Here is a 72089-nt window from a genome sequence, read left to right on the forward strand (position 1 = left end):
GTCTTGGATATACTGAAGAAGCATCTCAATCACAGAAGTCGTCAACCTCCACTAAAATCTATCTTGATGCAGCAAATAATAGTGAACAGTATGACAATTGTCAGCAAAGGCATAAAGAAAATCACCAGGTAAATCAGGCTCCATTTACTTCAAGGATGAACAGAAGCCACAACCAACCTCAGGTAAATCATACTCAATTTGCTTCAAAGCTAAATAGAAACTACAATCACTAGGTCAATAGATTCGATAATCGCAGAAACTTCTTTAATGGCCAATGTTTTTCATGTCATAACTTTGGACACAAAGTTGCTCAATGTGTTGCCTACAAGACCATCATGACTAGAGAAGCACGAAATCAAAGGAATGTGACAAGGATCAAGAAAAGTTCTTACAATAACTTTTCTCTTCTTGAAAATGAAATAGAATGCTCAATCTGTAACAACTTCGGCCATGAAGAATCTGAATGCAGAAGTAAATTTCGGCAAATATCTCAAAAGGAGCAAACTCCATTAAATCCCAAAATATGGAGAAAGAAAGAACCGCAAACAGAAAGATGTGGTATAGCCTTGTATGTAGAAGGACAAGAAAATCAGTGGTACATCGACAGTGGATGCTCAAAACACATGACAGGTGACAAAGAAAAACTTCACTCATATAATGCCTTAGAAAAGGAAAAAAATGTCTCATTTGGAAACGACACTCTTGCTGTCATAAAAGGTAAAGGCTCTGTTTTCTTGAAAGAAAAGGTTAAAGCTGAGAATGTTATGTATGTTGTTGGTCTAAAACATAACCTGTTGAGTGTTAGTCAAATGTGTGATCAAGGAAATGAAGTGGTATTTCGATCAAACGGATGTGTTGTTCGTGAGCTTGATACAGATGAAACCGTGATCAAAGGTACAAGAACTCCAAACAACTTATACATACTCAAGGAAGGACAACAACAATGCTATCTATGCAAAAATGATGAAAACTGGCTATGGCACAGAAGATTGGGGCATCTAAGCTTTTCTCAAATAAGAAAAGCATGCAGATTACAGGCTGTTTGTGATCTTCCTGATATCAGCATTCCTGAAAATACAATATGCAAATCATGTCAATTTGATAAGTAAACCAGATCTCACTTCATCAAAAGGAAGGGTCAGCTAGTAAGCCTCTTGAACTTGTTCATACTGATTTATGTGGACCATCAAGGAAAAAGTCACCTCGTGGAGAATAATACTTTATATTGTTTATTGATGATTTTTCCAGAATGTGTTGGATAGGTCTTCTAAAGCATAAAGATGAAGCATTTGAAAAGTTCAAAGCCTTCAAAGCTTTGGTTGAAAATGAATCAGATCGCAAAATCAAATGCCTCAGATCTAATCGAGGAGGGGAATTTACCTCAGATGAATTCTTTGACTTTTGTGAACAACATGGAATAAAAAGGCAGTTCTCCACCGCAAGGACTCCTCAACAAAATGGAGTGGTAGAAAGAATGAACGGAACTATTCAGCAAATGGCTCGAGCTATGCTAGATGAATCTAGAACTCCTGCAACCTTTTGGGGTGAAGCTGCATTCGTCGTCGTCACTATTCTCAATCAAGCAAATGTTTGAGTAAACAGCGCCCAAACTCCACATGAAATTTGGTATGGTAAGACTCCTACTGTAAAATACTTCAAAGTTTTTGGAAGCAAATGTTACATCAAAAGAACTGATGAAAAACTTTGTAAGTTTGAACCCAGAGCAGATGAAGGTATTATTCTTGGCTACTCTTCCCGAAGTAAAGGATATAAATGTTATAATAAAATACTTGGGAAAATTATTGAAAATATTGATGTTGTCGTTGATGAAGCATGCAAAAATCCAAAACAGATAAAAACCGAAAATTATGACAATGAAGAAGATGAAGATCATTTTCCCTCATCAAATCACACTGATTCTGAAGAAAAAACCAATGAAGCACCAGAAGAAGAGATAACGGTAGAAGAAAAGACTCTGTCCAGGTATGTTCAGAAAATCATCTAGAAACTCAAATTCTAGGGGAAAAGGGGCAGGTGTGCAGACAAGAAGAACTATTACTGAAGCCTAAAGCTATCTAGCATTACTATCTTCCACCAAACCTCAAAATGTAAATGAAGCATGCGGAGATGAATGTTGGGTCAAGGCCATGAATGAGGAACTTGAGCAAATTGAAAAGAATAATACTTGGGAATTAGTTCCTAGACCTCATGATAAGAATATCATAGGAACTAAATGGATATTCAAAAACATGCTGAACGAAAATGGAGAAGTTATTAGAAACAAGGCCAGACTTGTTTGTAAATGATATGCTCAACAAGAAGGTATAGATTTTGAAGAAACTTTTGCACCTGTGGCTAGACTTGAAGCCATAAGAAAGTTTCTTGCTCTTTCTAGTTTTCAGAAATTCAAAGTATACCAAATGGATGCAAAATCTATCTTTCTTAATGGAGACTTAGAAGAAGAAGTCTATATTGAACAACCAAAAGGATTCATTCTTGGAAATGATGCAAAACTTGTATGCAAACTCAGAAAGGCTCTATATGGTCTAAAACATGCTCCAAGGGCCTGGTATTATTGTCTTGACAAATATCTCCACCAACAGGGTTTTTCAAAGGGGTCAGCAGATAGCAATCTATATACAAAGATTGACACTGGTAAATTGCTAATAATTGTTGTTTATGTTGATAATATCATTTTTGGTAGCAATGAAGAATCCATGAGTCAGAATTTTGCTTCAGCAATGCAACAAGAATTTGAAATGTCCTTGCTTGGTGAGCTTACTTATTTTCTTGGTCTACAAGTTCAACAAAATAAAGATGGCATTTTTCTCTCACAAACCAAATATCTCAAACGGATCCTAAAAAAGTACTGCATGGAAGATTCTAAACCAGTATGTACCCCAATGGTAACAGGATGCAGTCTTAGCTCAAATGATGAATCAGCAACAGTACATCAACCAACTTACAGATCCATGATTGGCAATCTTCTTTATCTAACAGGTACCCAACCAGACATCATGCATGCAGTGGGAATAGTTGGAAGATTCCAAGCAAATCCAAAGGAATCACACCTTCAGGAAGTCAAAAGGATTTTCAAATATCTTCAAGGAACACAGAACTTTGGTTTACAGTATCCTAGAGATACAGATCTTACACTTCATGCATATACAAATGCAGATTGGGCAGGAAGTGTTGATGACAGAAAAAACACTAGTGGTGGTGCATTCTATATGGGTTTCGGGTTAGTGTTTTGGTTCAGCAAGAAAAAAATTTCAATTGCATTATCTACAGCTGACGCAGAACACGTGGTTGCTCCATCTTGCTGCACACAACTACTTTGGATGATGCAAACCTTGCAAGATATTCAGATCACATGTACTCCACCCATCTCCATTCTATGTGATAATACAAGTGCCATCAGTATTTCAAAGAATCCAGTCATGTGCTCCAAGACAAAGCACATACCCATCAAATATCATTTCCTACGTGAACAAGTGATTGAACGAAAGGTCAAATTGGAGTATGTTCCCTCCAAAGAACAAGTTGCTGATATATTCACTAAACCACTGCCCAGAGAGACATTTGAATATCTCAGACAAAAGCTGGGAGTATTTGCTGCATCATCCTGCTGTTAAATCCTATTTTTTCAGAGAAAGGTGGTTATACGCGAGTTTCATGAAGCGTAGTCGCATACATACGCGTGTTTCTGTGGGCACAGTCGCATATATGGTGGTTTGAAGAAAAGCAGTGGGCCAGACTCAGGAAAAAGGAGTCTGCTATGGTTCTGTCAATTATCTGCTCTGTTTGATGATGGTTACAATCTGCTGATAACATATGAAATATATTGGTCCTCATACAGTTGTTAATAACTTGATGTATATCTGATTAATGATGATGCTTTGATATCTTTTACTGACATATGCAATGATCAGATTTGATAGTGAACAGGTTGAACAGGTTCAGCGGGAGAACATGGTATGCTTCTAATAAAGCATTGTTGGCATTATGACTAGAAGTCTTTGGTACCTAATGAGTTCTTTATGATGATAAGGGAACGAAGCAATTTGATCTTGATGAGATCAAGAGGATGAGTTGATATATGCTGACATACTTTGTCACAGGTTGATGATATTTTGGAAACTAATGATGGACATATACAGGTTGCTGGTCTGGATGTTGTTGACAGATGTTGCTGATGGTGCAGATCATATGATAGTTGTTGATGACTATCATGGTCTTGTTTAAGATATTTGGTCTCTGTTTGTAAAGGTCATGAAAAGACCTAATTTGTAACCCCACTATGCATGGGATGGATGATGTAATGTTTCTTGTTTTTGACATGTATAAACAATTGGTATATCCCTACTTGGTTGGGTGGATGAGTCAAATTTGGTATATCCCCACTTGGTTGGGAGATGGATGTATGTATGAGTCATTGGTGATAGGAAGGTCATTTGTGATGTATGTATAGAGTCATGTTCTTCTTTTAGAACATATTTTTGCAGACTTTGCTTATGCTCAGGGGGAGCATGGACTCGATCATGGGAGCTCAATCAGCACACTTCAGCATATCAAAGAATTCAGCATGCACTCAGGGGGAGCATGACCCTTTGCCCTTGATGTCAAAGGGGGAGAGTGACTTGGTGTGGTTGTTGTTGCCATCAAGTCCAAAGGGGGAGATTGTTGGCATTATGATGTATGTGTTGTACTTGATGGAAACCCACTTGTAACAGAAAAACTCACTTATATATGGTGACAGAATGACGTGATAGCGGTGTTTACAGATGTGATGAAATGCAGGGCATCTTCAAGGAATCAGTTCAGAAGGCAACTCACTCAGATGAAAGATCATTGTATAGCAGGTAAACAGCAAAGAATTACATAATGAAGAAAGAGAGGTATACGCAGATTCTACATTGACCAAGCTGCGTATACACGCAAGTTCACTGTATACAAGTCGCATATACGTACACATGCACTTTCACAGAAGGAAAAGCACATATACCTTGGAAAACTAAATTTTTGGTCCGAAGTATTTGGTCCATGGTATTTTGATCCATGGTATTGGTCCAAGGTATTTGGTCCGAGGTATTGACCCCAGGTATTGGGTCCAAGGTATTGGTACGAAGTGGTTTTGGTCCATGGTATTGAGAAAGGCCTAAAACTATAAAAGGAGGAGAAGATCATTAGGCCAAGGTGTGCAAGTATCGAATATCTGATGAAGTGTGAGATCTAGTATGCAAGTTATTGGGTTATGGTGCATTGTTGGATCTGAACCAAGGATGAACCTTAGCTAATGATGAGGGATCAGATCTAATGATGGATCGGGATCTTAAGGCGTAAAATGAACTATCATTATGTGTTTTTGCTCATGTATATTCTAGATCTGAATACTGACGCATATATTATTCTGTAAATGATATGATCTGGGTATAACTAAAGTCTGGAATAGCTGCAGAACTTTGAATTTATATTTGCAGATGTATACGCTGGTTGGCTTTGAGAAAAGCGCGTGTACACGCAGGTTCGACACATGGAAGTAGCGTATACCTTATAAAATATGTTTCAGTTGTTTCTCTTTACTGTTGCAGAGTTCTAGGTTCTGGTTTGGGTTCTGGTTACTGTATTCTGGTGACAGTATTCTAAATGATTAGATTGATGGGTTGTCTAAGTGAATGATTGATTCGGCTATGGTTGGTTCAAAAGGTGATTGGTTGTTGCAGATATATTGGATGATTGAATGATGTTGTTGATAGATCCAATCTGAAAATTTATGAAACATGGTCCCTAGTAGAAAAGAGAAGGTCATAGCCTTCTGTAGGTCGCGCCTACGTACTAGCAAACATATTGGCTAGTACAAGAGCTAGGGGGTTGTAGCTCCCTTCCAGGAGAAGCTGGAGAACGAGAGAAGGTTGTAACCATCTGCAGGTAGAAGTCAGCGTACAGGTATAAGTCTGCACCAATACAAAAATTGTAAACAGATTTTGTTATTATTAAAAATTAAAAGAAGATAGAGACGACAGCAGCAGGTGGTTTTCACCCACATTGGGTTTCCACCTTATATCTTGGTGTTCATGTGTGTTGCTTATGCGTGATGCTTTATTCTGCTTTTACTGCACTGTCTAATGAATTCCTGGTATACTGGTTAAAGTTCAATGCATGATAAATTGGGTAAATCAAAGATCTCTGCATATACACTGGTTGTCTTAAATACAGTCACGTATACATGCTAGTTCACTTAACTGAAGTAGCGTATACAAATCTGTTTTGAAAATTAAATTATTGATCTGATAATACTAATTCACCCCCCTCTCAGTATTATTTCCAACACGGGGAACTCCTTTCAAAGCCTATTCCCATAAACCTAACCCCCAAAATCCTCTCCCTTTCCCTTGAAGCACACAGTACCTTACTTAGAAAGCAGGCAAACCCACCTTTCAAAACCTTTTGGGAAAAGGTATGGGTCACTCATATCCATTGACTTATCATTCATTAGTGACTCCATACATATCGAGTCTCCTCCCATCGATGGAAGTCCATAAATAGAAGGGAGGCTTAGCTGAGGTGACAATAGGCTGAGACTCCAATTGTTGTCCTTGGCCTAGCATTTGCCCTTTCGAGATTCCCCCTAGGTCCTCTGCTAGTTTGAGCGGTGTTGTTGCACAGATTGTCCAGGTAGTGCGACAACGCTCAGACCCGGGGCTGTCACCTTGATCCCCGATCTCTCCATTTAAGTTGTCTCCTTATAGCAGGCTAAGGGGGGTAGACCCTATGGGATAAAGGAGGACCAACTGGGAATCAGCTGGCTTGGGAGACACAGCAGGGGGATATAGACACTTGATTGATTTTAGAATTTGATTAGATCTTTAAATGCTTAAGACCAGTGCCTTATGGAGTTAATGATAATCAAGTAATTAATTAGTTGTTGCTACTTAAGAAGTAATTTAATGATTGCTTGAAAAAATTTACAAAATATCCAACATGTAACGAGCATTATATAATCCAAGCAATGATTAATTTCACTAGATGCAAGATATTCAAAAGATGCACAGAGCTCTAGCAATTAAATTTCAAAGAATCAAAATTCATTACTCAATCATGAAATTCAAATGCTAACCAGTTCATAAAATGATTCATCACTTTCAGATAGTTAATCTTTAGTTAAAACTTAAGCACATTTAACTATATAAAAATGACAAATATTAATTCCACAATAGGTAAAAAAAAAAAGAGGAGGTATTTTCAATTTTTAATTAGTCTTTTTTCAAAAGCTTTTTATTTTTAAATATTTTTTATTTTTTAAATGAAAATAAATCTAAAATCTAAATGAAACAAAGAATTGAAAATCTTTAAATAAATCAAAACCATTAACTTTTATGCCCTTTTTTAGGATTTTCATATTTTTTTATTTTTTATTATTTTTTAATATTATTTTTTCAAGTCAGAATTTAGACAAAACAAAACTAAATTTAAATAAAACTAAAATCTAAATAAAAATTCAAATCTAAAACCTAAATTAAATCTAAAATTTTATTATTATTATTATTTTATTGATTTTTTATTATTAAAATCAAAACCATAAAATAAAAGAATAAATCTAAAATAAGATAAACAAAACATTAAAAAAAAAAAAAAAAATTCTTTATCCTTTTTAAAGATTTTTTATATTTTTTTTCTTTATCAAAATAAACCAAAGTCTAAATCAAAATAAAAATAAAAATAAAAAATATTATGAAATCCAAACTAAATGAAACTAAAACCTAAGAAATTGTAATAAAAAACTATCTAGCATAACACATGAATGAATCAAATAAAGTGAAAAGAAAACCCAAAATTTTTTTTTTTTAGAACTAAATTCTAAACTATAAAATCAAATCTAATTAAAATTTAAATGAAAAACAAACACTAACCCTAACCTAAACTAATGCATATACACAAACCAAAAAAAAAGGAAATTGAATCAGATGGTTGTTTTGTAGCTGCAGGCATGGGAATGTAAGTCTGCAGACAACATGAAGAGGAGGAAGAAGTGGACGTGAGGAGGAAGAGCAACACGCAGGAGGACGAGAGGGATGAGGAATGGTGAGTTGAAATGAATTCGCAGAGAGGGGAAACGCATGAAGGGGCTGGAGGTGTGGAATGAAGCGACGTGAGGCAGACTACAGGGTATGAAGGTCGACGAAGATATTTGATAGCTGATTTCGATGCAGGTTGAAGAGGATAAGGACCCGCGCGCAGGGTTTTTGCAGGTATGGCAGTGTATAGGCAGCGTGGAGCTCCAGTGGATGGGCAAAGAAAGCAGCGTTTGCGGATTAGAGGAGATGAACGCAAGAGGGAGCCAGCAATAGCGGAGGTTGCAGCGTAAGGGTGAAGCCTGCGTATTGAGCAGAGGGTTTGCAGCGGATATAGACAGGGATGTGGCAATAATGGAGAAACATGGGATGGACGCAGGTTTTGAATGGTAACTGGACGCAGGGAAATAGGCAGCAATGCAGGTTGAGAAGGGTGAAAGGAGGGTGACTGCATGAAGAATGCTTAGGCGATGAACCCAGGTTCTGAATGGTGAAATAATGGACACTGCTTGATTTTGATGGCAGAGCTACAGCTTGAAGGACGCAGATCTTGGGCAGCAGAGAAACTGAACTGGTGACCGAGAAACTCCTGAACAAATAAATGGCTTTTCAGAAAACTTAACTAAAATTTAAAATCTTTTTGCTTCGGATTGACTGATGAAAACCTCGCAAAATTTTCCAGATATGAAGTAAATATTCCTGCCAGAACTGAACCTGAGGCCAGATCTTACCCTCCAGAGCCTAGATCTGGCTTCGGACAAAATGTTTTCTTCCGATCTACAACCTGCAATAACAAAAACCGAACACCCAGAAATAGAATGTGCAAGAAACAAAACTAAAAACCCTAATATTCACAGTTTAAAGGCTCTAAATAGCTAGATTTGTCAGTATGCCATAGAAATATTTTCAGAATTTTAAATTTAACATGAGATGCTTCAGAAAACCCTTCATGCATTCACAAGAAAAATTCAAATGATAAGCCCGGAATCAAAACTGGCTGGGCTCCTTAGAAAATGCTTTCTCGAGAGTTGGCTGGTTCAGCCGAGAACTTCCCCAAACGTCCATTAATCTTCAAAATCAAGATTTTCTTGCACAACTTACTTCAACCATTAACAAAGAAAGAGAAAACGATACTAAAATCTAGATCTAATGGAGATACCTGCCATCATATCCAGAGATTTAACTACCATTCAAACCCTAGCGATTAAACAAGATACCTGTGTTTAAAATCACTCTTCATAAAGTTATCATCAATGGATGAAATTAAAAAATCATGCACAGAAATAAAACATCTTACAGCATTTCCGGAAGAGTAACACCAGCAAGATTTCAACCCCAAAGTATTTCTTTATTGCACATGAAAAATGAGTACAAGAGAGATTTCTTTAGCACAAGACTCACAGATCGAATCCTCTCAAATGACCCCTGACACCCTATTTAAAGGAAAATTTCCCAACAGCTACTTCGAGTGATCCATGTCAAAGTGATCTCGACCATCGATGAGGATCAAAATCTCTTTTAATCTCATCCGTCGAAATTTTAAATTAAAATTTTGCATTTATTTCCTCAAAAATTTGACTTATTATTATTTTATTTTATTTAAAAATATATATATTTTTTTTAATTTTTTTTATTATTTTTTATTTTTTATTATATTATTTTTTTATTTTTATTTTTGGACCCTCGAACTTAGCCTTTGGGAATTTTACCTAGGACCTATGACGGGATTAATTATTTTCTAACCGTCAAGACACTTTACATCATGACTTTTACTTTTACATCTCAAGGGGGGAAAACCCATTTGACATAGACCCTCATAGACCACCCAATTCTGTGACACAAATATAATCTAGAAAATCAAGCGATTTGTAATAAAATAACCTAACCAAATAGTTAAGATTATTCCCAAATCACTTTTACATAAACTCGACCTAGCACACTAGGACTCCCCTAAGATTCTAATGACAAAGTCCATTCCGGCTTTGGGGCTAAGCTGAAGAAAAACTCTGCCGATCATGGATCGGTGAGACTAAAAACCTTCTGGAATGTAGATCATCACTAGAAAATTAGGTTTACCTAGGCAATTACATACATGACACAGATCTGCTAGGATTATTTACAATTTACACATGTAGACTGGGTTTACAAAATAACATGATCAAGCTGATGATAATAGTCGGATGGCACAGACATGTCGATCAAGCACTATCCCTTTTGCGAAAAAAGGGGGTGTACTGTTATGGGTAGTTGACACGTAGTGGTCAACAAGCGGTAACATTTTGGCGCCATTGTCGGGGACACAAGACGTGTTTTGTTCCTCGTACGACATATCGAAATATCATTATTGGCGACTCCACTGGAAGAACGAAGCCCTAGTTCTTCATTAAGCTTTAAGGTTAATGCTTGTAGGGTGAAGCAAGCATCTATCAAGGCATTTTAATTCACCCTAGCGACTCCATTATAATCTTAACATGCAAAATCATAGAAAATGGAGATTTCTCTTGGTCCTATACTTGAAAAACTCAATAACCAAGGAATTCACGAACTCTAAAAGAAAGCGATGGAATATGCAAAAACTTTTCAAAATATGTTGGAGAGCATGGATATGGAATTCATGCTCAGGTTTTATAGGTCGCAAGAAGTACAACTCAACATTGTAAGGTGTGCTTATGAAGAGAAACCTATTCATCTCCTTGACCTTGCTCACATAACTTGTGTTGTGAACATTCTGGATAACATCATCAATTACAAGGTGAAAGAAAATACCTCCTCTGAGGATGACAAAGAATTGGATCCCATGAGCCTCCAAGTCATGCAAGAAAGAATGGATGAATATACTAGGTCATGCAAGAAGGTGGTAAGGGAATATAATTCTAATGAAGTTTTCTCCTACTTGTATGATGAAGAAGTGAAGCTTCATAAGATGAAATGTGAAGATAAAGAAAACCCCACTAATGCTCTCCTCCTAGAAGCATACTACCAGAATCATGTAATAAATACTTTAGCCATTGTTCTTCAAGAGAAGAGAGAAGAAGAGAGGCCCCGCTGGTCAACCAACCAAGACGAAGATGACCTTGAGGACCTCGGTGATGAGCAAGAAGATGAGTCCTCGTTGGGGCTGCAGGACGGGCAGGATGATTTTGAGAGCACATGTGTTGAGGACAATGAAGCTATGGAAAGTAAGGCCGAGAGTGACCTTACCTTTCTCAAGGATATCACTCTTGATGACTCTCCCTTTGAAAACCTTCAGGAAAGTGATCCCGTGAGCTCCTTGGAGGATAACCTTGGAGATTATTTTCGCATTGAGAAAGAGAAATGGGAGACTGTTGGGCCCCAATTTGATTGTGCTCCCATTTATGATACTAACAAGGAAGATGAGATTGAGATTGGTTTTTCCTCTATCCCAGACATTACTTACAATGACATATCCACCAATACCTTTGGGAAGGAGAATTATTATTTTCCCTTACATGAAGAAGGGCAGTTGGAAGTGATTGGTTCTCCTTTTAATGAAAGCCCAATCTTTGATTCTTATAATGAGGAAAGCAATGAGGTTCCCACCTACCCACCTTATGACTATGTATTCAAATCACTTGAGCCTTTAGATTTTGGGGAAGGAAAACCCGTTGAATATGAGACTTCACCCTCCCATTTGCCTTTCCCTCTTCTTCATCACCTTGAGTCTTCCTCAAGTAATTCCCTCACCCCTTTTGATATGACCTCGAGTGACAATGCCCCTTTTTCCCTTTCTAAATATGGTGTCAAGGAAGAACTCTTCATTGAATATACTTTATCCCTTTTGACTCATCCTCAGGGTTGTGATCACTCTGCAACCTCCCCTCCCCAATGTGACCATCACCTTGAGAGACCCATTTACTGCACTCCTCTCCCTAACTTTTTTGTCCCCTCTCATCACAACCTTGTAGCATCTACAAAGCATGATATTATAGACAATGATTGTGATAAAGAGTTCTTGAGAGTGATCATTTATTCCACCGTTGTATACCTAGAAAGAAAGCCCGGGACCTCTAGATTGACCTATTTCCTTTCTCCTGGGACTTCCCTTTACCTCAGATGGAGATCATATTTTCCCGCTTCATCCGCCATGTGACTACATCCACATTTGATATGAGAATTGCTACATGATTAATCATATTGGCAGGCATATGTATATTGATGTGATGATATGTTGGTTGCATTGACTTTATGATTACACTTAGTATTAGCCTTACTATATGCATGTTAGGATAGGATGCATTGCATGTTCATTTTTCTCATTAGAACTAACATCATATGATATTTCTCATAGTAGATTAGATGCACTTAGATTAAATTAGCATATTTTATTTTCTGTTGGTTTTTTTTGGCCTAACATATAGCATGTGCGATCATGAGACACTACGAAAGCATGTTGCCCTGTGTTTTTCCATCAATGCAGGTGATAGGTCTACGATAACCAAGAGATTATTGGAGTTCTCGTGACCTCTCATTCTAGTAGCTTCGCCCACTTCTGCGAGATATCAAGTCCTAGTTGGAGCCAGATGTTACCCGCCATTTTGTTGGTAATATCCCCAGGAGAATATTTTTTTCTCCGAGATGGTCCTCAACCATCAGCTAGCTCATTGTGCCATTTTCTCCACCACCTAAGCCAGCCATGTGGTCCCTCACCCATCTACCATGATCGTACATTTGAAGGTGGGCCTCCCGAATCTAAAGGTATACCTTGTCATTTTGAAATTGAGATTTGTAGTTTGCTTATCATGAACACTTCGGGGCGTGGATTAATGGGGGGATTCGGCGGAAAGAATGGGCTAGGTTTGTGCTTCTATCCCCCAAACCCCTTCTAGGAATTAACCTTGGATTCTAGTCCTGTAGGATCTCTTTTACTGACCATTTGGTTTCAGGGATGGTATTTCACAAGCAACCACAATTTTGGTTGCGTGGTCCAGCTCCCTTATTCGCTTATATTACACTCTTTCCATTCATTATTACCCCATTCATCATTTCTCCCACCTAGATCCACATTCCTCCACTAGGTCTACATAGGGTCAGCTTGCCCCTTCCCCTTGCCCCCACCTTGGGTCATGGCCTGGAATGAAGCCCGGGGGTTGATGCAGCTGAAAAAGAATCTAAAAGCATATATGGCCACATTCAACAGGAAAAGGACCACAAAATGCAAAAGATGGCCGGAACAAAAACATTTTTGCACGTGGGCAAAAACCAATACATGAGCTCTACCCCACTATCATGGCCATCACCCTGGTTTATATAGGTTCTATGAGCCTTCTTCATCATATAGGAACCCATGATTGTCCCAACCCCTAGTGGGCGATGAACCGCCCCACCTTAAAGGGGGGACTACACTGCTATATCTTACACATCATGCTCTAACCCCTTGAGCCCTAAGCAGTTAATCAAAGAAAACCATAAAAGGAAAAAGGCATATAAAGGAGGGTGGAAAAACCAAGGCCCAGGCACCTCATGTACCATGATTACTCCCTCCTACACATTACAAACCCAAAGTGTAGGCTTCTCTCTTAGCTACCCTTGTACCCCAGCATGTGACCTAGGGCTACCCCTTCTCATCCCCTACTTCATTCACCTATCTATCACATGCCACCACCTTCTAACGGAGGTACCTTGCGTATATTATCCCCTTTAGAAGTAGAAACCACCTAATAGGGTGCTTGGTTAACCCATTTGGAGTTTAGGAGACATTGGCGCATCCCGAAGCCCATTATGGAAGGGCAGGCCATTATGATGTCCCCACATGTGGTCCATGATTTGTAAGCTCATTTACCCAATTTCTCTAATGACTTGTTGTACTGAAAGACTAAGGGACGCATTGGATCTTATGCAGGATTGCAGATGATTTCCATTTGGGGTTTGGTCTCCCTATACGAGGTCCTAACCCTCTAGAGGGCTACATTGGCACATGTAGGGTGAGCGTTGAGAGTCATGGGCCTCCACAATAGCAGATTGCACTCCATGATCCCCACGACCATTCAGAGATTGCTCATGGTTCACTTATTGGACGAGGAGGATGCACTTGATCCATCATGCCCAGTCGGCCCTAGATCTACACCACACACTTGGCAGATGCTCCAGGACTTCCATGATGATGTGGCATCACCTACACCATCATCCTAGCCCCCGAGGGTGACCTATAGGCATCTTCGATTTGTTTGGAGACCCATGACGACACTTGTGTGCCCCCATATGTCATTTGGTGCACCACATGTTATTAAAAGGGGCCACCCCCTTGTCCACTACTTTTGAGGGTCCTTCTCTTCATTATGACACCCATGGACTTCATTAAGCCTCTTAGAGGGCCCTACGACATGCATAGATTATTATTTGGCCTCTTGAGAGGCTTATCCTTTCATTCATGAGCTAGTTTGGTGGGCTTGTCACCAAAAGTTGTATTATTAGCACATTATTTTATTTTTGGGGCTTATGTAGGCCAAGGAAACTAATTTGAACTCCTTAGATGTGTATAAATACAAGTGAAGTGAGATCATTTTTCACCATCACTTTGGATTGGATCTTTCTCTTCTTTAGAGAATTTCGCACTTTTTTAGAGGATGAATGGGAGCATTTATGGATGAATTTTTATGTATGGTTATTGGTCTATCTTCTCTTGGAGCTTTTCTATTGTCATTTGTGAATGGTTGGATATACTCTATTGCATGTAAGTACGAATTTTTGATGTTATTCTTGTTACTTTTGTATATATGTTAGATGGGATTTTCGTTTTTTTAAAGGCTAATTGCTACATGCAAATTATTTCTTAATATTGTGGATTGTCTCTATTATAATGTTCTCTCCATGTATTGGGCCATGTAGCGTGAGTGAAATCTCCTAGGGTTAAAATTGAACCTTGATAAGCCATTCCTCTTGTGCATTTGATATAAAAGCTGCAAGATTGCTTTCACTTGACCTAGAGGGTTTGTGAAGTAATTTTGAGGCCTCCTTGACTGGGAACCAAGAAATCTTACACATAATCAACACAGACTCCATTCTCCCAAGGATTAAGGCACTGATCTACCAAGGGTGGACACCAAAACACTTATTCTTTCATCTTCTCCCAAGTCTAGCCACATTGAGGTGCCTAGGGCATCAATTTCCTGACAAGTTAGCCACTGAAAAATTTTGATCTCGTGGGATCTCCTACGTTGGCCTTTCCCCTAGCCCTCCTCCAAATTTGAAGACATTCCGACCGTGGAGTTGTGAGAAAATCCAAGCCCTAGCTTCGGAACCCAAATTTGCCATGCCATCCCCAAGGCTAGCACTTCCCAGGGTCAAAGCAACATCATTGAGTGAAAATACTTTATTTGATCCTTCCCACCTTATCTAGGGTAAGAATATCATTGATTGTTTCATACCTTGCTCATACCCTAGACCGGGTCCACTTGGCCCCATGTGGTCCCGCTCCTTCAAAGGATCATTCTTCAAGAACCATTCAGGATACCAATTCTAACAAGAATTTAGAGTGCGGGGCACTCCTTTCAAAGCCTATTCCCATACACCTAACCCCCAAAATCCTCTCCCTTTCCCTTGAAGCACATAGTACCTTGCTTAGAAAGCAAGCAAGCCCCATCTTTCAAAACCTTCTGGGAAAAGGTTTGGGTCACTCATATCCATTAACTTATCATTCATTAGTGACTCCATACATATTGGGTCTCCTCCCATTGGTGAAAGTCCGTAAATAGAAGGGAGCCTTAACTAAGGTGACAGTGGGCTAAGACTCCAATTGTTGCCCTTGGCCTAGCATTTGCCCTTTAGGGATTCCCCCTAGGTTCCTTGCTAGTTTGAGCTGTAACAGTCCTCAGCCTAATATTCAAGCCTATGGTCCTATTATTACTATGCATTTCATGGTAATGTTAAATTCTCCTTGATCTTTCATTTTCATCCTTTTATTTAAAATTTTAACATTACCATGAAATGACTCAAGATGTTTGAGAGTGGTTCCAACCTCATTGGATTTCATATAGAGAAAGTAGAATTTTAGATTTCACTCAAAATCCAGCAAAGTTTAGGATATCAGGATTGTGGGAATTGCAATGTTTCCATTGGATTTTGTCATGTACGAGGGTAAGGAACTAGTATATAATAAAGAGCACCAATACCTCTATGTACTTTGGTGTTAGTGGCAATGGTTGTCGAACTCCTCTATCATGACTCTACTAAAAATGTATCCATCACTCAAAATCTTGACTTAACATGCTACGCTTTTTCTATATTATTCTAATGCTTAGAGGGCTATATTGATGACAAAGATCCCAATATACGCAATGATTGCAGACTTGGATGCTACTCATTTTTCAAATGAGGATGATCAAGATGATGATTTGGATGATGACATTGACAATTAGCACCTGTAGGTTGTAGTTGTAGTATTATAGATTGTAGTATCATACTATCGTGTTATTTTAGACTCTAAAGGCCTTATAGAGCCTATTTCTTGATGTTTTTTGGTTCAGCAATGTTTTGAACTAAGTGTTATTTTGGTTATATACACTATTACTTGCTATATAAATGAGAATTTTTGCATATCTGTGTATAAATGATTTAGATTCATATGGATGCACATGAGTATATATGTTTTTCTTTAAAATATGAATATTTCATGTGTTTTTGGTAAACCAGTTTTTTTTCGGTTTTTACCGATTTTGGTCTGGTTCCGAGCAGTTCCCGGTCCACAAGGTTTTTTGGTTCGATCACCTGTTCAGTTCTAATAACAATGGTACTTACTACTACATCAATGACGACAAATTGACAAACACAAGAAATCAAAACTATAAACTGCAGTTTTCTCATTAAGTCATAAAAATCAAAATGTATCATATAGACACTGACTCACGAACTCTATTAAAATTGGAAACTAGGGTGAAACTCCATTTGGGTCACCTTATTTATGGCAGCAGATATTTTTCTTGAATTGATCTAAAGATCATCCGATTCTGACATGTATTTATGAAGATATGAATTTATTCGTATTATTGACAATTTGTCAAGGTCAGCCAGCAAACAAATTACCCCCAGCTCAACCTCAACATTGCATTTAAATAGAGGAGACCTCAAGTCATTTGAGACACACGTCACTCTTGATTTTTCTCTCCACTCGTTTGAGCTTGTCCTCTCACAAAGAGGACGTGGTGGAAAGAAAGGTCAAGCGGAAGACCTAGCCACAATGTTGAAGGAGACATAGCCACAGTCAAGGAAGAGGCCTGATCAACAGTGAAGTGCAAGCCCTATACGCAGTCAAGAAGAGGTCCTAAACGCAGTCAAAAGGGAGAGCCCTAACCGCAATCAAAAGGAGGCTTAGCCACAGCAAAGAGAAGCCCTTAATCTGTTGTCAAGAGGAGCTCCAATATACAGCAAAAGGGAGCCCTAATCTATTGTCTAAAGAAGCCCTAATCCGCTGTCAAGAGGAGGCCCTAATCCGCTGTAAAAAGGATGCCCTAATCTGCAGTCAAGAGGCCCTAACCGCAGTCAAAAGGAAGGCCCTAAACTACAGTCAAGAAGAGCCCTAAGACGCAGCAAGGAGAGGCCCTTAACCGCAGCAAGGAGTCTTAACATAGCGAGAATAAGCCTGGAAGGACAGCGTGTTTGCTGTAGGTGACAGCGTGACAAAAGAGGTTGTTCAAGGCATGTTTTAAGGACTATTTGCAAGATAATGAAGCTGCAGTCATAAGTTGAAGAGATCTGACCTTAAGGCTAAGAACAGATCAGCATAGGGCTGAATAGTATATGCGGATTGGATGCTAGTAAGTGCTGACAGCAAGCCGAGTTCTTGTAGGCTTGATGCTTGTAAGCTGTTCAATGGAGGACCATAGGCCTAACTTGCTGCTGGGCTAGGCCACAGGCCATAGCCAGCAGCAAAGGTTGTTCTAAGGGTTGTCTAAGGGTTGCATTAAGGGTATCAAGCCAGACTTGACAGCGTGGCAATGGTGGAGTCTCACCTTGGTGCACCGCAGCCTTTGAAGGCCTGTATCGTTGACTGTATGGAGGATGAGGGCTGAAGATTGCTGCCCTAACCAGTAATGCAGCAAACCACAGTGCTAACATGTTGCAACAGTGTTAAGTGAAGGGCTACTAGATTGATGAATTCCTAAAGGGTATGCTACAACACTCTTAGTGATTGTTTGAAGATTGTCATAAGAATTCAGGGCTGCATCAAGTGCCCTAACTAGAACAGTCATCATTAGCAGAATGATATCAGTATTATGAGCAGCATTTGGGCTGACTGAGCTAGCTGTTGGAGGCTGAAGTTGACTGGGCCTAACCTAGCCATTTAGAGGAAGATTCTGTCCTGTTTGACCAGCATTGACTTCTTTGGTCAATACTTTACTGCAGCTGTCATAAAATATTATATTTGTATATTTGTACTATCTCTCTACCTCTGCTGAACTATTGAAGAATATAAGAAGAATTGATCAAGGGTTTCCCCACATTGGAGTTTGTCCCGGGCGGTGCCACATCTTGTGTCCTCTTGTCTTGGCTTGTCTTCTACTGTTTATGTTTATGTTCTATCTGCATTTTACTATCACGCTGATGTGATTGCTAATCTGGATATTGATGTTGGGTTAATAAGAAAATTGAAGTAAATTGCTCTAAGCATAGAACATACCAAAAATTAACAAAGTCACTAATACTTTGGGGGAAATGCCAATGCCAAATACAAGACAAGGGAGATACTAAAACCGTAGATCAAGATAGAAGAATCTTATAGCCCCACCTCCAATAGATGGAACACTTGCAGACCCTGATGAAATTGAAAGATGGGGGATCCTTATCAGTGGAGGCATTCCTCCCCTTCTTTTGCTCTTTTCCAGATGCCCTTAATTGAGCCATGATTGCTGCGATATGAAAAAAATTACACAGTTATAAGCAAAAAAAAATTGTTGTAGCAAAAATAAAATAAAAAAAATTGGAAGGCAAATCCACTTACCTGCACTTCGAATCTCCTCTAAAACTTGTTTCTATCCCTTGCTTGTAGTCTAAATGCTCCCATAGCTCCAAAACAGAACGAATGAGTGCAAAATCGTCCCAAAAGCAAGTTATAGACCACGCAGAGGCCTTTTTTTACTGGGGACACATGTCATGAAATCGGGACACAAAATTGACATGTGCCCGACACAAGTTTGACTCGTGTCCTAAACCCGGGACACAAGTCAAACTCATGTCAGTCACGTGTCATAGTGGTGTCGTGTCTGACACAAAGGAGTCGTGACACCGGGGGGTACATGTCATGTTACTTAGACACACAGGTAATTTGAAGAATGTTTCCCAAAAAAGAGCTCTGTGAACACATGTTTGTTACCGAGGAAAGGAAAGATGACAAGCAATATGCACAGAGCAATGCAGTATTTAATGGGATATATACTATTAGATGTGGAGGAAGTGTACATCCCACTGTGTATGCCAGGACATATATCCCATTAAAAGCTGCACAGCTTAGTGCATATTGTTTGGCAGGAAATACCCTCCATGTTACATGGGTGTGTTATTTGTGGGCTTGGCATTCAGAATGGCTTTTTCTTCTGACAGCCAGGGGTAGAGTTATGTTGTTATTGCCTTTTTGGAGAGATAGTGCTAGTCTTTTGTTTCAAAATGTTTGGTTTGAGATCAACTTTTTCCATAAAGTTGTATTGCCTGACTTTACAACATGGATGTGAGATTTGGTTTATTAGAGTTTAGAAAATTAATGGGCCTGTGTTGAGAGACCTTAGTTTTATGCCCTTGAAACTCAATTTATCTAAGAGCTCAGTCACCTCATGTTGAAAATTGTTGCGAGAAAGGTCCTTGTTTGACTTGTGCCTTAGTCAAAGAGACCGCAGCCACTTTTTCCTTAGCATGCACGAGCCCCTAAAAGTTAGGGTGAGTTCCTATAATTGGACTGTTCATGAAGCAGTGTGATTGACATGCAAATAGTGGGAGGCTCAGTTTGTTGTTTCCTAGTGCAAGTTAGTTTTGGAAATTGACATGCAAAGAGTCTCATTTCTAAATTGAGACTAGACGAGTTACAAGAGTCAGTTTGACTCAGTTAACTCATTAATCACTAGTTTGACTTCCAAAAATAAAACTTGCCAGATTTAGCATGAGCGAAAAGCTTATAAGGAGGACAAAAACACATAATTGATTCATTTTTTTGTGAGCATGAATTGGTGAGACAAGGCAATAGAGAGCACAAGTTTGTGTGCAGAAACTTGTGTATGGGAAGGGCGTACTAAGGAGAAACCTGTGCGCAGTTGATAGAGGAGAATTTGTGCAGCAGGACCAGGGTTCTTGCAAGGTGCTTCAGCTTAGGACAAGCAGTGAGAAAAAGACTTTTCTATTGAAACAAGGTTGTTTTGTAAGAGATCTATTGCTCAAAATTCTATCAATAAACTTCTCAAACAAGCAGAGGGTTTTCCCAGTTGGGTTCCCTAGAAAATATCATGGTTTTTTGTCTATCATGTAACTGTGTTTATTTCTGTTCTGATTTCGCTGCAATTTAAGTAGAGAAAATTATGTGTCTTGGGTTTCAAGTTAGTTTCAAATTTGTTCATTCAAGCAGTAGCAGAATTTTCATGGATTTTCTACACCTCATGCCATTACCTTTGCAGAGTTTAGGATTTACTATGTTAACACCTTTAAATTTTTACATATTGTTACCTTCACGCATTGGATTTAGTTCTTGGGTTTCAAGTTAGTTTCAAATTTGTTCATTCAAGCAGTAGCAGAATTTTTATGGATTTTCTAGACCTCATGCCATTACCTTTGCAGAGTTTAGGATTTACTATGTTAACACCTTTAAACTTTTCCATATGATTACCTTCATGCATTGGATTCAGTGCTTAGTCAATTCTGGGTTTTGTAAGCAGATGTGTCATTTTTTGCACTTCAGTCTGCCATGAATCTGGCCAAGCATAGCTATAAACACTATCAGTATGCAGATAGTATGACTATTACACATCTTTTGACCTGAATATTGACAATCTTCCACCATCCAGTGACACAAGAAATAGACAATAATAAATTGCAAAAGTTTAAGGGCATTTGACAACTGAACAACGTCCTAATGGAACTCCCTCCCTTTGTGGAGATGAAGTTATGTTTCAGTTCTAAAATTTAGGAGATAATTATGTTACATGTTCCAAAAATATAAATAAGAATTTATTTCACGAGATGAGGGGAAATTTTCAATTAGTCACGCATTTTTGGATTTGGTGTATGGGCAGAGGGAAGTCGGTCAGGTATTGTAACACTTTTTAGAAGTGTAAGCTAATGAAGGAAATCAGTGGTCTTTGCAGAAATATTCATGATAAATGGTGTATGTGAATTTCTTCTCCCATCCTTTGTTTTAGCCCTTAGTCCCTACACTGACTGCTGGAAAACAACGTTTAGTACAGATTTTTGTGAATTTCTTTTATATGTCCACAAATGCAGAGGCTTCAGCTCAGATATCGTGGTGCACCATTTCAACCATTGCACACCGATATGCATCTTGCCATCCAGTGTTTTCAAAACTCACCGAACAGGAATTGGAACCCAAATTGTTTGGTTCAGTTGATCTGATCATGAAACCCTCTGAACCGGCCATTGAACCAATCCAGGGGCTGGTTTCATGCCAAACTGGCCCGGCTGAACCAAAATTGAAACTAGACAGTTCAGCCAGTCTGACCATGAAACCCTCTAAACCGATCATTGAACTGGTTAAGGGGGATAGTTCTGTACTAAACATGCCATCTTGATCTGGAAATGGTCAAAACCAGCCAAGTTAACCAATTCCTTCCCAAACTAGTCTAAGCATGGTTGCATGGGGTTTCGACCCAATACTTATAAGAATAATAAATAAATAAAAGCTAATTCTGCCCTCCCACTCCTAAACCCTAAAATACAGTTATATAAAGCTCACAACCCCACACAACAACAGTTTGCCTCACACCTCTTTTGTTGAGCATTTGTAGCATTTGGAGTTTGTCAAGCTACATCAAAAAGTCGAGATTTGGAGGGAATCTGGAGCTTGTTTGGCATTCCTTGTCTGGTCTGTTTGCAATATATTTGGCATCTTAATCAAAAGGCTGAGTTGTGATTTGGAGAGAACTTGGAGCTTGTTTGGCATTCCATGTGGGCTATTTGCAATAGATTTGGCATCTTAATGAAAAGGCTGCATCCGATTTGCAAACTTGGAGTTCCTAACCAGATATGTAGTAGTAGCATGTTGTATGCATCATAAAGAAACTCATAGATGCTTTACAGAACCCAAAAGCACACCATTGCATGCAACCCAGTGTTTAAATGAAATTATGACATTCATTGTTGCACTAGCTAGTACTCTGAATTCCTCTTGGCACATTATACACAGTGATGCAACAAGGCCAGCTGTAGACAAGGCGCGCCATTCAACAATATGATGAGTTACAAGTGATATATAGGTGCTCCATACAACCCCAAAAGAGAACAATTGTATTCAGTTAACTATTCAAATGAAATCACACCATGTAATCTTGTGCTCGTCAATGCTTGTATTTCTTTGAGATGCACCGTAACTGGTGCATCAATATTTTAAAGGTACACCACTGCCTACCACTACTCTTCAAATGAAATTATGTTGTGCAACGTTGTGTTCATTGTTGCATTGGCTTCATACAGGTGCACCATTATCATTGCAACTATTTAATTAATGTGCGCTACTTCACATTATGCATTAGTGCTATACATTCACTTTTACGAGTTTGCAATATTTGTTTGTTAATGTGTCGATTTCCAATAGGCACCCAGTTACTAATGGATTTATTTTATTAATGTGCACCACTTTGCATGTTACAATGACGTAGTGGTTTATCTCCCACCTTTGGGATGCTGCTGTCAAGAAAATAGATGTGGCAAGCAAGGTGCTATACGTCCTCTTTTAACTGTTTGTGGTGCTCTTCATCAAAGGTGACACAATGGTGGGTCGAGAAAGGGGGTGCACAAACATAGATATAAATGTAAAAAACATCTTTCAATTTTACTTAAACGTACCCCAAACTCCTCGTTGATAACACATCATCCAGGATTTTCACTTGATCAAGGTTGACTTGACCCGTTTCAACTTTTTCAAACTACGTTTCACCCATGAATCTAGGTCAAACTTCGCAAGTCTAATAACATCAATTTGAATATCTACGACACCTAGTCAAAATTATCACTCTCCAGTCTCCACCAATATCTATTTCTAAATATATATAATACAATATTACAATAGTGGCGAACTCCTTTAAGTACTTGCACGATGCATCCTTCTTGCAGGTATGCAAGTAATTGCATTGTTGTTAATTGTGCCTGCTGCCTATACCAAAACTAATGCCTCAATACCATGATGAGATTATTATTGTTTACGATTTTTATTTTTGCACTATCTTGTTTCCAATGATTATATAGGCCTTCATAATTTTTATTAAATAATTTATCTATTACACACCACTTTCATTTGCAAGATAAGCTATCCCCATAATATTCTACTTTTCTACGTATAAATAAGGGAAGTTTGCAAATATGAAACCATTCACATAAGATGTAACAAACAATTTGTTTAAACTTATGCTCGGCCCTGTATGGTGTTGAAGTTCATATATGCTCACATCAACCATGCCATCACAAATATATGCCTGTTTTGATTGATTACTTTCAACATCAATTCATTCCATTTACAACCCAGAAAATGAACAAAACTCCTCTGGGAGCAGTCTTTGAATAACACTGTCCTCTATTTATACCAGATATACAAGAGAAAAGTGCAGCCGATTATGAGTCATGATTGTCAAACTTATTGAAGTTAAATTAGGACCAATGTATGACAATGCTATGTTGTGGAATGCTCCTGCATCTTTGAGCTATATCTCTTACTAAATTACTCAAGGCAGCACATCTTCAAAGCTTGAACTGATGAATGTTCTAGCAATCCTGAGACCTGAATTGACTATAAATTTTAGCACAGCTTTGCTTTAGTTCATTGTCTGCAAAAGCATCAAAGAGCCTGTCTTCATGAGGCACCCAAAGTAACGAATATCCTGACATCATTATCAAAACAACATTAAGCATTTTGACCTTGTTAACTTCATAAATATGCAAATAGGAGCAAACTTCTTCTAAGCTTCACCACCGAAGCATTTCACGTCTACCTGAACCATTTGCATGCGATGCCAGTAGTTTTCCTGTAATCCCTTGCTTAGTTCAGATCACGAGCATTCAGAAATGTATTATTCCCATGATAGTTTGTCAATGCTGAACCATCATCCTTGGGAATCCCAGTCATCAATGAAAACTGGAAATGCAATAAATATCTGACGTAGACTAAAGTATTACTTGCAAATTCTTCTTTAGCTCATCGTCAGCCACCTAGCATTCACACATTTGTAGAAAAAATTGAACAGGAAAAACCATATGTTGCAGACAGATTATCACAGTGCTATCATGTGTAAGGACATCAAGGAAGCTCTTGTGGAGTCATTCAAAAGGCTAGTTTATCCAATGCTTCTGTTTCATGGCTTCTTCCAATTCAAGATATTTGTAGCCTCTGTCAATTTACACTGGAGTTCTTGAGCCAGATCATGCTTGCCAGATTGAAAAAGACCGTTAATAACTTTCCTGCAAAGTGAAAACTTAGGAATAAGGCTCCTCTCAATCATTTTAAGCAACACACCTCGGGCCTCTAGCATCATCCCTGACTTTTCAAATAAACTTGCAAGCAAGGTATAATTCATTGAATCTGCACTTGGATCCTTTTTGCTTGTTTCTACCATGAAATTGTAGGCTTCTTCAAACTGCCTCGTGTTAAAATACCCTTTAATGAAAGCAGCATACGTGCTATACCGTGGTCTCAAACCATCTTTGATCATCTTGTTAAGGAATTCAAGAGCACCATCCGTTTTTCCTGCTTTACAAGCACAGGTTATCAGTATCTCATATGTAATGGGATCCGACCGGTGGCCTGACTTCTCCATGACATCGAGCAATTGACAAGCATCAGTAATCTTTCCCATCTTACATAAGGTACCTAAGAGATAATTGTAAGAACTTGTATCCGGTTCGCGGCCAGACCTTTTTATTTCATTAAGAAGCCCTCTTGCCTCTAAAAGCTGTCCATTTTGGCATTTGGAAGCAATTAGGGCATTATAATAAGATATACTCGGTGGTTTCCCTCTTCTAGTCATATCTTGTAAAACCGACATTGCAACCCCAAAGAGCTTCTCTCGATAAAGAACAGATAGCAAACAATGATATGCAACCTTGCGGCCTGGATACTCCATTTTACTAAATGTATCAAGTAACTTTTCCACAATGCTCTTAATAGAAGGACTAGAAAGCATAAAAGAAAATGCCTTATCCGTTAAAGAATGCCCTTTTTCTCGCATTTCTTCTATCAAAAAACCCATTACTTCAAATCCCCCATTAACCCCTTCTATGTTGATGATCTCATTATATACAGCAGCGTTGTGACTATACCCCGGTTGTTCTTTTGCCCATTTGAAAAATCTTAACGCTGAGTCTGGATGGTCCGATATATGCCTCAATACATCTATAACTAATTGTGGGGATAGCTTAACATCCATCTGAGCCAGATTAACCTCTATGTTTTCTTCGGCTGTTTTCACAATTTTGCAGATTTTTCTAAAATTATCAGACCCATCACACTGGGGAGCATCGGAGCCGAGCTCTAGGTTCTTTGTTCCTTCTTCAGCTGGAAAACCTACGCTTATTGAAGGGGTTTTCTCAATATCTGTTGATTGTTGTTTTTCATAGAAAAAACTTTCTGAACCAGATGAAAATTTTCTTTGAAATGTTAATGACATGCCGTTATACAGTGGCGGAAAGGAATACAAGAAATACCTGTCGTGCCTGAATACTAAATTTTGTATCGAGTCATTGGAATCATTATGACCAGCATGCAGCAGGCGATTTTGCGGATTGTGAGATGGGCTGATGCTCAAAGTCGAGTAGCCTAGGTCCTTAATAATAATATTTCTGCATATATCGAGAATTGCGAAGACTGTAGAGTAAAGAATAGAATCCGCTCCTTTGTTTATTGCGGATTTAGCCAATGTTGGTGTCATTGGCGGTCTGTACTTCCCATTCTACTGCACTGACGGCATTATTATTCCTTCATCCCGCTGTGCCTCTTAAGTGCAGTTATCCTAAGGTTTGATATCTCTGGCATAGTGTGGCATGCTGCTACCAATAAGTTAACCCTGGGATGGCTGATATTTGCATATTTAAATATGATTAGTATGAGCGGGACTCTTTGGGTGGCTCACGCTTCAAGGAAGGATAGTCGCTTCGCCCGCCTATGAATCGGAGTCGTCCCTCCCCTCTTTGGATTGATATTCTCTGGAAACTTGATTCAATGGCTATCTCTTCAAAACTTGGACTACCTCCTTCAGATTACAGTGATCCCTTACCAAACCCAAAATGCCTCGCCGCGCGCAGCACTTTTCACTGAAGATAGGCCAAAACCAGGGAAAGGGTTCCTTCCGCCAGTGGGAGAGCAGCCTGGTTCCAATCATTTTTATTAATAATTAAATTAAGATTTCGTTGAAAAGAAATATATTTAAATTAAAATTTAGAAGTTTTATTTTTAAAAAACAAATATCATTCATAAAACATAAGGTCGATTTAATTAAAAATAATACTTGTATTTGTTATATTATAATTAATTTAGAAAAGATAGATTATAATTAATTTAGAAAAGATAGGGTATGTATATTAATTTTCACAATATTATAATTAATCATTAATAATAATAAAAATTGATAAAATAAGATTAATAATAACAAAAGAAATTATAAAATAAAATGTGAAATTTATATAATACAAAGAGTATTATTAAAAACTTATAAATTCATTTTAGTTTTTAATTTACCAAATATTCGTATTATGTAGTTGATTATATTGTTATTATTATAGTTATATTTTTGTTTTTTTTTTTTTTTTTCAAAATATTTAATTTAAGAGTTTTTTTATAATTTTTATCATGAATTTTATTATGTAAATGAGATTTTATGTGTTTTAATGAGTGAACAACTTAATTCTCAAGGAAGTCGTTTTATCTACTAGTAGATCCTATCTAGTCGTTTTATGAAATTTGGCAAAGTGGACCATATTATACTTTAGTCATGCTAACTATTTTAATTAAGCGAATTTTAACTTGAGATTTTTTTGCACAAATTTTGTCATGAATCTTATTATGTAAATGAGATTTTATGTGTTTTAATGGGGAACAACTCAACCATGGGAGTATACAACTAAAGGTGGAATATGTAAAACTTCAATGATTTTGGCAATATTAAGATTAATAAAAAATAGTATTTATGTAAATGTGAAAAGAATCAACAAAGCTCCATCTTAATTATGAATTTACCAAATGTTATTATGTTATTGTCTATTATGGTTATATTTTTATTCATTTTATTTTTGTTTTTTTTAAGTGTTTAATTTGAGATTTTTTTGCACAAAATTGTCATGAATTTTATTAAATAAATTAGATTTTATGTGTTTTAATGAGTGAACATCCCAACCCTTGGAGCATACAACTGCGCTAAGTGGTGAAGAGTTGACATCAAGGTGTGAAATCATCCCATCAATGTGAAAGATCAACATGTTATCTCTAAAGTAACTTTTATCCATTGAGTGATGGCCTTTCCATTCAACATTGTTGAATCACTATGGCTAGCTTTCATACATGCTCAATAAGTGGGTCTTAGAGTCAAGCTCCATTTTGCATTTACATTCAAGGGTCAATTTTTGTTTGCCTTGTGGAAACATTTGCATTCCCCTATTACCTTTTGAGAGGCATGTGCTCCATAAAAATTGTTTGTGTCAGATTATCCCCTCGCTCATAAGTATTAGTGCCAGCTTAGAATTCTAGCTCTTCCATAGTGGTATGTCACTAATGGCTCGAACACCCACACACGCCCTCCCCAAAAGGGAACCTTCTTCACCCTCCATCTAAGTTTCTCAAGAATAACTCAAAGACAATCCTTAGGAATAATAAAGCTTCGTAATGTATTTATGTCCGGGTGAAAGTAGTCTACATCTTCACATACAAGTTTATTGTTGAAGAATCTAGGGCAATTAGAGTTAATGAGATTCTTCCTGCCATGATAACTATTTGTGAGGCATTTTTAACTTTTTCTTATTTGCACAATCTTCTCTTCATATTATTAGAGTGTGTCTTCTTAGTTCATCAAATAGCTACCAAAACAAAAGAGACAAGGACACAAGATGTTGGATTTCTGCCAGGGCCAAAACCTCTCACTCTTTGAGAGGAAAACTCACACAAAATTCTTCTTATAGAGATTCCAATTGACGAATACCAAGACCATGACCCTTGACCTATTAGGCCACTCCAACACCAAGACACCAATCCTCTTCTTCGTCACTGTTGAGATCATCATCACTGCTACCTCACCGAGGTCATCATTACTGCACCTTCACTGAGATATTCATCATAACAACGAGATCATTGTTGTTGCACCATTGCCACACCTTTACTGAGATCTTCACCTTGTAACTTTGTCTCCATTATGATCATGACTATACCAAGATCATAATTGAATCTATCATGACTGCATCTAGAATTATGCCGAGACAGAGTGTGTCACTATGAGATCTCCTCATCACAAATATACCGAGATCATGACTACGTCCAGGATGAATGCCGAGACAGAATGTGATATTGTGGGATCACCGAGATCCTTGTCATCACTGCTATGCTGAGATTCATGACTGCATTTTCTTCCTGCACCGAGATCTTCATGATACTGTCTAGTATGTTGAGACAGAGTGCTCTCTTCCTGCACCAAGATCCTTATCATTGTACCTATGTCGAGACTATAACCATTAAGACTGTGAAGAGACCGAAAAACTTCATCTTAGTGGCACCCATCCGAAAATTACAGTGATGTTGTCCATCCGAAATATGAACCTCATTGTCATGCGAAGAATCTCAAACCTGTACCCATCAGAAATTATAGAGAATCAGAGTTCTTGCTCATCCTATTTTATGCAAACCTTAACTGAGTATATATAGTAGTTTGTCCTCCATATTTAGCCGACATGAACCAACGAAGAGATGTGTCACCTTACTTGAGCCAACATGACTGCTTTTAATTCGATTTTGCAGGCCACGTGACAAAGAGGATTGTGCTTGTCATTTGGAGGGCTTCTTGACATTGTTTATGACTCAAATACATTTGATACATGCCCAAGAAGGGTTCTTCATGACATTGACTCTTTGAACTTTAAAGATAAATCCTAAGGATCTCAATGGGATCCATCTATACATAAAAAAATATTTCTCATGAAACCCATGAAGCAAGCAAAACAGCAACTTTATTTTCTTGTTTACAAAAATCATAATTACAATGTCTTTATGAAGATTGAACCTAGTTACCCTTTCTTCAACACTCCCTCTTAACTAGGGAGGTATTCATAATGGTACTTGGTCATTCTCAATCTGAAGAATTTCTCATAAGAATAATCAGATCGGTAACCCATTTGTATGGCATCATAATAACCAACATTGTTTCCACAACAAGGCCTTGACTGGCAACTCTATCTCTCATCAGATCATAGCACAATGTTGGTGACACCAATGACTATAGACACCTTCATCATTGTCTCTCAAGGTACATACCCACTCGAGTGTTCACTAAGTATGACCTTCTAGGACTATTCTTATCTTGGGTTCCCAACCCTCAAAGAATATCATTCCTCTTGCCTACTCTTATCTTGGATGCCCTGCACATCCTCAAAGAGCATCAGATGCCAGATGATTACCCAATTCCTCCATTCTTTCTTCCCAAATGAAGACAAGAATGTTGTTCCTATCTCTCCCTCTCAAATAGGGAAGATATGCCCATTCCTGTAAAGGAATGTACCCAAGTTCCTTTTGACTAGGGATTTGCCTAAGCTCCCTCTCAATTAGGGACTTGTTAGAGTTCCCTCTTAACTAGGGACTCTCCTTTTCATCAGCAACTTCTTCTTTGTGGGTTCTTCAGTTGCCTGATCAACTTCTTTCCTTGATGTCATGAAATTCAGTCAGGCTTCTTCCTTGTAGGACGTTAGCCATCGATCACTTTCCTTCTTGGTTTGTCATGCATTCCTTTCTTCAGGGAAAGTGGCCTCCTTGACACATATCTGGAACCTTCGTCATGTGGCTACTTCTTCCTCATTGTGTTTCTTTCAGGAGTTTCCATCCACCACATGAATGCTAGTTGTACTTGTACTTACAATTCTTGTTTGAGTAGCCCTACATGAAGTCATCCAGATATTATTCAAGAAATCATAACATTAAATCAAATCGTACCTTTTGAGATGGCTCTTCATCATGACATCTTTCTATAGCTATGATCATCCTTTATACATGTTGACACATCTCCCAAAGATATCCATTATCAAGGGTCTTCATCTTTTCAGACTTTTATCAGAGTCTTCATATCCTTCCGGGAGATTTCCTAGTCAAATCTTCTTGGTATTTTAGATGTTGATTGCCTTCATCACAGTTGCATATCTCACGATCTCTTCCTTCCTCACACATTCCATTCCCAAGAGCTTTCAATCAAAGTTTCCTAATTGTAGTCAACCTCCTCATAGTTCATATGAGGACATATTATGTTGATTTCATCTAGTGTGACTTTATGCCTTCCTGCATCCTTTTAGAGGAGGAGATCCTTTTTCTCTTAATCATATATGTTAATATAGAAGTAATTATCCACGTTACTTGCAACCATATAACATGTAATTATAATATTAAACACAAGCATACATACCTCATTTTACCTTTAGGTCATCTAGGCTTCTTCTAGCAGCTTCCTTGATTGAAAAGATCTTCAATCCCTTGATCTGCTTCATTTCTCATGTCATCACACCATCATCCCATGAATTCCATAAGTTGGAGTTCCTGATGAAACACTTGCTTCTTCTCTAGATTAGTGAACCCTCCGATGAGGATTCCATCAGAGAACCTTGAGGATCTTGCATATCCCCATCTGGCAGATGTTTCCTTTTTGTATGATGAGCCTTGACTTGGATGACTTCTTCCTTTCCTTCAATGTCCAATGAGGTTCCCAAGAGCTATATCCTTTATGTTTGACTGCCATGGATTTTTGTTCTTCATGATTCCCATGGTGATGTCACGAGCTCTTGTTTCTAATGCTTTCATGATGCCATGATGCATCTTATTATCATGGTCATATCTATAACACAAGATTTAGGAGCTTATGATAGGACCCTTTTGTGAGGGATACCATCTCGATCATAGTATAGATCTGTTACTCCCTCTTTCCTTGGCCCTTTTCTTCAACTTCCTCCATCTTTCCGATGATATGAGCTTCTTTCTATAATCTTTCCATACCATTGAATCTTAGCTAAATTAATCTATCTTGTTTGAGTACCAAACTTCTCTTTCCTTTCTGCACATGTTTTTAACCTTCAATACTTTTTCCATCAATTTGTCTTTTTCTATCTAGCATAGAGACCACAAATTGTTGAATGAGGTAACCTTCTTGTTCATGGACATTTGTTACCTTACCTATTAGTTAGAACAATGATGATTATCTTCATCTCCCAATTGAGATCTTATGAAGATATTCCTTCATTCTTTGATACCTTCAATCAGGTCTAAGTGATATGACCTTCTTCACTGCATTTTAGAGAGTATATATTCTAGCATTTTATATCTCTCTTTTATGTCACCTCTCCTGCTACATAGGGATGAGAGGACCTAGGACTGATTTCATATGACTTCTCTTCCGGGGAATGTATCTATCCTCCTTTCTTATGCAAGGAATATTGATGACCCAACCAATTTATAGATCTCCTTGCAAACACGAAGTCATTTAACCAAACTTGATTATAGAATGAAAGATACTTACTTGACAAGTGAAGATGAACTCTTCCACTTGATCACTTTTGATGATGGTTGAAGAAGATGTATTAGGGCTTCTTCTTGGATGATCTTCTTTCAAATGAGAGAGCCTTTATTTAATAGAAAAGGTTGCTCCTTTTGATGAGGATGATTTGTTGCTTCCTCGGATGATCTTCTTCTAAGGCAAGGAGATGATTCTTTCTTGAAGATGACCATGCCTTATTGCCTTCAATATGCTTTGCCTTCTTTTGTAGTGTAGATCAGGACTGCTTCTAGGGTTTCAACCTGTTCCAAGATGATGTGATCTTCAATTTTGAGGTCCTTTGAGTTACCTTGCTTTGTAGACATCTTGATGAGAGTCTTGGTGGCCTTTTGATGATGATTGTGGAGACAAAAGTTCTTGTTGTTGTAGACTGCTTCTTTGATCTAGGGCTTGATCCTTCAATGTAGATCTTGATCCTTTTTCTTTGATATCCTTCAAACTGCTTTGATGTCCTTCTTGAAGCTTGATTCTTGAATGTCTCTCTGTTGCCCTTCCTTTGACTCTAGCACCTCAGCTCTAATTCCATGTTGAAGAATCTAGGGCAATTAGAGTTAATGAGATTCTTCTTGCCATGATAACTATTTGTGAGGCATTTTTAACTTTTTCTTATTAGCATAATCTTCTCTTGATATTATTAGAGTGTGTCTTCTTAGTTCATCAAATAGCTACCAAAACAAAAGAGATAAGGACACAAGATGTTGGCTTTCTGCCAGGGCCAAAACCTCTCACTCTTTGAGAGGAAAACCCGCACAAAATTATTCTTATAGAGATTCCAATTTACGAATACCAATACCATGACCCTTGACCTATTAGGCCACTCCAATACCAAGACATGAATCATCTTCTTCGTCATTATTGAGATCATCATCACTATTGCTTCACTAAGGTCATCATTACTGCACCTTCACTGAGATATTCATCATAACAACGAGCTCATTGTTGTTGCACCATTGCCACACCTTTACTGAGATCTTCACCTTGTGACTATGTCTCCATTAGGATCATGATTATATCGAGATCATAATTGAATCTAACATGACAGCATCTAGAATTATGTCAAGACATAGTGTGTCACTGTGAGATCTCATCATCAAAAATATACCGAGATCGTGACTATGTCTAGGATGAATGCTGAGACAGAATGTGATACTGTGGGATCACCAAGATCCTTGTCATCACTGCTATGCCGAGATTTGTGACTGTGTTTTCTTCCTGCACTGAGATCTTCAGGATAATGTCTAGTATGTTGAGACAGAGTGTTCTCTTCTTGCACCGAGATCCTTATCATTGTACCTATGCTGAGACTGTAACCATTAAGACTATGAAGAGACCAAAAAACATCATCTCAGTGGCACCCATCTGAAAATTACAGTGATGTTGTCCATCTGAAATCTCAACGTCACTATCATGCAAAGAATCTAAGACCTGTACCCATCTGAAATTACAGAGAATCTGAGTTCCTGCTCCTCATATTTTGTGCAGACCCTAGTTGGGTATATATAGTAGTTTGTCCTCCATATTTAGCCGACATGAACCAACGAAGAGATGTGTCACCTTATTTGAGCCGACATGACGAAGAGGATTGTGCTTGTAATTTGGAGGGCTTCTTGACATTGTTTATGACTCAAATACATTTGATACATGCCCAAGAAGGGTTCTTCATGACATTTACTCTTTGACCTTTAAAAATAAATCCTAAGGCTCTCAATGGCAGCCATCTATACATACAAATTCTTGCTCATGAAACCCATGAAGCAAGAAAAATAATATATTTATTTTCTTGTTTACAAAAATCATAATTATAATGTCTTTATGAAGACCGAACCTAGTTACCCTTTCTTCAACATTTATTTCATTAAATATCTCTCTTAGATAATGTTCAAATCATTCTACCTTTCATGTAGGCCAAAACTTACCCGATAAGGAATTATGCCACCTTAGGACCATTATAGTTACAATTGTTAAGGGTTGTTCCCAAAGGCTTCATTGTAGAAATGCAGTAGGGTTGACTTGAGTGAATGCCATGTGGCCTTATCAAACTCACAATGGAAATCATTGTGGCCAAGTGCTTGGACATCAACAATTTCATTGAACATTGTCAATAATTCTTTAATAGAACTAGGTCATAAGGCATGTGTTGCTCCCTAGAGACCAAATATGGAATTAGGTCCAAACACTTGTTTGTGGAGCTTCATCTTTCTTAATTGAGGTCATAAGTTTGGAATATTGGTTTGCAATGTTCAATAAATTCTTTCTTAGTATCCTCTTCATAAGGGGTTTCACCTAGGCTCATTTTCTCACTCGCCTCCTTGGTGGAAAGAACTTTAAAAAGGCTTTGGTTGGTTTATTGTTGTTTTGAGTTAGTGAAACCAATCTCTAAACTAGGCCCCTTTAGCTTCATGGGTTTCATGTAAACCAAGTAACAATGCAATCTAGTTATGTGGGCCTGCTTTTCTTCATCATAAGGGGCCAATTACAAACCTTTCATGACCTCCTCTAGTTCAATTCAAATAATTTTATGAAACCAGCTCACAAAAAGATAGAAAAGAGAGATCCACGCCTTAGAATTTAGCCTCTTCGAGGGGGCAACCTCCTTTACATTACATAAATGAACAATTCTTGGATGATACAAATGAAAAGACCTCCTTTCTATATATAGGAGTCTAAGGGGTCATAACATAATCAGAGCCGACATAACAATAATAATGTAAGGGCACAATAATAACAATAGTGGGCTTCTATGGGGTACATTAGTAACAATATGGGCACTACATGGGTACATCAATAGAATAAGTGGGTTTTACTAATAACAATAAGGGGTTACACTAGTAGTATAGGGGCCTAACATGCCCCTCTCCTTCAAAAAGCGTTGTCCTCAACGCTTGAGTAGTTCTTGATGCTTCTGTATAAAATTCTTGTCCTCCCATGTGGAATCTTCAGCGGGTAAGTTCTTCCACTTGATGAGATACTCTGAAATTGATCGATTTTGTAGCTGTCGGGTTCTTGTTTCTGTGACTGCTCCAGGTTCCAATATGATTTTTCCTTCCTTTTCAATATCTGGCAATATTGTTTGAATTGGGATCTTTTGCAACTTTTGAATAAGTGGCCATACTTCTTTGTCCTTCTTCCATTGATCCCTTGCTTTGTTTATCCAATCTGGTTGGATAATAGAAATAGCACAAAACAATGCTTCCACATCCTCATCCTTGAAGAGTCTTCCCATTCGGTAAGGTCGCCATTTTTTAAGTGCATGTAGTATTGCCAACATTTCCTTCTCATAAATGGCTTGCTTCAGATGTAGTAGTAAAAATACCCGGTCGCCTACATCAAAACATTTTTCACTATGATGTTGATCTACCTGTTGTTTCATTTGATTTTGCACCGAATTGGCATTATCCTTTAAAAGTTGGAGAACTTGTTGTTGATGCTCGATGTGATCTTTCATTGCTTGAACCTTTTTCTTCTTGATATGTCCTTCTATCTTTAGAGTTTGAGGAGTGGTAATTTCTTCTAATCCTTTACAAGATATGGTCGAATTCATTTCTCGACGCTCGATGTGATCTTTCACTTCTTGAACATTTTTCTTCTTGATATGTCCTTCTATCTTGATAGTTTGAGGAGTGGTAATTCCAACCAGTGAATTACAAGATATGGCTGGATTCATTTCTTCTTTCTTGATGTGATCTTTCACTTCTTGTACCTTTTTCTTCTTGATATGTCCTTCTATCTTGAGAGTTTGAGGAGTGACCATTCTTGCCAATAGTTTACAAGATATGTTCTCATTCATTTCTTCTTTCTCTGGCGTGGGGTCCTGGCGTATATCTTCTTCTTTTGATGTTTCTTGATCCTTTTGTTCCTCCTCTTCATATTCTATGTAAAATAATTTCTTCTCAGCACACTTATGACCTTTAGTGCATTTGCTATCACAATTGTAACAAAGTTATTTTTCTCTTTTTTCTTCCAATTTTTGTGGTGTTGCTCTAAAGAAGGTGTTGCTCTTTGTATCCTCATAATGTGCTATCATTTCCTCCGTGAAAATTGACCACGTAACAAGTTGTTTACGAGAACAAAGTCCTTTGTACCATAAAAGTTGATCTGGTTCTAAATATGAAGATGCAATACATACCTTTTGTAACAGTTGTACACCATGTAGATCAAAATATTGCTCCATCTTAAGTATCCAATTTACCGGATCCTTGCCATCAAACTTCCTCATCTTGCTTTTTCTTGATTTTAGGAGCTCGATCTTGAAATGACTGTAACTCTATACTTTCAGATCTTTAAGTTCTGAAATTGTGACCTGTAGTAGCCCTCTGTGTCCTCTTTCTAATGCCACTAGTCTGATCCAAATTGGATTCTCCAAGAAAGAGTTATGCACAATCTCCCGAAGTGATCTGATTGTAGACTAGTTCAGTAGAGCGAACTTGTATGAAGTTCCATGTGTCACTGTTTCAAGCTTTGACTCTGAAAAATATATAAAATAAAACTACAGTTTGTCCTCTTTCTGTACCTTCTTGCGAAATTTCAATCCGGTGCTCAGAAAGAAAGTTATGACGATTTTCCCTAGGTCACCTGTTTGGAATGTAATTCAGGAGTCTGCAAAAAGACCAACTTCCTCAGATCATATCTCCAAAAATATCGCGCGAAAAGATCTGAAATTCGGACCCAAGGTTCAGCGCGATTTCTTCTCAAATGGGTTTTTTTTGCAACTTCTAAAACGTCACAGAAAAAAAGTTATAGCGAAAATTCCACGATGGCCTGTTTGAAGCAGCGAAACCCTAGAATCCAAAGCTCTGATACCAAAATGTTATGAAACCAGCTCACAAAAAGATAGAAAGGAGAGATCCATGCCTTAGAATTCAGCCTCTTCGAGGGGGCAACCTCCTTTACATTACATAAATGAAAAATTATTGGATGATACAAATGAAAAGACCTCCTTTCTATATATAGGAGTCTAAGGGTCATAACATAATCAGAGCCGACATAACAATAATAATGTAAGGGCACAATAATAACAATAGTGGGCTTCTATGGGGTGTACATTAGTAACAATATGGGCACTACATGGGTCATCAATAGAATAAGTGGGTTTTACTAATAACAATAAGGGGTTACACTAGTAGTATAGGGGCCTAACAGTATCCTCTTCATAAGGGGTTTCACCTAGGCTCATTTTCTCACTCGCCTCCTTGGTGGAAAGAACTTTAAAAAGGCTTTGGTTGGTTTATTGTTGTTTTGAGTTAGTGAAACCAATCTCTAAACTAGGCCCCTTTAGCTTCATGGGTTTCATGTAAACCAAGTAACAATGCAATCTAGTTATATGGGCCTGCTTTTCTTCATCATAAGGGGTCAATTACAAACCTTTCATGACCTCCTCTAGTTCAATTCAAATAATTTTGTTGTGACCTTATCTAATATTAGTAATTGTTCACCCATATCCCCATAAAAAAGTAGCAGTCTTGAAAATGGGTCTTGTTTCTAGAGAAGCTAGACTGAGTTATCGCATGGTTAGGGGATTAGAGCCCATATAGTTTAAATGTAGCTAAGCAACTTAGGCTTTGTAGGTGGGAGGAGTCCATGATGTGCCAAGTCTTTGGCAAACATATCCTTTAAGCATCCCAAGGGATGGAAAACCATATATATTAGTTGTCCAATAGTGTGGCAAAGTTGTGACCATGGTCAACCTTGTGAAATTTTATCTATTGTAGCTACTGGAAATTATTCTTCTAACTCAAAAAACTAAATATGCAGTTTATTTGTGACGACAAATAATGAATAAAATCATCGCTGCAATTTTCACCGTAAAAATATTGTGGAAAATAAAACACTGGAAACTAAGAAATTCTAGCACACACACATAATAATTCCGAGACATTTATTTTTGGACAATTGTCCCCAGGAAAACCCAACTTGGGAAAACTGGTGCAACAGATGAGGGTTTTATTAGTAATATTCAACAACAATTCTGAGTACAATAATTTAGATGCCCCGCTGGCAATTTAATCTCAGGAAAATACTGGCAAAAATATTATGAGAATTTTGTCTCACCCCATAGCTATTTTTTGCCTCTGAAATAGTTTCCCCAACCTCTACGATGAGCTCCTTGCGTCAACCTCTGTGTAGAGCCTACGCTAGCCCTTTGGAGATTTCGACCTTCCTTCCTTCGACTCTTCCGAGAACTGGAAATCTTCCTCCTGGAATGCTACTGCTCTCCTCTTCCACCTACTACTCACCCTCTGGCTCTATCTTATCAGCTGCTACTGAGAAAATCGAATTGCCCGGGCAATTGAGTATCTGCATTGGATGATCTCTCCATCACCACATCAGCTTACTTTTATAATCCATTATTGGAGCACCAACGAACAAGATTAAAACTTAATTAATGGCTATGATAATTTATGGATCGATCTGTGTGAGTTTCTAGATGATTCTCACCTTTTCTCAACCAATACTAATTAATTAACCACATTCCCTAAGTTTAGACTTAGGAAATATTAAAAAAATCGACTAATAATCTAATTGAGACACTTCTAAGTGGAATTTCCAAAAATGATTTCTGGGTTTTGGAGAACTCATGGATTCTAGCCTCTCCACAAAAATTCAAGGCTAGAACACATCTGATGCTACAAAAACTAACAAAGTTTGCTTCAATTGTAGTTAAAATAAATCAAATTATACTATGAAAGGAGGGCTTGATCAAGCTGCTAGCAAATTCTCTCTATTCACTTTATGAAATTTGTCAAAGTGAACCATATTATAGTTGAGTCATGCCAACTATTTTAATTAAGGACATAAAGCTCATGTTGTAGCTTCATGCCAATTGAGGTTACTTTTTCCCAAGTGGTAGGCAGGTAGACAACACCACTTCTTTGTCTCCTTGACATTCTACCACGTTAAAATCCCCACTAATGAGCGATGGTTAGGGATATCATTAGCTAGCAAAGGTTAGATTGTTTCTTTCCCACCTAAATAACTAGAGGCATACATATTTACTAGGGTTAGGAGTCAATCAATGAAATTGAGTAACACCCACAAAAGCCTTTAAGAGGGATCAATGCCCTAGTGAGCAACAACATGGCCTAAACAAGGGTTGACTAACACAACAACACCCCTTTAATTTAGCAATATGATGAGATCCAAGGTATATAATGGTGAGAATCATACATAACGTGAAAATGGTGATTTTGACTTCCTACAAACAAAGAATATTTGTCCCACCATTCCAAGTCAACATTTGGTAGATAATATATTTTCTTTCATGATCAGTTAAGCCTTGGGCACTTCATGACCTCATTTTACAAACCAATGGCATCGTGCACCTTTACATCATTGTCTTCAAGGTCTTAAATAATGTTGAAAGGATTATTTGCAATAGTTGGCGATTAGAACTCCAAGAGAAATTTGTGTCAGGTATTTAGTTTCATCATTATACCCATTCACTTTGTTTTGCGTTCAATATGCATGGTTGATGGTGGAATGCAAGCTCAAGACTAACCCCTCCCATGTTGTGCCCAACCTACATACATACACATTATATGTGGAGTAGAGCTCCAAAATTGTTTTGCACATGCAGAAAAAAAAAAAAAAAAGGAGGAAAAAAAGGTATACTTGCAACATTCAAGAACATAAATTGCAGTGCCTATAAAAGTGATTATGAGGAGTCTACAATATCACTATTCGTAGCTAATAAACACAGAGAGAGAAGTGTTGAGTTATATTATAAAAAACTGTTAAAAATTCTAATTGAAAGAAACATAAAAGAAATAACATTTAATCAATTCCTCTCAATGAATTGAGGGAAGCAATTTTGAAAGCAATATCTAAACAGTTGTGCCTTACGACCAGGTTTCATTCTCTGTTTCCTATTTTTGGCATGGCGGGTGTCAATGGATGAATCATTCAGATGGTCATTTAAAGGAGGCTCTGCATATATTTCAAGTTACAGAAAATCATGTGCGCTCTTCTACATAGAGTTTTCTCCACAATGAACTTGTAGGTGTGCTGAAAGACGACATGGGCAACAACAAAGAGCATCTGTAATTTATGAGTTCAATAAGTCTATTATTATAGAAGTGTACGCAGGATTCTACATCGCCCAGCAGGGGAGCAGTGGGGGTCGAGTTCTAGGCACCGATTACAGACAAAAACAACATAGGAGCAGACCAAGAAAGGAAGAGAGGATGCACGCTAAGAGTTTGATGAATCAACTTTATAACAACTGAAGTTACAGTCCCTGTTTGTGCAGTATTTTTATAGGACCTTTGATGGACTTAAACATGTACGTCAACTAATTCCTTGAAATCTTGTCAGAGCCTCCAGCTTCGCCTAAACCCGCAGTAACAGTGGCTAAAGGTCAAGGGGTACAGCTTGAAACTGGGGTCCATGAAAAAACCATGGAGTCGAATTTCTCATTTTGGACAGCCTAAGTAAAACAAATCTCACAGAAAATGGAATTTCTGGAAACTGAAAACAACAAGCTCCATTTAGAAATACACACCCTCTCTACTAGAGTTTCGGAGGTGGAAGGGAATAATTTATCCCTTAAGAAGATATTGCATGAAAGCAAAGAGCAGGAAAATCTCCATCCTCCAAATGATACATTGCATGCAGAAATTCTCGACCTTAAAAGCAAGCAGGAAGAAATCTGATCCCAATAGGCCACCTTCAAATAAGAAACTAAGACACACATTAATTCTTGGGCACATGTACTTCAGGAAAAGGATAAAACCCCTACCCCACTTGCAGCAGCTGAGGAGGCAGTGCAAGAAAAACTTGTGGAAGAATGCACTAGACGAGCGAGAGAATTGAATCTCAAGGTGAGAGGTCTCCCCTTACCTTACTCCTCTCTGGATCCTATGGAAGTGGGGGCTAGGTTCCTTCAGGATACCCTTAGCCTCCCTGATATAGCTTTGGATAAAGCCTAGTTGGGCTATGAATCCACTCTCTTCCTCAGGTTTCAGATTGCATTCGATCGACTCTACGCCCTCAGGGCTAAGTGGAAGTTGTTTTCTCTCCCTAGCAGGATTTTCTTGGATGAAGACCTCACTCGAGCACAGGTTGTGGAACTTAAACAATCGAGAGGACATGTTATGGCAGCACAACAGGTAGGGAAATGGGCAGTTATCAGGAATCTTCAGGCAGTCATTCGGGACTCCTTCCCACCTAGGTGGGAACCCCGAACTGGAGGTTCCAAATGACGGGCCCGCTTGGGGAGATGACAGGGTACATGCATCTCTATCCGTTGTTGGAATGGCAATGGATATTTTTGGTCATCACTGAGACTTTTGTATGACGCTCTCGAATCAACAGACATCCTCTTCATGACCGAGACTCATGCAAGGCTTGTTCGACCTCTCCCAAATATCGTAGGTTACCATTGGTTCTCAGTTTGTAGGAAGGAGACAAGGAGTTTGGGAGGGGTTAGAGGATCAGGTGGAGTTGCTTATTTGGCTAGTGACTCATTTCGAAATAGGGTATATTTGGTAGACACAAATGAGTTTGCTAGGTTTATGTGGATTCAGATTAGTGTCAAAGTCTCTCCTCCGAGGGACATCTACATTGCAGTATGTTAATTGCCCCCAGCCTCTTCACCATTTGCTATCCATAATGGCTCAAATGGGGACCCCTTTATAGACTTGTACACCGACATCACCCAGTACTCTACTATTGGGGAAGTCATCCTCCTAGGTGACTTCAATGCTTTTACTAGAGATCTCCAGATCCCTCTCCACGATCGATCAAAGAATGTGCTTTGTACATAGGGGATAGATCCAGATTCAATTGGGCTTCAACGGATGTCAGATGATGCTTTGGGGCCCACAACAGTTTATGGTAAGCATTTATTGCAGTTGGGGGAATCACAAGAGTTGTTAATTTTAAATGGTCTCCGTTGTTTCCGAGACTCTCGCTTTTTTCACATGTCGATCATATGGTTGGGGTGCGAGTGTAGTTGATTATGTCCTCGCTAGCCATAACTTGCTCCCTTTTATTCTCCATCTCTCGGTCTCCCCCACCCCCTTTTCTGATCATGCACTTCTTTCCTTCTCTCTCCGATTTGACACTCCCCTTCCACCACATCCTTCCCCTCGGGGCCCACCTAAACCACCTTTCAATTTGACGAAGGCGACCCTGACATATTCTCCTCTACCCTACACAAGATGCTCCCATCAAAGATCCAGTTCTCCTTTCTTGATTCTACTTCCACTAAATACACTCGTCTTTCATCTGCCATTTGGGAAGCAACACCCAAATCCTTCCCTCACTCCACTTGTTCCACTTCCAACCCCCGAAAAGTTGGATCTTGCCCCATGAACAAATGGTACGATGACAAATGCAAGACTCTACATCGAGAACTTTGATATGCTTTCACCCACTCTCAACCCTTCTACCCTGACCTCAAAGCTTCTTACCATCATCTCCTTCGTTGCAAGAAATGACTCTTTGTCTCTCATAGAAGATGAGAACTTTTTGCTCTCCTTGCCCACTCCCCTAAACAATTCTGGCATACCATCCTTCCCTGATGCTCCCCTCTTCCATCTGACCTCGACCCTACATCCATGTTCTCTCACACTTCCAACCTTTATGATATTCCGGGGTAGGGCCAAATTCATGTTACCTCCCCACCCTCTTCCTGTTACCTATTCTCAAACAAAGATATTAGAGAGGCCATTTAGGCGATGAATAGCAGCAAAGAAGCCGATGAGGATGGCTACCAAGAAAAGTTCTTTAAACATGGTTTCCGTGCTTTGGTTAGTTACTTGGTTGATCTCTTCAACCATGTAGTCCATGAAGGTTTTCCATTGGCATGGTCACACCACATCATCCATCCAATCCACAAATCAAGCTCCAACTCAAATCCCAATAACTAAAGAACGATCATGGTGGGCCACATGTTCTCGAAGTTGTATGCTATTATTCTACATAGGAAGCTCTCCAGTGACCTTGAGTAGAGACAACTCAGAGCTAGGGGACAGGCAGGTTTTCGACCAACTCATCAAACCATTGACCACATCTTCACCCTCTGTGTCGTGATTGAGGAGGCACGACATCGCTCTTCGAAAGTCTATTGTTGTTTTGTAGATTTTCAGAAATCTTTTGACTCTGTTCCGAGGGAAGCCTTACTCCAGAGACTCAGAGATATTGGCATCTCGGTGACCCTATTGACAACTATTATGCGCCTATATGAGTCCATCCTTGGTCATCTTTGCATGACTCATGGGATGTCTGATTTCATCCAAAGCACTATCGGGGTTAAACAGGGTTGTCCATTGTCCCCTACCATGTTTGGGTTCTATATTGATGAGTTGGAGGCTTTTCTACACGAGCATATCCAGGACATTGGTGGCTCCCTTCTTCACCAGGTCCTGATATCTATTCTACTCTTTGCTGACGACATGGTCCTCCTCTCCTCTTCTCTAAAAGGATTACAGAGGCAGCTGGATGTCTTAGCTCTATTTTGTGATCTTGGACAGTTGACAGTCAACCTAGGTAAAACCAAGATTATGATCTTCAATGGGGTGAAGAAAAATTCAGACCTTCACTTCATATTAAGAGGGGTGGAGGTTGAGATCACCATCATATATACATACTTGGGGGTGCAATTCTCATGTCCCGGCTTTAGTTTGCGATTAGTGCTTCAACCTCAGATCAACAAAGGATATGGATCCTTATCCCTTCTCGAGAGATAGTGCTATCGACATCACTTCCATGACATCTCGTCCAAGATGAGCCTCATGGACACCTTGATACGTCCCACTATTCTATATGGATCAGAGATTTGGGGGTCGTCTTTACTTGAGTTGGATTGGGCTTCAATTGAGAGAGTTCAAATTCTTGTTTTCTGCCGCATCATTAGATGAAAATGGATAGTGCCTCAGCACATCATCCTTGCAGACTTTGGAGCTCAGCCCTTTCCGCTTGAGATAGTCTTCAATTTGGTCTCAGTCTTGCATCAAGTCTGAGGATTTACAGACTTGATAAAGAGTAGGGACCGTTACCCTTACTTGGCATATTTCTCTTATAAGACTATTGATCGTTCTACTCCCTCGGGTCAGGCTAGATGTTGGTATACACTAGTTTCAGATCTCTTAGAGTCAATGGGCATTCAGTTGGATCGTCTCCCTCCTTTCCAATATTCCTTGGATGCCCCTGGTCACCTTCTACCTACTAGATAGGATTTGAACAAGATCATCAGGGAGGACATCTACAGGTAGTTCGTCTAGGTCACCTAGGTCAATCCTCCGGAAGGGTTGCACCCAAAGATGGCCTTCTACGCTGAGCACTTCTTGTGTTGAAGTTTCTAAGTCTAATATTCAGAAACCCTCCATGTACTGACTGGTTTATTTCTTCCTACTTGTTCTAATTAATTAACAAGTTATTTACTATGTAAATACTGAAAATAAACACAAGTACATAATCAACATATTACAGATCATCAACTGAAGGAAACAAAAACAAACACACAAGTGACACCATTGTTTTTGGACTAATGTACCCAGAAAAACCCAATGCAGGAAAACCAATGCATCTATTTGAGGTTTTGATTTATTAAGTAGTTTTAGAATACAATCTGGGTGCCAAATCCAGCTCACCCAACAGAGAAAAATCTCGGCAGTAGTACCTCCCTACTTGGAAGCAGATATTTTGACTGAAACCTCAGATAAACACTCTGGCAGCTCCATAGCTCCAATCTGCCCCACGAAACCCTAGTGTCAGCCTCTAGGGACTGCATCAGCCTCTCTCTGGCCTACCGTTAGCCCAGCGTCACTCCAGCTTGGCCTGCGTCAGCCTCTGGAGGCATTGCGTCAGCGTTCTCACCCTCTGCGTCACCCACGCTGGCCTTCTGAAGCACTGCGCAGCTCCAAGTGAGCCTCAAGCCTCCTCTTATACTTTTCTCGTTGATAAACCAACGGCGGAGATTAAGTCCATAATCAATGACTAAGATTAGATCTGGATTGATCCATGACTTTTGGACCATTCTAACACAGTTTTATATTAATTCACATTAATATTTTATTTTCCCTAAGTTTAGACTTAGGAACTCCATTAAAAATATTAATTATTTTAATATCTTCCAAACTGTTTAGAATCTGCCCAAACCCTTTCTGGGTATTGGAGATATCATGTGCCTTAGCCTCTCCACCAATTTTCGTGGCTAGAGCACATCCGATGTTACCCCAAATCAACACTCCCTCTTAGTGAGGACTGTGCTCTAGTAATACTCCTCACTGAGCATCACTCTGATCATCTGGCATTAGTCCCTGTGTTGATGTTAGGCCTACTGCCCAACATCCTCTGCATTGCTGCATCATGTACTACTACCCATGGCCCTTCCACTGCCACTGTTGCATCCATACTGCAACTCCCTCTGCATTCGTGTTGCTGCCCATGGCCTTGTCACTGCCACTGCTGCATTTGCACTGCAACCCCTCTCATCATGCTGCATCGTGATGCCCATAGCACTACCACTGCTAATTGTTGCATTGCAACCTAGTTACTGAGGAGTAAGTAACTGATCTCCCAACTTTGACATCTCCGTCAAACTAGAAACACTCCTGATGCTGAAGCTCCCTCTGTCACTGACAAGTGCTCCCTTTTTGACCTATGCACTGCTGCAACAACTCTGTGCATCTCACACCATTGCACACCTCTCTGTTCCATCATGCACTAGTGCAACACTCTCGTGTCTCTCGCATTGTTGCAGCCTGCTAGCCTTGTGTTGTCCTAAGAACTGTAGCTCCCTCTGTCGCTCCATCCACATTCGTCTCTACTGACATGGCCAGTACTGCTACTCCTCTTCGGGGCTCCCGTAGCAAGGTCTAACCCAAGAGGCTGGGTACCTCGAGGATCCTGCCCCTCATCGCCTATAGTCCGTCTGACTACAGCTCGATGTCTCCCCACTTCTGCTCAAGTGGTGTGTGTGCAATCATGGCACAGTCATCATCTGTCTCCACTTCCTTCTCTGCCCTTGCTGGCGCTACCTTGGTCTCAGAAGCCTCTCCCTTACTCTTCTTCCTTGGAAACTAGGTTGCATAGTGACCCAGCTCCCCACAGTTGAAGCATTTGATCTTGGAGAGGTCCTTCTTCTTTTGTTTCTCTTACTTTCCCTCAAATGCTAGGCAACATCCTCCTCTTCCTCCTTCTTGATTCTAATCCCCTTGCCGCTGCTTCCTTTCTTGCTTAGCCTTCTGATCTCTTCTTGGTGAAGAGTCGCCCACATTTCCTCCCAATCTAGAAGGGTCGCCCTACCCAGTATACTCTGGACAAACACCTCCCAGTATTCAGAGACTGTGTTCCGGGCTATTCTCACCATCAATTCTGGATCTGGCATGGCCCATATGGAACTAAGATGATCCTAGATCTCCTTCAATCGACTGAGGAAGAGGTCGATCTGTTCTCCCTTCTTCATCTGGTATGATTGCAATTGATTTTCTAGTAACATCCTCCTCTACATAGAAGTATGCTGGTACAATTTCTTTAGGGCCTCCCACATCTCATGTGTCGTTTCCCTTTCGGCAATTTGTGGTACTACATGGTCCTTGACCTCGTCAAGTATGATTCTCTTGGCCCTCGCCATTGACTCCTCGTACTTTTCGTTATCAGTTGGGTCAATTGGGATAACTATCGCTCTCAAGGCGAAGTGCTTGACACGATTTCTATTTATAATGGATAAGACTCTAGCCTTCCAGACTACGAAGTTTGAGGCTCCGTCCAGCCTATCCTAGTCTCTTACCCCGTTCACTGCCATCTCGCTGCTCCTCTACTTCCCTTCTAGAAGTTCTCGATGCGACTCCCTCTGAGCCTCGATTTCCCTCCTGGAAATCCTTCTGCCAATGTCGAGATGCCCCGTCTCTAATCGTCTATGCAGCTGCTCAACTGATCCGGATTTCTCGGCTAGAAACCCTCGGTAGCAACTCCCTCCTCCTTGGCCTTGCCTTGTTAGGCATTATTCTAACTACAGTGCCCCACCATCTCCACTCTGCAACTTACCCACAACCTCCTAAACCCCAACAAAATGTAGTTAGAGCTCCTAGGCTCTGCGCAATCCCGGCACCAGTAAATCAACCTCCTCAGCCAACTATGTCAGCCCACCTGGCCTTTGCGTGGCTCTACATGAGCCTGTCTTTGCCTCCCTCAACCTCTGTGCTGCCTCTTCCTGGCTCAACCTTGATGACGCAGGCACTGCGTCACTCTTCCCTTACTGCTACTTTGTTAGGAACAACTTCTGTCACTTGGGACAACTATTTTCTGCTGCTGCTTCTCTGCTCAACTAATGTCCTCAGTTCTCCTGTGATCTGCAACCACGCTCTGATACCATGTTGAAGTTTCTAAGTCTAACAGTCAGAAACCCTCCATGTACTTACTGGTTTATTTCTTCCTACTTGTTTTGATTAATTAACAAGTTATTTACCATGTAAATAATGAAAATAAACACAAGTACATGCTCAACATATTATAGATCAACAACTGAAGGAAACAGAAATAAGCACACAAGTGACATCATTGTTTTTGGACTAATATCCTCGGAAAAACCCAACACGGTAAAACCGTGCAACTATCTGAGGGTTTGATTTATTAAGCAGTTTCAGAATACAATATGGGTGCCAAATCCAGCTCACCCAACAAAGAAAAATCTCGGCAATAGTACCTCTCTACTCAGAAGCAGATATTCCAGCTGAAACCCTGAATAAACACTCCGGTAGCTCCACAGCTCCAATCTGCCCCACGAAACCCCAACGTCAACCTCTCTCTGGCCCAGCGTTAGCCCAACATCATTCCGGCTTGGCTTGTGTCAGCCTCTGGAGGCACTGCATCAGCCTTTTGGCCCTCTGCGTCACCCATGCTGGCCTTCTGAAGCACTGCGCAACTCCTGGCTAGCTCTGCGTGAGCCCTAGCTAGCTCTGCATGAACCCTTAGCTGCTTCTGCGTCCCTCTCTCCGGCTACTGCGCTGATCCTCCCGGTGCTATCTCTGCCTCCCTACTTCTATATTCACTGCTCCTCAGCTGCAACTCTGATCACTGATTCTATCTCTCTTAGCAAACCTCGCTCTAGAGAATAGAATGACTGATCACTTTGGTGTTTTCTCCAAGTGAGCCTCAAGCCTCCTCTTATACTTTTCTCATTGATAAATCAACGGCCGAGGTTAAGTCCTTAATCAACGTCTAAGATTAGATCTGGCTTGATCCATGACTTTTGGACCATTCTAACACAGTTCTATATTAATTCATGTTAATATTTTATTTTCCCTAAGTTTAGACTTAGGGACTCCATCAAAAATATTAATTATTTTAATATCTCCCAAACTGTTTAGAATATGCCCAAACCCTTTTTGGGTATTGGAGATCTCATGTGCCTTAGCCTCTCCACTAATTTTCGTGGCTAGAGCACATAAGATGCTACCCCAAATCAACATCTTGGAGTTGAAAGACATGCTCATTATTCAATCCCAATATATGTTTCACCACTGGATACATGCTCTTCACATTCCTCTATCCTAGTTCAGAGTAGGTTCTCATAGACTTCAGGTAGAGACGAACCACTAGATTGATAAACTAGACAAAATATGCTAGGTATGTCATTTACAGGAAGTAGAGACCGAGGTGCACTTCATTTTTGGATGCCCTATCTATTACTAGATCAGAGGAAGGTTCCATTGTTTGTTCAAAGACTCTCAAATCGTCGCAGAGTTTTTCAGGTATCACGATCATAGATGTTTGATCCTATATATGCAGGAGGCTCTTAGGTTCCAAGCGCATATTCTTCAGCCTCCCACCAGACCAGACCCCACTCATAGGATCATGACATTTTTTAGGGTACTACCTTCAGATAAGGGCATAAAGAGAATGATTGATACCATTTCATATCCATAATCTAGACCAGTGAGGATTCGTGGGACCTCACCCCGCCACACGAGATATCAGTAGCAAAACCGCCTCAGAGCCATCCCTAGGAGATGGACTAGGTCCTCCAGACCTCAACAGTGTGCGAACTCCCCTAGACAATGATTTAATGGACAACTCGCACCTCCCACTGGCCCTTCATCGGGCCAACAAACTTTGTGGAGTTTTTTTTAGTGTTCTTCAGCCAACCTCAGATGTTAGGAGAGATGGGTATGATCCTTAGACCCATTAGCCCCTAGATCTTCTTCATCACGACATTCCATATATTGTATCTTTTATGTTCATGCATTGTAATTTTTATAGGAGATCGTTTGGTTCTCCGGCATTGTATGGACATCGTTGTACTCAATAGTGCCTTTGACCTACTTTGTGGTCATTAGTTGGACATAAATATATTTATCTTATCTAAACTAATTGAAAATCTGAATGCTTGAACCTAACTATGAAAAACTCTCATTTTGTGCCCAACTCAAGCAAGATTTATTGGTTACTATCACTAATGATATACTAGATCTAGTTACCCAAGGAAGATTTATTGGTTACTACCACTAATGATATACTTACTATGAAAAACTCCCATTTTGTACCCAACCCAAGGAAGATTTATTGGTTACTATCACTAATGATATACTAGATGTAGTTACCCAAGGAAGATTTATTGGTTACTATCACTAATTGTAATGACCCACCTACAACTATAAATAAAATATGAATATTAGTGTACATACGAGACCCCATAAGATAGCTATGTATGCATGGACCCACATGTATTGCACTATATATATGCTGGTTACTAAAGGGAAATGTATAAACTAAAGTAATGAAATGATTATCGAAAGAAATCCCTATCTCACTAGAATATCATTTATTTTTCAAATTAGGTAAATAATACGTATACCACCTTAAATACATATATATAGATAATAAATCCTTAACTAAAAATAAAATTTTAATTTTAATTTATATTTAAAATTAAAAGTAATAAAAATAATAATATGGATTAATTAAAATGATAAAACTAAAAATTAAATTAATTTATTAAATATAAACTTTAATCAAATCAAGCTTACTTATCCAAATAAAATTAACAAAATCAAATAAGATTTGATTTTATAAAAGTTACACGTAACAAAAACAATGACACAGATATGAGAGGAAGGCAAGGCACGATGAATTAAAAGGGGGAAGGAAATCTTGAGGAAGGGGAAAAATAAGAGGAAATTTTTGAGAGTCTCAATTGTTCTTAAGATTTTGGGCATGGGAGACCAAACTACATCAATTGGAATGCACTCTGGAACTGAGTACCTAGGTTGTACTCGGTTTGGCTGGGAGGTTTTGGTCTTTTGGTAACGAGAGCGGAAATGGGAAGCATCTCCAACCACATAAATTCAGGTAGGTATTCAACATCAACTCATAAATTCTAGTATTATAGATGCTAGTTAGATTCTGATAACAATTTTCATATTATATTTATGGTAAATTTTAGAGTATATACCACCATCATAATCTAACTAGTAATTGTTCAAAGAAAAGTAAAAGTAAAAACTTATGCAAATAAAAGAGAATTATAATATAAACTCAAAATAGCAAAGGCATTAATGCAATATATAATATACAAAAGAATTATAATACATTGATTATTATACAAATTAATAATGTGACATATTATATATATATATATATATAAATAAATAAATAAATAGATTAAAATAAGAATCTATAACATATACATTAAGTAATCAAAAGTGAGCATGCCATAAAATCATAATTTTTTTTTATAACAGAGTGAAAACATTATTACAAATAGCAACAAGGGCGGTGATTGTTTGATATTTTGGAACAATATTTTATTAGAAGGCGGTGAAGAGATGAAGCCGGTGAAGAGAGGTCTAGATGAGAAAGGACCTTGGGAGATATAAATATATGAAAGGGGTTCTCAAGGAGAGAGAGGATTGTGAGAGTCTCACAGTGAAGGGAAGACAATGGAGGTTACAGTGAGAAGTAATAGACAGAGGGACAAAGTGAGTTTGTCGAGAGAAATTTGATATTTGAGTAATTGTTCTTGGAATTTTAAGCATGGGGCCAGAAGATTTGTCTTCTGGATCTGGGGACCATATAAATAGACCCCAAATAAGCCGGGAAGAAAAAAACGATTTGGTAACTGTAGCAGTGAGAACCACCACAGTTCAAAACACCTTCAACTAATTTCTAGTTATTTTCCTGCATTGAAATTTTGAAATTCCAATTACTATCTTGTTACAATTACATAATTAAAATTTTATATTGCATAGTTAATACTCCACACTAAGAGAGAGATACTAAATTTAACTACCCAAGAAAAATTTATTGGTTACTATCACTAATGATATACTAGATCTAGTTACTACTAAACGTTTAAAGGAAAAAACATTTTGAAGTCTCATTTTTGGTTAACCTCACACATTTGTTTTTCCTTAACCCTAGAGTCCAACCATCCAATTTGAGCCTTGAGGAGCTTTGGTAATGGGGTGTTTTCATAGCCAGTGTCGAACAAATATGTACAGTGAACAATTAACTGTAAATGTAATAATACGAACTTTGACTTTGAAAATGTGTCATGCAAGGTGATGTAACACATTATTATTACAAACTAACCTTATCTGCTACTTAAATGAGCATCAATTCTTTAAAATCTTTTGAAAGTTTTACAATGGGTCTAAATCTTATAAAGACTTTTTCTTAATTTTAATAATATGATCTGAAAATTTTCAATCCGCCATTTTTCATGATATTAAGTCCATTTATTCATTAAAATGATATTAAATGCGTTTATTTATTAAAAACATATCATAAATATTGTAAAAAAGTTAATATCGAATTCCATAAATCCTTTCACAATTAAATTGCTCAAAAATTTAAGCCAGGGCGGACACCAGCACCGAGTCGAAAGTCACGAGAGTTCCAACATTAACGATACAGTGGAGAATGCACTAATCCTGGTGTTACAATGCTTTATGTGAATTTGAAGTTTCTGACCACAAACGATATGAAATAAATGGACATTTACAACGCAAATCGAACATTCATATCATTTACCATTCCAGGTACGAAAAAATTCATCCATTCATGACGCTTCTCGCTTATTTCGAACTACCTTTTCCCCTTTATTCTAAGTAGGGGCAGCTGCTTACGGCTGAGGAGCAATGAAGCAGGCGCCCGGCAATTGATGATGATGAGGATGGGATATTATTTCAATGGCAGCTGCAGCAGTGTGCAACGCTTTGTGTGTTATATGAATGGAGGGTGGAAGTTGGGATTGAGATGGGAATCATGGAGAGGCAAGACAACATCGGCGCAGTATGTAGAGCAAAGGGTTCGAGACCCCACCTTTGAAAAATACATGGAGAAGCACAAGAAACTTATCAAAGTAGTAAAGGTGCAGACCGTTCTCCTGGGTCGCAGGGACAAAACCCTCTCCCTCCACTATCTCTCCAGATTGCAGTACAAACTTCGGCTTAGGGTAGGCGCTGCATGCTTCCTGAGGAAATATCCTCACATCTTCCATGTTTACAAGCGTCCCGCAAGAGGGGGCACCTGGTTTAGGCCTACACACACAGCCATGGATCTCGTCAATGCTGAAGACAAGGCAATCAAAGACAGCGAACCGCTTGTCATCGAAAGATTGAGGAAATTGCTCATGATATCTCCGACAGGTGCCTTATCACTCAAGGCCTTCTTGAAAGCATATCGAGAATTAGGGCTTCCCGATGACTTTGAAGATTCAATTTTGAAGAAAAACCCACAGTTTTTCCGATTGACAAAGGACTCCGGTGGAGATAACGATATGGTGGAGCTTGTGTCCAGAGAGCCCAGCTTAGCGGTTGCAGCAGTTGACAAGTGGAGGAATGCAGAGTACCCAAGAGAGAAGCTGGAGAGCGAGAGAGAGGCAAGGTTTGGATTTAGGCTGCAATTTCCTCCTGGGTTTAAGATTAAAAAGGGTTTTAGAGACAAAGTGAAAACCTGGCAGAAGCTCCCTTATTGGTCGCCTTATGAGGATGTTTCCACATTTAAACCCCGTTCCATAGGCGGGTTTAAGCGTTTGGAGAAGAGGGCTGTTGGCATTCTCCATGAATTTTTAAGTCTAACTGTGGAGAAAATGGTGGAGGTAGAACAGATCAGTCATTTTCGTAAGCCATTTAACATAAAGTTGAATATCAGGGATCTTTTTCTGGATCATCCTGGCATATTCTACTTGTCAACCAAGGGGAAAGTCCATACTGTTTTTCTGAGAGAGGCTTATCATAGAGGTAACTTGATTGAGCCAAATCCTGTGTATATTATTCGGCGAAAGTTGTTGGACCTGGTTGTGTTGGGTCGTCATGGGATGGATTTGCAGTCGCAAAAGTTGGATGGACGCAGAGCTACCAGTACTGATGAAGCATCAGGCATTGAGGAGAAGGAGGAAGAGGAATCAAATCAAAGTGAAGCTTGGGAGACTTGCAGCGATTCCTCCCATGACGACGAAGGTGAACAATGGGATCAGGAGAGTGATGGAAGTGATTGGTCGGAAGTGAATTAATAGGTTCTTAGCCAGAATACAAATTAACAACAATCATGGAATTCTTTGTAGCATCTGCAATCATGATTTGATGCAAGGTCAACCACTTCCTGCCTGATGAAAGCAGGACATGATACTGATTTTTAGTAAGCGAGGTGGCAAAACATTGATTGCGAACATATGCCACAAAGGTTGCCTGCATTTTTGTATACGAGTATGATCAAGCGTTCTTGGCTGGGTTAAACTGAAGAAGGTTCAAGATGTGCTAAAACAGACTGGTATTTTTTAAAGTCACAATATTTTCAGTTTGTTAATTATTCTTAAATGTTGAGGGTTTGGTGCACATGGTGGAAGCCAAAACAGACATGCCTGCTCTCCAAGTTGCTTGTTTAGGGAGGGGAAATGATCATGCTTCTATTTTGGCTGGCAATATAAGATTATAAAACATTGGAAATACCAAAGAAGTCAGAAACTTACCGTACAATACTATTGAATTTCACATCGTCCCCATCTGGCTGGGGTTTTCCCAGAGATGAAATAAGATTAACCTATACATTAATCAATATAACATGCATTTGCTTAAAATAAAAATGCCTAGCTTGGTACTATTGCGGCTTATTGTCCTAAAAGGTCACATTCATCAAGGATGGGTGATAACAATGATACTACTGGTCCACTGTAATTTATAAAATTCCCATGATTTTCAGTTGAATTGCTGCTTTGCAGCCCAGAAGTTTAGTATCTTGGCCCATGATTTTGGGTGCAACCTAATCAATTTAGAGGACTTTAGTAAGGTTTTACAGTTCATCGGAAGGCAACATAGTGCATATAATTGCTCTTAATAGACAAAATTACAGGTATTTCAAGGGGCTTTAGAATTCTGCTTGAATAACCAGGGGAATATTTATATGTTACTGAACTGAAATCATTGTTGTGCATCACAGAAGCTGCACTTTAAAATAATATATAATCTCTCAAGTGCGTCTCTCTATTGCTGAACTGGACTCGTTGTTATGCATCATAGAAGTTGCAGTCACTTACGTAACATCATATTAATCCGTTAAGTGCTTATGCAGTTCAAAATCGTCCATGCTCTGCAGAGATCTTTTCCGATGGCAAAGAAATTCGTATTTTCATTTGCATGAGAGTAAAAGAGATCATGGTTTGAATTGACCTGAACAAATTTAGCTTGTCACGGAGCTGTAGCAAAAGACAACGTGGAGTTCATTGTCTTGTCTTTCCATTTTCTTGTAGTCTTGTCTTTGTTTTCTTCCCTCTTCTTTTTTTTGGTCAAATAAGAGTGGAGCCTTCAATTAATCGATAAAAAAAGATTACATATGGTACACGTCTTTACAAGTGTAAAGACCAACAACAAACAGACCCGTTAAAGATTAACAAACAATAGGGTCAACAAAACCCAAAACCTTATACACAAAACCTCCGACAAATTTAAAACCCGATATCCATTTGATCAAGAACCCAAATGATCCGACGGTCCTCAATGATATCGCACCGAAAACTTGCGCGACACTTACCCGCTTCACGGAGCCGATATAAATTATAAACCATTGGTCTATAAAACTTCGGGTCCGCTCTTAGACTTAACCTCCGATCATTTTAAAACCCGATATCCATTCAATCAAAACCCATTTGATCTGACGGTCCTCAATGATATCGGATTGGTAACTTGCGCTACACTTACCCGCTTCACGGAGCCAATATAGATTATAAACCATTGGTTTATAAAACTTTGAGTCTGTTCTTAGACTTAACCTCCGATCATTTTAAAACCCGATATCCATTCAATCAAAACCCATTTGATTCGATGGTCTTCAATGATATCGGATCGGAAACTTACACGATACTTACCCGCTTCACGGAGCCGATAAAGATTATAAACCATTGGTCTATAAAACTTCGGGTCCGCTCTTAGACTTAACCTCTGACCATTTTAAAACCCGATATCCATTCGATAACGAAGGCCATCAAAACCTATGGCCTGCGGCCCTTCAACTAGCACACTGTTTACCAAATATTCATCCCTCGTAGATAGCTACGACGTAAGCATTGACTGTGGGATCAACGGTTAGGATTTACTGCGGCACTTCAACCAGGCTCAAGGACTTCCGCTCTCTCCTACTTCCGCTAGTCTTCCTCCTACTCATTATTCATGGTTTGGAAGTACTCCATATCTTTGGCTGCCTGTCGTTGACAATCATCACGCAGTTTATCAGAGGGTATAGAATCCCAGTCATACGGAATATAGCTTTCCTTACATAGCACTCCTTTATTTGCCAGACGATTAGCTAACATATTGGCTTTTCTTCGCACATGAATGAAGCTGATGGTTCTCAAGGTTCGCAAGTGAGAATGAATACGCTGAAAGACCTGCGAGAGCCTCCAATGTTTCGACATTTTTCCAAGTGTTGTTCCATTACACATTTTCTTAGCTGCATTAATGACTAATTGAGAGTGAGCTTCAATGATGGCGTTGTGTACATTTGACTCCATCAAGATTTCCAGGCACTGCTCTAAGGCCATGAGCTCCGCCATGTTATTAGTGGCATTCCCCAAATGACTGTGAAAGATATCCTTTATGCGCCCCTGCTCATCTCTTATGACACCGCCAAATCCATCCATCCCTGGGTTGCCCTTAGAAGCCCCGTCTATATTGATTTTCAAAAAACCATGAGGAGGAGGTTGCCAGATATCTTTACCAGCAGTTGTTTTGCTCACACCCTTGTCAGTGCCTTGGGGAACTAGAGAATGGAGACTCAATTGCAGCAGTATGCGAGCATCCTGGGGCGAAGGGGGGTCCTCAGGAATTTTCCACATAAGGTCCTCAGGAATTTTCCACATAAGGGCTCCTACTGTATCTTTGAGCTGTCGTAAAATTTGGACAATGATGTTCTGGGTCGAGCCTGTTTTGTTCTTGAAAATCCTACCATTGCATTCTTTCCAGACATCCCAGATAATAAAGCCTGGAACCAGAGTCCAAGCCTTGTTAAGGATTTCATTACCTGAGAAATCTTTCCTCCAATTTTTCATAGTGTTGGTGATGCTGAGTCTGTCCCAGTCAGTTTGCCTAAAGACTGAGGCCGCCCAATCCTACAAGGTAGAGGTGGAGGGGCAGAGGTTTAGTAAATGTTCCATCGTCTCCTCCTGTAAGCCACATAGATGGCATTTGCATGGGCCAACAAAGCCCCTTTTCAGAAGATTCTCCCATGTGAGAATTTTCTTTTGGTGAACCAACCACATAAACAACTTGATTTTCATCCATTGCGGGTTCTGCCAAAGGTCATTCCAAACCTGATCAGGGTTTGGATGATCAAAACCTAGGGCCATGCGTTTAGCTTCTTTGAAGTTAAAGGTACCTTCAGTATTTCGACCCCATCTTAGTTGGTCAGATGAGGATGACACCAAAATCTTTCTTTGCTCTAGGTCAAGAGCAGGAGAATCCGCTTGGGCCTTCAAAGCACTCTCTTCACTATAACCAAGATCCTTCCACATTCTCCATTTACCATTGCCCCTTACTTGATCCCAGAAGTCACTTACCACAAGTAAACCTTTGTTGTCAATGTCATTTTTGAGGGCGATTAGTTTTTCTCTAAACAAATTTGGTTCCTGCTGCCAGCTATCCTCCCAAAACCGTGCAAGGTTCCCAGCTCGGATCTCCTAGAAACTATGCTGCTGGACAATGGCTTTATTCTCCCAAGCAAGGTTCCAAATGTGGGAGCCCTTGATGAGCCCTGACATTCGGATATGATCCCTCTCTTGCCAATTATTTGCATATTTCTGCTTCCAAAGCTTGGCCCAAGGGGTGGCCGATTCCTTGAGCCACCTCCACCAAAGTTTGGCTCCCGAAACTCTGTTGAGGATTTCAGGGTCATGAAGCCCCAAACCACCATGGGCCTTAGGTTTGCAGAGCTTGTCCCAAGCTACCAAAGCCCACTTCTTTTTCTCTTCCCCTTTGCCCCAAAGAAAATCTCGTTGAATACTCTTGATTTGTTGCATAACTCCTTTAGGAGCAGGAAGAGCTGAAAACATGAAAATGGGTATAGCTTGCAGGACAGCCTTTGTAAGCACAAGACGCCTCGCCAAATTCAAAGACCTGTAGGTCCATTTCCTAACTTTGTCCTGAAGTTTATTAGTTACCGGCTCCCACACTCCCTTGCTCAGAGGTTTGTCAGTAAGAGGCATTCCAAGGTACTTGGAAGGTAACTGATCCCTTTGAAACCCAAGAATTCTGGTGAGGTTCCTTTGAATAGCAATGTCAGTGTTAAAAAAGAACACCTTTGATTTGTCAAGGCTTACCTCTGTACCAGTGGCCGATACAAAGTTGTTCATGATTTCTTTGAAAGCTCTGGCTTCCTTGACCGTAGGAATGCCCTGCAGCATTGTACCATCAACAAATTGTTGATGAGTGGAAGCAGCACCATCCGGGGTAAGTTTCAGACCCTGGATTTTTCCTTCAACATTTGCCATTTTGATCGCTCTGCCTAGCCCTTCCATCATGAGAACAAAGAGGAAGGGGGAGAGCGGATCCCCTTGTCTGAGACCCCTAGAAGGCATAAAGGTTCTAGAGGGAGAGCCGTTAAGCAGAATGGAGAAACTGGTCGTGGATACAAGGGCCATAACCCATCTTATCCAGTTGTGGTCGAAGCCATAAGCTCTTAGCACTGCCCTGATGTAAGACCAACTTAGCTTATCATAAGCTTTCGCTAGGTCAAGCTACATGATCATACCAGCTTGCTTATTGCTCTTAAGAGAGTGTACCACCTCGTGAGCTTGTATGATGTTGTTGAGAATTTGTCTTCCTTCCACAAATCCAGTTTGCTCCTTTGAGACGAGAGAAGGAAGAAGAGGCTTGAGTCTGTTAGCGATCACTTTGGAAATAATTTTGTACACCACATTACATAAGGCTATGGGTCTGAATCTGCCCGGTGTCATAGCTTTTTCTTGCTTTGGAATCAAAACTATGAAAGAGGCATTAAGAGCTTTCAGAACTGTTCTGGATCTTCTAGAGTCTTCCACAACATCAAGGATATCTTGTTTGACTGTTTTCCAACAAGCTTTGAAGAAGTCCACATTGAAACCATCAGGGCCAGGAGCTTTCCCATTTTGCATCTCATTGATAACTTCACTAACCTCCTCTTCAGACACTGGCCTGTTAAGATTGTGGTTGTCTTCCTTGGTTACAAGCTTAGGAATGACCTTTGTGAATTTTTTAATGAACCGAGATCTGCGGGTGAAAGGCTCCTCTGCAATGCTAAGGAAGTGTTGAATTCCACTTCTTTGTGAGAGACGAGCTCTTTCCCTTGAGAACCTTAAAGTTTTGAAATTCTGTTATGAGATCTGTGATCCAAGGTTGATCTGTGAAAAAACTTCGTGTTTCTTTCTCCTTCTCTAATCCACTGCACCCTCGATTTTTGTCTCCAGAAAATCTCCTCTTGCATGCACCGATCGTCCCATTTGTTCCGAAGAGAGTCGGCCTGAATTTTCTGTTCCTCGGTAAAACCTTCTGAGATGATGATCTGATTAATCTCCTGGAGTTTCTGCTATACTTCTCTTTTGGCTTTAAAAATATTACCAAACTCTTTTTTGTTCCAATCTTTAAGCCTAGATTTGATGTGTTTAAGTCTCTGCTGCAACATGAACATTTTAGTGCCTTGAACGGGCATATCTTCTGTCCACCATTTGTCAATATTGCTGGCGAAGTCAGGGTGAGAGAATCAGACATTTTCAAACCTAAAAGGTCTGTTTCTCGGTGTACCCATAAAAGTAGCTTCAAGCTGGACAGGCCAGTGGTCCGAGCCTCCAAAGGGAAGGATTAACGCTGACATATCAAGGCCTGTGAGAAGGAAGTCCTCTGAGATTATGAATCTATCTAGTTTAAAGGCGACTTGAGAAGCCCCTCCCCTCTTATTATTCCAAGTAAAAGTACCATTTACTGTTTCGGTGTCCACTATTCATGAAGTTCTGGAAGGCCATGGAGTCTCTGCCTAGTTTTCTGGTATCGCCTTTTTTCTCTGTAAGAGATCTGATCATATTCAAATCCCCAGCCAGAATCCAGGGCATATTAGGATATCTCTTAAGTTTGTCTTCTAGTTTTTGAGGATAGTAGACGTTAGTGATCATGTAGATGTCCTTATCACCCAAAGGTTGAATCACCAACGATAGATAGTTCCTAGAAGCTTCAGCGTCCAGGATTCCAAGTTTTTGAGGATCCCAAAGAGTAAGAATCCCACCCGCCGAGTTATCCGCTTTAACCTCTAGATACTCATACTTGATTAACCATTTGCTGTGTATCTCTCTTATCTTGTTCATCGAACATTTTGTTTCCTGAATAAAAACCATATCTGATTTTTCTTCTTTCATTCTAATGCTAAGAGTTCTTTGTTTCCTTTTACTTCCTAGACCCCTAATGTTCCAGGTTGTGAGCTTCATTAAGAAAGGTTTGTAAAGGAGTAATTGGTAAGATCCCTCATCTTACCTAAGTTAATCATAAGTTTCCCACATTCAGTCAGCAGCGCATTTTGTTTCTTTCTTCCTCTTTTCCTGCCCGGGTTCTTGGAAGAATGCATCGGTGTATCCTCCATCGTTTTCCCTCCCATATTCTCTTGGCTATCATGGTTTCTTTTGACTCTAGAACACTTTGTTTTTGATCTCCAGATGAAGCGCCGTTGAACCCTGTCAAACTCCTCTTTTGGCAGAGAGTTTACCCCTTTGGTGATTCCTTGCTCTAGAAACTTTTCTAGATCTAAATTCTCCCTCTCTAGAATCTCCTGCAGTTCATGGTCTTCCGTTCTAGCCTCACTTGGGGTCATCTCGTGGTCCCTACTAAGCTCTATAATGCTTGACATATCATCCTTTTGTTTGCTGTTTTCTGGTATATCCTCCATATTAGCATCCCTTTCCTTCTCGGTGGGAATATTCTCCGATTCCTGGTTTGTCCCATTGTTTTTGACTCCTCTTTCTAAGATCTTGAAACTATTGTGGCTCGGTTGTCCCTCTTCATCAATTTTCTTTTGGTACCTCTTGCCTCCTTTCCCTTTACCCCCAACCTTAGTAAAACCTTCGGGATCCTTGCCTATAGTGGCTTTCGTATTGCTCTCCAGCTTGTTCAATGGGCAGTCCCTGTATAGGTGCCCGTGTTCATGGCACTTACGGCACCTAAATGGGACGTGTTCATAGTCCACCGCTTGCACCCATTCCTCATCATACACTTCTAAAATGATTGCATCCAGAAGTGCCCCAGATAAGTCCATTTCCACACATATCCGGGCGAAGGAAGTGTATTTGCCTCTTAGAGTAGCATCTGAGATCTTTATAAAATGCCCTAGCTTGTTGCCGATAGCCTTTAGAGACTCCGGCAACCAATAATCTAAAGGAAGGGAATAGAGTCTTATCCATATTGACACCGAGGTGAAAGTTTCTCGTTCTAGGACAAAGTTCATTACCCATGGTCTCATATAAAGGCCTGCAGAAGCGTAAATATAGGGTCCTCCCTCGAACGCTCTGTCTTTATCCTCTAAGCTTTTGAACACCACCGTGAAGAAGCCCTTGGACCCAAGGTGAAGGCCAATTTCCCCCTTTGGTTTCTAGTGGTTCCTTATCCATGCTTGCAAAGCCAAATCCCCATAAATTTACAGATGACAGCATATTCCGCCATGTGGTCTCTGTGCACCTGCAGCGCTGGGTCACTTAAAATGACTCGAGGAATAGTGGTCGACTTGGGTTTACAGACCCTAATGTACTCACCGGAGCAACTTTCTGACTTCTAACCTCTATTCTCTTCTCCTTACTAGCTTCCTCATGATTCTCTTCCTGTCCTTGAGGTCTGATAGTTTCTGATTTTTTTGTATTCTTAGCCTTTGTTACCACCTCCGTTGGTTTCTTGAAGCGATGCAATCCAACGCCCTTGCCCTTGGCTGCAACCACTTGACTGTAGGAGGGAGCTGAACTCCCTCCTCCGCGCCTCGCCATGGTGACCAACGACAAAAACTCTAAAGCAAAACCCTAGTTCAGATTGCAGATTGTAACACCCTAATGACTTGTGTTTTCTTCCCTCTTCACTAATCAATTTATGTTCAATAATTTTGTTTGGTTTCTCTTTTATTAAATACATTTTACGTCCCCACTCATTCAGGAGCCTGATAAGCAAGAATGAGTTTTCTTGTACCTTGCCAACTCTAAATACAATTGGTTCATGAAGAGTGAACATGTCACAAGTTTGTCCTTGTTTTCTTCCCTCTTCACTAATCAGTTTATGTTCAATAATTTTGTTTGGTTTTTCTTTTTTTAAACAATTTTTTCGTCCCCACTCATTTAGGAGCCTTATGAGCAAGAATGAGTTTGCTTGTACCTTGCCAGCTGTAAATACAATTGGTTCATGAAGAGTGAACATGTCACAAGTTTGTCCTTGTTTTCTTCCCTCTTCACTAATCAGTTTATGTTAAATAATTTGTTTGGTTTTTCTTTTATTAAATAAATTTTCCGTCCCCACTCATTCAGGAGTCTTATAAGCAAGAATGAGTTTGCTTGTACCTTGCCAACTCTAAATACAATTGGTTCATGAAGAGTGAACATGTCACATTTGAACTTAGGGAGAGATGTTGACATTCCTTTTCTTGGCCACCCGAGCTAGACTCAAGTAACAGTTTATACTCAATAATTATTGAGTATTATTTGTTTATTCAAACTGAAGTCTCGTCCATAAGGATATAAAATTCAGTCTCGGACTCATAATTGGCTGAGGATTGTTAATTTGGGGTAGCATTGGATGTGCTGTAGCCACGAAATTTGGTGGAGAGGTTGGGGCACATGAGATCTCCAATACCCAGAAAGGGTTTGGGCAGATTCTAAATAGTTTAGGAGATATTAAAATAATTAATATTTTTAATGGAGTCCCTAAGTCTAAACTTAGGGAAAATAAAATATTAATGTGTATTAATATGAAACTGTGTTAGAATGGTCCAAAAGACATGGATCAAGCCAGATCTAATCTTAGCCGTTGATTAGGGACTTAATCTCGGCCATTGATATGTCAACAGGAAAAGTATAAGAGGAGGCTTGAGGGTCACTTGGAGAACACACTAGAGTGATCAGTCATTCTATTCTCTAGAGCGGGGTTTGCTAAGAGAGATAGAATTAGTGATCGGGAGATGCAGCTGAGGGGCATTTGAGTACAGAAAGACAAAGATGTAGAGATAGTGCCGGGAGAGCAGCACAGTAGCCAAGGAGAGTGATGCAGAGCCAGCCAGGGCTCACGCAGGGCCACACAGAGGTAGCTGGGAGTTGCGCAGAGCCTCAGAGAGGCTAGCGTTGCTGACGCAGAGGGCCAGAGGGCTGACGCAGGGCTTCCCAGGGCTGACGCAGGGCCTTCTAGGGTGACGCAAGGCTAGCGTGAGGTAGAGAGGGGCTTACACAGTCTAGAGAGAGGATAACGCTGGGGTTTCTAGGGCAGATTTGTGCTGAGTAGATGCAGGAAGGATTATCGGGGTCTCAGCCAGAAGATTTGTGAGAAACTGAGAGATATTATGACGCAGCTAAACTGCGTCTTTTCAATTTTCCACGTGTGGCCTGTGAATTAGGGCCACATTTACATCGGAAGTGATTTTATAGGCGGACTTCACATAACATCTGCAAACAAACAAACCACGGAAAAATACAACACAGCCTGTAAATGAACACCGGTCCCACTTCGACGCATAAGACCAGATCTCAAATAGAATTAAACCTGCGTTGATAACTCATCGGGTCCGATTTCCAAATTAACTAGTGCGCATCTTCCCATGCGATATCTGTCGGATTTCCAATAGATTGGATGTCACGATTTACCCATCAATCAACTTGATTTTATAGGGTTATCGGGTCCGGTTGCCACTTTATAGCGAGTACATCTTTGCATGTGATCACCTAATCACCGTTGGATCTTCCCTCGATGAACGGTCACGATAGTCTCATGACTTTCACGCGACTTTTGTTGGTTTTCTTTTTCTGCATTCCGCCAAGTTAGCACTTCATCCGCTGTGGTACTCTGTCATTACACTGTTTTCCAAATAATTTCTTTCATGAGATTTACTCGAACAAATGATCTCGATGTATTCAGACAAATACAACAAAACTATGTTGAATTCCCTTTTCAACCTCATTTCAACTGGATCATCATTGATCCTATCTGTGATCAATAATGAGTTCTCTCATAAAGCAACTTTGAATTACCTTTAATCAGAGTTTCCACTACCGGATTTTATCATGCATATTTCCTTCACAAAACAAATCATTTATCACACCAGTTATATTCCGAAACTAAGGCTTTTATCCTTTTGAAAAACTTCTTCATTCAATTAGAAATCATGTACAGAAATTCATTTAAACAGAGATCGGTCTCATTCAATTATGGTCACACACAGGAACAATTCTGAACACAATGAAACCCTCCTTTCATTCATAAACAATATTTACATAAGTTCAGAACATCTCGTGTTCTGTCTACTCTTCTTTAGGCTTGATCTATGTTTATTTGGCCATTCTCATCTCTCTGCCCGTAGACCTAATTTAGTCCTCCCTTTTTAATTCTCTGTCCCTCATGCCTTTAAGGCTTACAAAAAGTTTCTGGAACCATTTCTGGTTCAGATCCATAGTTTTCTCAACAAAATCCTAAATATCTCCTAAATCTATTTTTGACTCAACTAATTTCCTAAGGATTCTCTCTAATCCTAAAAATCATGAAACCATTTCCTAATCTAAATATTTATAATATTCCAAAATCTCTCAATCCTCACTAATTCCTCATGTTCTCCTATATTCGAGAACATTTACAAATATCCTATCAATGATTCAAAAACATTAAAATTACATTAATTTAATCCTTTTGGGAACCAACTCCCTTTAAACACAAGACCCCCTATTCTACTAAATACAATGATTTTTCCCTGAGCTGGATGCTCCTGCATCAGACTCCCAAGGTGAAATTTTTTTATGACCTCCTGGTCATAAGCTTTTATGTATCACTCCACCAGGATCCCAAACTTTAGTTTGTAAATTTCCATAAGCTTTGCTCCCTTGTTGCTGTTGTATGTCTACTATCCTCTGTTTCATCTTCTTCTCTTCAATCAGCTTCAAATTCTGATTGATCATCCCTTCTACTGTCAGTCTTCTTCTTTTGGACTGTTTCATCATTAATTTCCTCAGTTCTTCAATCTCTATGCCCAACATATCATTGGGATGGTACATACTCTGCCATTTATTTCTTCTTTCTTCTTGCTGAAGCTTTCTGCTATCATCCACTAGCTGCTGCATCTCCACATTCTGCATATATTCAAATTGCTGATTACCTCCTCCAACTTTTCCCATTTCAACTCCTGTTATTTCTCTTGAAATTACTCCAGTCACTGCTGTAGATATTGTTGTAGTTACTGCTCTAGATATTGCTGCCTCCCAAACTTCTTGAATATCTTTGAAGATATCTCCCTCTGCAATATCTAATTGCTGCTCCTTGTCTGCCAATTTACTTTGAAAAAGTAAATTGTTCTTTAACTCTTTGTCTTCTATACAATTCCTTTCAGCCATCTCATCACTATGCTGCTTATCAATTCCAACATAACTCCCCTCTTTAATCCATTGCTCAAAGAATTGTATTTCATCTTCATGCTCTCTTGTTTCCCAATGTTGAAATTGCGATTTTTCTTCTTCTTCCATGGCTGCCTCTTCCTGAATCAAATCTTGTCTCTCCAGCATTCTTTCCAGCAATTTAATATCTTTATTCCATGGATTAAATACTTCCACAAAATCTTCCTCTCCCTTGTCTATTTGGTTGTTTTCCTGCAACAAATTTTCTCCAGTATCTACACTAAAACCTGCAATCATAAAACAATTTTCACACTTAAAAATATAAGGCCTTTGTGCCTTTTCTTCCTCGGGCAACATTTCAATACGATGCTCTGATTTTTTCACCTCTGTCAGCACCAATGTTACTTGGGAGCGGGAGCGGGAGCGACCATTTTCAGAAGCTCCCGGTTTGGGAGCGAATCGGGGAGCGATTTTTTAAAAATATATATATTTTTTATATTTTTTAATTTTTGATACATATATGTCAACAAAAACATGTAGAATGATGAAATAGACATAAAAAACATAAAAAAACATAAAAAAACATAAATTGATCATTGAACCATATCACATCAATCATCTAGAAATTATAATCGTCATCAACCATGTCCACAAGTTAGTAAAATACATATTACAACTGCAACATATTGAGTCTTATAAATCATGATTCATCAAATTCAATATTAAAGTTTCAACTTCAAGCTTTCAGAATTGAAAATTCAATAACATTTATGATAAACATTGATCACCAAAGTAACAAGTTGTACTTGTAAGCCAAGTTTAACCATTACAAGAAGTAATATCGAAGATATTTCTAAGTCCTAACTTCTAACTGTTAACATGATATGAAATGTTAAAAATTTATAAAATGAAACATGAATAATGAGATGAAATGAAACAACTTTAGTCTTTCACAAAGCATCATATTCATAATTCACAATCATTACCAATGAGTTATAATTGCCAAGGCCCAACTTCAAACTTCAAATTTTCATTGTCACAGTGATATAATGTTTACAAAAAATATCATAATGTCATAATGATATGAAAGAGTCAAGAGTCAAGAGTCAAGGACTCAAAACTCAATAGTAATGAAAACTAAAGTCTAATAGAAACTAAAAAAGACAAGTAAACTGTAAATCTACAAGTGGCCCTTGCCACGAGAGTCTCCAGGAGTATAAGCAGGTCGTGGTGGTCTTCTAGGAGTCTCCCGCACAGACCGACGACCAGAACTAGAGCCTCCACGCGAGGGTGTCGATGGAGGTGGCGACAGCAATGGAACAAGACTCGGGCCCCGAGAACTGCTACTGGATGGTGGAGGTGGAGGTGGCATGGCTGCTGCAGCTGCTTCATTTTTCATCCCGTAAAGCTCCTCTTCTAGTTCTTCCATATGTACAATGCCATCCTCCAAATTGTCGTCCTCAGGGTGATTGTCCCAAATTTTATATGTGGGATCTTCATTAGCCCGATCACAGTAATGGCTCAACAACCTCAAGTTGTAGTGCACATAAACCAAGCTTTCTGCTCGGTTTTCGTTGAGCCTGTTTCTTTTCACATTATGTATATAACTGTAGGTGCTCCAACACCTCTTTGTAGAAGAAGAATTTACAACCTGTGAAAGAACTTTTTTTGCCAATTTTGGCAAAAGTCCGTGGCCGCCATATGTTTCCCACCATGTGAGAGAATCAAATTTATCTTTGTCGTCCATTGCATGGAAGTTACCATACAAACCACTGCCAGTGAAGTATCTGCCTATTTCAAGGCGCACAGCTGCACATTCCTCCCTGTCAGGCACCAACTTTTCTAATGCTTCCAGATATCCTCTAGTTACCTCTCGATCTAAATGGGGTTTGGTCCTAACACCACCCCCTGCTGCAGGTTTGCCCAACCAAGATTCTGAGTAGTATTTTGGCGTAAAGATATACGCCAAGCAATGTAGTGGAACGTTAAGCCTATTCCACCGTTCACACACACAATCATGAATCAGTTTGTACAAGTTGGGATCTTTATTATGAACAATGTCTTTTATTTCCCCCAACATGGTATCCATTTGCTCATACACCTCGCCAATCACTGGTTTGTCTGTATCTGCAAACCGAATCATGTTATAAATTGGCTTGGTGAAATCCAATACCTGTCTCACAGTTGTCCAAAACTGCCCATCAAGAGCGGCCTCCTCCACCGTTTCAAAACCTGCCGTGTCAGCTACATTTGTAGCCCTTTCCTTTAACACCTGCCAATGTGGACTTGATACCATGCTAGCTAATGCCTCTCTTACCTTCAAAAGGCGCCTGAAGGTGAGGTAATAGCTACCAAATCTAGTCCTCGCAATCTTCAGCAACTCCAATCTCGAGTGACTGTGGAAAAGGCCATGGGTATTGCTATGATTTGTAATAAATTTTATCATATTTTTTCCTTTCTTGTACAAATCACCAATCCATTGGTATTGTTCATTTTTGTTTTTGACAATATCATGCAACAGAAGGTTCAATGTGTGAACCAAACATCCAGACCAAAATATGTTCGGGTATTTATCCTCAATAATTGCTCCCGCTGCCCTACAATTAGGAGCATTATCAGTGATGACTTGGATGACATTGTATGGGCCAATACGCTCAATTGTTTCAAGCAATGCTTCTGCAATGTTGATAGCGGTCTTGAACTTGTCTAAGTAATCATGTGTAGCTAGAAAGATGGGACCACTTCGGGACACATCAAGAACACTTATCAATGGCTTGCCTTTTACATTTGTCCATCCATCAGATACAATGGACACCCCATTGTCAGTCCAAGAACTTGTCATTTTATTCAAAGAATGTGATATTTTTGCTTTTTCATGATCAAGGCCAACAGTTCTTGCCTTGTCATACCCAGGGCTCTTGTATCCTTTAGGGGCATCATTTATGGCAGAAACCATTTCGTGCCAATAAGGTGAGCGTAGAACATTGAATGGTATCCCACATGCATAGAGGAACCTGTAAACTTTTGAATCCACATCATTCCTACACCCCTCATCAAGGAAATCTGATATGGTTCTACGCCTCAAAGATGATGACCCTGTGCCTCCATGTCCATATCCATATCCACTGCCTTGGCCTGAGGATGCTGAAGGAGTTCTTTGTGAGCTTGGTTCAAAGAAACCCCTTGATCTTTTTGTTCTGTATTGGGCTTCCTCCTCTTCCTTTATGTATTTGGCTCTATCTGTTGTTGACACTGCTGCACAAGTTTTGATTCCTATTTGTTTCTCTCCATCCCATGGCCTTTTCCCGCAGAGGTGTCTTCTAGCACGGGTGTATGAACCTGTGTAATCAGTGTTGCAATGGGGGCAATGAAATTTAGTGGTTCCACCCCCTCTCCCTGTTTCAGCCCTTTGAACATATTTCCACAGTGGAGTTTGGTCTTGTTTAGTTTTTTGAGGGTCATGTTCACCCTCCTCCACCTCCTCCTCACTGGGGTTTTCACCCATTTGACTTCCTCCGGCTTCTTCATCCACCTCTTCAGTTTCAGGCCCCCTCCGTTTCCTACTCTCCACCACCATAATAACCATAAAAGGGATCAGGAAGAGGAAAATGCCAATAAATATCCCCAGGTCCATGGTGTTTGATGTTATCATGTTTGTAGGGTTTGAGTCTTGAATCTGCAGGATAATTTAGTTTATTGGGATTAATTCATTTAGTTTATTAATTTAATTTAAATACATGATCTTTAAACTCAAAGAGCTAAATTAAACTAACCAAATTAACTACCTAACCAGCTAAACTAACTAAATGATTAAGTTACTTACCTCTGCAGGCTTGCTCCTCGCTCCTTGGCACTTGCTCCTCGCTCCTCAGCTCTGGCTCCTTGCTCCTCAGCTCTTGCTCCAGCTCTCAATCTCTTGCTCAAGCTCTCAATCTCTTGCTCAATCAAGTTGAAATGAAATGTTTTTGGCCCATTGGGCTTATAAAATATAAAATTTTGGAAATTTTCGGGTCCGGCAGATTTTTTTTTCCGCCGAACCGCTCCCGGAGCGTTTTTTAATGCCCGGGAGCGATCAGGGAGCGATCGCTCCCGGGCATTAAAAAACGCTCCGGGAGCGCGGGGAGCGATCGCTCCCTGAAACGCTCCCTATCAGACCAGGGAGCGCAAATTTTTTTACGGGAGCGATTTTGGGAGTGCGCTCCCGACCCGCTCCCGCCCGGAGCGCGCTTCGGTAGCGGGTTCGAAGGGGGGGGGGGGCGCTCCCCCGCAACACTGGTCAGCACATCAGTATGCTGATTCAGATTCTCCAAAGAATTTTCGAGACTGTCAGCTAGTCTCTCCTCCACATCATCTGTTCCAAGAATGTCTCCCTGCTCTAGTTCACAGTAGTGAACTCTTTCCTCTGTTATATATTCTTTGCAATCTTCACCAGGCTCTTTCCTTTCTTCTGGTGCTTTTAGCCAATTCTCCAGTAGTTTTACCTCTTTCTCCCATTCACTGTCTGTCATTACATCGAAATGATGATCTCCCATTAATGTTTCAGCTATCATGATCTCTCTTTCAAATTTACCTTTTACTTGCTGTAGGTTACCTTTACCTTGGATTTGTTTGATTCTTGCTGCAACCCTTACATCCTTACCCTCTTGACGCTTTTGAACTTCTACCTCATCTCCAAACAATTTCTGCCCAATCTCTTTGATCACAAAATCATACTCATTCATGCTATTCAGTGAATCTGCAAACAAGCTATTGCTTTCAAAACATTCTTCTGTCTTCATGACTACTAGAGACATGTTTTCATCCTCAGGAACTATAATTGCAACCTCTAATTTTCTGCTATCAGGTTCTTCTAGCATTTTAATCTCTTCTTCAGATTTAATATGCATTTCCTCATAACGCTCTTCATTTCCAGCTTCATCTTTTACATGATTACTATTGTTCAAGGGTTGTTCCTCAATCTGATTTTTGTCCACAGACAATTTTGTTTCAGTCATCTCCATAACAGAAGTAAATTTCTGTTCTTTCCTTATGCTTTCAGAAAACAATGTTGTATTAGTTCCATGCTGTGTAACAATATTCGAACACTGTACTCCTTTGACATTTACAATCCCTGCATTCATCAACCAATTGTTAGTTTTTTTAAAATGTAAGGCTTAACAACCTCAACTGATTTTCCCCATATCAGCTCTTCAAGCTGAACCTCATCTTCTTTCTCCACAAGAAATTGTCTTTGTTTTACAACATCTTCAAATAATTTTCTTCCACCAAAATCTATGAGTTTTTTCTACTGTAACAAATTAGTAACTTCCTCCTCTATGAGGCATTCTTCATCATACTTCACCTCAAGAACTTTATTCATCCTTGTGACAGTTTCACAAGACTGTCCATTACCTTCTGCAAATCCTACAAACACACCAAAACTATTAGACTCAAACATATAAGGCTTGATATCCTCTTGCTGATCTGAACTTGTCCAACAGTTCAGAAAATTATTAATATTTCCTTGCTCAGCAAAGTAAACTTCTTGCTGTCTTGAATTCTCACTGTAATTTATAAGATCTTTCACAGATCTCCAGTCTTTATTTTCACTCAGGAATTCACCTTGTTCTGGTCTACAAATAGAAACTCTCATTTCTAACTTTGCTTCTCTGAGTTTTTTCTCCAGCCACTTCACTTGCCTCTGCTGTAGCTTTTCCTGTAATTTAGGCCACTTCACTGTCTTTTTCCTCAAGACCCAACCTTGTCTTTGGTCTTCTTCTATCATCATATTTAATTTATTAAATTGTTCTCTTATCTCAGCAATCTCCTTGTCACGCTCCTCTTGACTCATCTGTTTCCTGCAGATTTCTTTAGCACCCTTCTTCTTCATCTTGTAGCTTTCTTTTGAACCTTGCACATGACTTCTCATAGTCATCTTCTCTTCTGTGTGAGCTTCTACACCTGCAACCAATCAACCTCCTACTGGTTAATCTTCTCACCAAGCTTCTCCTCTGCCTGGTCTTCAAGTTCTCTCCTTCTCAGAACTTGCACTGAGCAATCTTGCTCTCTTTTCTGGTTGCTGCACTCACTTCATTTAAAAACACCATTGTCCCTGTCTATTCCAAGCCTTAGCTAGAATAAGGTCTTGCTACAATTTCTAAGAACTTTCAAAAGTTCTTCCTACAGTCTTATTGCTGTAATCTTGTGCCAAACTTTCCATTCCTTTAATCTGTTGTAGTCTTGCTCAGAACCCCTGCGATGACTATCAATAGTCATCTTCTTCTTTCCATCTCTATGAGTTCATTACTCACTCACTCACTATGAGCTGTACTAAGCCTCTGCAACAGCAAGTCCTTCCTGCTGCCACTTACCTCACCAAGTTCTTCCTCTGGACTTGGACTTTTGGCAAGTACTAGTTCTCTATCTCTGGAACCTCCTTGAGCTTTCCTCTGCTCCTTCTAGGTTTCAACTCATCTACTCTTAAGAACACGACTGTCCTCTTGTATTTCAATTTCTAGATGAAATACTAGGTTTTGACTACACTTCTTCTTTCACTCAGAAATCCTTACTAGTTTTCTTCATCACTGCTTCTTAAGGTTTGATCTTCTTTTACTCTGATACCACAAATGACGCAGCTAAACTGCGTCTTTTCAATTTTCCACGTGTGGCCTGTGAATTAGGGCCACATTTACATGGGAAGTGATTTTATAGGCAGAGTTCACATAACATCTGCAAACAAACAAACCACGGAAAAATACAACACAGTTTGTACATGAACACCGGTCCCACTTCGACGCATAAGACCAGATCTCAAATAGAATTAAACATGCGTTGATAACTCATCGAGTCCGATTTCCAAATTAATCAGTGCGCATCTTCCCATGCGCTATCTGTCGGATTTCAAACAGATTGGATGGTCATGATTTACCCATCAATCAACTCGATTTTATAGGGTTATCGGGTTCGGTTGCCGCTTTATAGCGAGTACATCTTTGCATGCGATCACCTAATCATCGTTGGATCTTCCCTCTATGAATGGTCACGATAATCTCATGACTTTCACGCGACTTTTGTTGGTTTTCTTTTTCT

General features: G+C 39.4%; 1 protein-coding gene and 1 pseudogene across 2 annotated transcripts; one reads left to right on the plus strand and one right to left on the minus strand.

Moving 5' to 3' along the window:
• Positions 1–23952: 23952 nt before the first annotated feature.
• Positions 23953–26596, minus strand: LOC149223938 (uncharacterized). 2 transcript variants are annotated; one of them, XM_089385981.1, is made up of 2 exons: positions 24224–26596; positions 23953–24112 (listed from the first exon to the last, which is right to left on the minus strand). In XM_089385981.1, exon 1 carries the CDS (start codon positions 26153–26155, stop codon positions 24584–24586), a length of 1572 nt encoding a protein of 523 aa, XP_089242107.1. In that variant the 5' UTR covers positions 26156–26596; the 3' UTR covers positions 23953–24112; positions 24224–24583. The 2 variants fall into 2 exon arrangements, with proteins under 2 accessions (XP_089242107.1, XP_089242106.1); XM_089385980.1 differs by having other exon boundaries at positions 24218–26596.
• A 25201-nt stretch (positions 26597–51797) lies between these two features.
• On the plus strand, positions 51798–53587 carry LOC149223939 (protein ROOT PRIMORDIUM DEFECTIVE 1 pseudogene; annotated as a pseudogene).
• The last annotated feature ends 18502 nt before the right edge of the window (positions 53588–72089 follow it).

Source organism: Pinus tabuliformis, chromosome Q (genome assembly GCF_031772625.1).
Source record: "Pinus tabuliformis cultivar Carrire ecotype Pingquan chromosome Q, CPIR1, whole genome shotgun sequence".
NCBI lineage: Eukaryota > Viridiplantae > Streptophyta > Pinopsida > Pinales > Pinaceae > Pinus > Pinus tabuliformis.

Excerpts from the sequence above, each read along its gene's own strand:
- LOC149223938 (XM_089385981.1), bottom strand. The coding sequence starts at position 26,155 with ATGACACCAACATTGGCTAAATCCGCAATAAACAAAGGAGCGGATTCT.